This window comes from Lycium barbarum, chromosome 8, assembly GCF_019175385.1.
Source record: "Lycium barbarum isolate Lr01 chromosome 8, ASM1917538v2, whole genome shotgun sequence".
Lineage (NCBI taxonomy): Eukaryota > Viridiplantae > Streptophyta > Magnoliopsida > Solanales > Solanaceae > Lycium > Lycium barbarum.
Genome location: NC_083344.1, coordinates 18311671 through 18383759, shown reverse-complemented (window position 1 = coordinate 18383759; position 72089 = coordinate 18311671). Strand labels below are relative to the sequence as shown.

Below are 72089 nucleotides of genomic sequence, written 5' to 3'. Positions count from 1 at the left end.
GACATGGGTCTTAATCTTTATGTCTAGCATGTAAGATTCTCTGAATAACTAAACAAGCACCTTCATCGGCTTCAATTTCGGCATCCTCACGTTCCTCATCAACTTGATCAGATTCTTGGTTGTCTTCATGATCATCCCCATCATGTTCCTCAATCATCATTATAGAATTTCGATTGGGACAATCAGCTTGTAGATGGCCAAAACCGTGGCACTTAAAACACTTTCTCCTAGTTGAATCCCCTTGAGGTTTCTTCTCATCAATCATAGCATTAGTTGAATTAGAAGAATTACCTCTATGAATTGCCTTGGAATTCCCAACACCAGTACTATTACTCCCCTCGTTAGAATAGTTCTTCTTGGGGTAAGATCTTTTCGGCTCCTTTTGTTACTGTTCAACATTGATAGAAACTTTTCGCACATCATTGAATGTCCAATAAGGTTGTAGTCGAATAGCATCTGCTATGGAAAACTGCAACCCACCAATGTACCTTGCTATAGTTTGCTCCTCATGTTCTTGAGTATCACACTTAATAATGAGATATTCAAACTCCCGAGTATAGTTTTACACGGTTAGGTCTCCTTGACGAAGATTATGAAACTTCAGATAGTTTTCTTACTTGTATGTATCATGAATAAAACGTCTACGTAGTTCTCTTTTCATCTTCTCCCACATTCAAATCTTTCCACGACCTTCTCTTTCTCTTTCTCGTTTAAGATTCTCCCACCAAAGGGATGCATATCCTTTAAGTTTGATGGCAACAATATTAACCTTTTTCTCCTCAGAATAGTTCTTGAACTCAAATATTCGTTCAACAGTGAGTAACTAATCCATAAACGCATCCCCTTGGGCTTTTCCATCAAAATCAGGAACATCAACCTTCATATCATCTCTTTTCTCCCTTATATGATTCCTCCTGCTTCTTGGATGATCAAAGTTATCATCTTGTCGTCTCCTAGTAAAATCAAAATTATCACTAGAGTCATCTTCATTAACATCATGAAAGGGATTAATATCAGACCCTTCGTCATCATCCTTAGGAATCCTTCGCCGTTCTTGCCTTTGGTAACATCGAAGTTGTGTTTGTAATTGTTGTATGGTCCTTCTCATCTCTTCCATCTCCATGTCACGATCCGCTGCTCTTCCGTCATATTTTTGAACCCAACGTCCTCTTTTTGCTTGCATATTATTAGCCATGGTACTCCTCAACTGAGCTCTGATACCAAATTGATGCCATTCTTCGAGTTAACAAAGAACCAATTGACCAGGATCTTGTTCTTGAGCGGTTTGATGGGCAGATTCAAGAAACGGATGTATCTCAAGTTGTAGGCGTCGGATTAAAGTGATTCAAAAACTATGTGAAAGAAGATGATTTGAACTATAAAAATAATTATTGAATCGTTTAAATCAAGTAAGTATTGAGGGCAAAACGATGGAAATAAAATTAAGGTTCTGGGTATGAACTAGAACGAATTTTAATCAAGAAACGCGTTCTTGAATGATCAACAAAAAAAAAAGGTTCCTAAGTCACCACTTTAAATCAACTTACGTGATAAAGAAACACCACACGCAACTGAAAATAAGATAAAGACTATCACCACCTTGTTTGGAACCAAAAACAAGGATAAAGAACAAGAAATAGAGAAAATAACTCTATTGCAAACTAGGGTTTAAGCTCAAAAACGTGAATAATGTTTAACAAAGACTAAGAAACCTTTATAGATGCCTAGGGTCTCTTCTTTGATGACTACAACTCCCTATTCTACTTTAGAAAGGAAATAGCTAAAAACAAAGAAAGTAAAATCCCTATCTACAAAGAAAGGGGAAAGTAAAACCTACTAGAAAAAGGAAAACAACTAATGCTAATTTAAGAAGGAAATAATTTTAACTTGGCTTCTTGGGCTTGAAATCATCCTTGGGCTTCTTGAATTTGAAGACAAGTCCACATACCAATTCTTGGGTTCACAAGAGCTTGTTATTGACGCCCTAAATAACAAAAGCCTAATATAGCTTCTTGATTTTCATCATTTGACCTCTCATCCTTAGAAGCATACACAAAGGCCTTACACCCGAAGACTCTTAGATGAGCATAAGAGACATCCTTACCAAACCAAACTCTGTCAGGGACATCACCATCCAAAGCAACAGTAGGAGATAAATTGATAACATAAGCTGCAGTATTAAGTGCTTCTGCCTAAAATGAATCTGGCAACTTAGCATCTGAAAGCAAACATCTAACCCTCTCAACTAGAGTTCTGTTCATCCTCTCTGCTAAACCATTTAACTGAGGAGTCTTTGGAGGAGTTTTCTGATACCGGATACCCTGCTATCTACAATAATTATCAAAAGGACCAATGTATTCACCACCATTGTCTGAGCGGATGCATTTTAGTTCCTTCCCTGTCTGTCTCTCAACCAAGGCCTGAAAAATCTTAAACACATCAAGTACTTGATCCTTACCCCCTGTTTGGATGGTGTTTTCCCGTGGTTCATAAATGTATGGTTTTATCTTAAACCATGTTTGTTTTCATTGTTCTTAAAATTATGTGGTATGGTGTTGTAAACCCATGGTTCATCACATGGTTATATAACAATGAAAAGTCTCAATTTTTGTAACCACGGATTTGGTGATTTTTCCGTGGTTACGTATTTTATTTCTCCATTATACCCCACCGTCCACCATCCACTCCTACCCTACCACTCACCCCACCCTCCACCCCACCCCGCCACTCACCCCCACCCTACCCCTACCACCTACGCCCACCCTAACTACCCCACTCCTTTGCTACCCACCCCCACCACCCCAACCACCACCCACTACCCCTCACCCCCACCCTACCACCTACTACCCCACCCACCTCACACCACGCAACCCTCCACCACCCCCACCCACTACCCCTCACCACCACCCAAACCCCACCCACATAACCACCCACCTTACACTACCTACCCCTCCACCAGCCCACCCAATACCAACTTATTTTTTAAAGTTCCTATTTTATTCTTTACCTGAGTTTTATTAATATATATAAACTAATTTCTAATTAAGCGTTAAGGGTATTTTAGTGGCTTACAAGTTATTATACAGTATTATACAGTCAAACCAAATAATACAAATGTTATTGAACCATAACGAACAATACAGTCTATCCAAACATTGTGTTCATTAACACAGTACAATACAATACAATACCATACTATACCATACCATAATGTACATTAATGAACCACGGGAAACAACCATCCAAATAGAGGGTTAGACTTCAAAGGAATTACCCAGAGTTTGTGAGAATGATCATCAATAAAAGTCACAAAGTAAAGTGAACCACCACGAGAGCTTACTCTAAAAGAATCACATAAATCAGAATGTACCAACTCCAGTAAATCAAGCTTTCTTGAAGGCGAATGACTCTGAAAAGAAGCTCTTTTTTATTTCTCGGCTAAGCAATGAACACATCTCTTTAACTTTGCTTGTTTCACTCCAGAAAGCAAATTCTTCTAAGCCAAATTATCAATCCCCTTCTCGCTCATATGACAACCTTCTGTGCCATGACTCTGATGAAGTATCATTCTCCACCAAATTTACTACGTCACTACAAATAGAGCCTTGAAATATGTAGAAGTTAGATATCTTTTTTACCTCGAGCCACAATCATTGAACCTCTAAGAAGCTTCCACTGGCCACCACCAACAGTTTGATCATAACCCTCATCATCAAGTTTTCCTACAGAAATCAAATTCAGAAGAACATTTGGAGCATGCTTGACATTGTTAAGAACCAACCTCGAACCATTCTTACTTTTCAAGCAAACTTTGCCAATACCAAATACCTCAACCTCATTATCATTGCCCATTCGTAACATTCCAAAATTACCCGGAGTATAAGAAGAAAATAATTCCTTCTTTGGCATGACATGAGAAGTGGCACCTGAATCCACAAACCAGGTAGACTCATCACAAACAAGATTGATATCATTTTTACCACAAGCAACAAGAAGATCATTTTCAGCGACAATAGCAACACATTTTTCATTATCTCCATCTTTCTTTTGTTTTTTCTGGTCTCTCTTAAACTTGTAGCAATGTTTCTTGATGTGCCCTTTCAAGTGACAATAGTCACATGTAAGATTCTTGTACCTGGAGGATCTTGACTTGCTTTTACTTTAACCTCTATCATTTTGACCTCTGAAACTGCTTCTCCCTCTGTCTTCAGTAACCAAAACATCAGAGTGTGAAGCTGAAGAAGACGAAGCTTGAGATCTTCTTCTCAGCTCTTCATTCAAAACACCACTCTAGCATATTCCATAGTTACATCATCACTGGGGGCAGAATTAGTCAAAGAAACTCTAAGGGTTTTCCAAGAGTCTGGCAAAGTATTAAGAAGCCAAAGTCCCTGTATTTCTTTATCAAACTTGACACCCATTTCAGACAGCTGATCAAGGACACCTTGAAAATCATTTATATGATCAGAAATAGGACTGCCCTCTTTGTATGTAATATTCATCAATTGTTTCAGCAGGAATAACTTATTATTGCCAGTGTTCGAAGCATAAAGTGTCTCGAGCTTTTCCCACAAGCTTTTAGCATTTGTCTCATTCACAATATGATTTCGAACATTATCTTCAACCCATTACCTAATATAGCCACAAACCTGTAAGTGCTCAAATTCCCAATCCTCATCTTCAATAGACTCGGGTTTCTTAGAAGCAAACACAGGTAAATGCAATTTCTTGACAAATAGAAGATCTTTCATCTTGCTTTTCCAAATATGGCAATTACTGTCATTTAAGCAAACCATCTTGCTCATATTTGCCTCCATCATTAAAATAGACGATCAACACAACCAAATACAACCACAAGCTTTGATATCACTTTGTTGGGAAGAAACAAACAATAACCAAATTGCACGACGAGGTAACAATAGAAGAAATACCCAAGTCAAAACTTTCCACACTATTTGAACCAAGAGAAGACAATAAACACTAGCACAAATGGAAATTCGAGCAGCAGCTATACCAACAATAAAATAGCAAAGCAAGCAAAAATAAATCGAATGCAAGAGACACCAAATTTACGTAGTAAAACCCCTTCAAGGTGAAGAGGAAACATCCACGGGACCTCCGGCCCACAAAAGCTCCACTATAATCAACAAGAGTTATAACAATGTTCTCCAAATGGCTACAACAACAAAGCCAAGCACAGAACAACAATACATAAAAGACAACACCAAAACTAGTGAAGAAAGGAGAGAAATCACCCCCAAAATGAGCTACTGTTCGTACTCGAAAAATGGATCTAAAGACCACAAAATCTGATATCCACCGTTGAAATCGAAGAACCAGATGTTGAGAACCCCCAGCTCAAATTTCAGCATGATCCAACAGTTAACGAATCAGGAAACGTAATTTAAAGCGGACTGCTGTAGTAGAAAATTTCTGGACGAAAATCTGCTTTCTCTCTCACATTTTTCTCTCTATATGACTGCTATGAATTCACTCTTGTGTTCTGTACATAAGATCTAAATTGATCCTATATATAGAGGAATTTTTGGGCAAAAGTGTCCTGGTCCAAATTGGATTGAGTTTTATTAATCCAATTCCACATAGCAAGGGAAAATCCAAAAACCTAACAGAAGTGAGTTGCATAATAAAGTAAAAGAATGCTTCATGAAATTATAGGTCGAAGATATAAATTTTGATTTTGCCAAGTGACTTTGTTCGTTAATTTTTTGGGCATTGAATCTTAGATATTTGGTAATGATTTCTTTCAAAATCAATGGTTAAATTCTTTATGTTCAATTTTTTCGCTTCCCCTATAATTACTTATTTCATAGATATCTAACATCCATTGATAGTCTTAAATTTTGAAATTAAATTTTGCAAAAATACGAACGTTTATATTTTATTAATCTTTGAAAAAACAAAATGAATGATATTTTTCATTTTTTCCAAAACATACTTTAGTCAATTTTCATAGTCAAGTATTACAAAATATTATTTTCTTTAAGGCAGTTTTATAACTGCGCGAAGCGCGGTCAAATTTACTAATTTTCCAAATATATTTCTAACTGACAAGTAAAACAGCTCCATTCTTCATTCATATCTATTTCACTTTTTACCCTGATATTGTTGTTTCACCCATCACCTAGACGACATTGTCAAAAATTTCATGAAGACACTAACGATTTGCTAAGATTATTGTTAAATATTTTTCTGTTTCATTTTATGTGGCACCATTTGATTAGGCATGCGATTTAAGGAAGAAAGAAAAACTTTTTGAAATTGTTGGTCCAAAATAAGGCTTAGATATTTGTGTGGTTGTAAATCATCTAATAGAGTTAAATAAATATACAAAGATAACATTCTTTTTGAAACAAATTAAAAGAAAAGTGTGCTACATAAATTGGGACAGAGAGATTACATTTTTATTTGGGGGAAATCATTTTTATTTTATTCATTATTCAAATATGGAATAGCATTTTCTAAGAACATATTGTGGGTGTTCAATTTAATTGGAACTAAATCATTAAGAAGTTTGAATTAAAGCCTGATTCATGACATATTTCTCTTTTCTTCTCTTTATAATAAATGAGGGTTTCAACATGTGTGCTTAATGGCATAAAATTCATATTTAAGGGCATTTTCGGCTTTTTATATCTGCAGTAAGGTGTCCTTCATTCTACATCTTATCTGTAACGTGCCTAAATTCTGCCAGCACTATCATGACGTGGCTTTCATTCAGTTCAAGTTGCGGTTTTTTCTCCTTCTCTTTTTCTCAGTTCCAGAGTCTGTATTTTTCCTTTTCCTGATTTCTATTCGTTGGCTTCTATCTCAATTTTTCTCAGTTTAGGCTCAAATTTGTCCTGCCGTCAATTACAATTGAGTTCTGGTAGGTTTTCTTCCTTCTTTCTTTGTCTGTTGCATCTAAATATGTATGTTATCTTAATTGCACATTACTGGTCGATCGATTTTATATATGCATGTCAGTTTAAGTTTCTCCTCTCTTTCAGGTGTGTTGAAAATAGGTATCTAGGTGCATGTTTTTTGTTTTTAATTTCGGTTTTGTAAATTGGTCTTTTGAGTCTGAAAATGTGTTCTTCAATTGTGTCGAGAGAGTGAAATTGGTGCTCATAAACAAACCAAATTACCTAATATATTATCAGAACAAGGTAGCAAGAAAGTAAAAATACTTTCTTTTCGCAATAACAAGAAGTAATTATTACTAGTTTCATAAGCATGTAATAGCTTTCGGACATGTTCTCCCGTGATGGGAATTAATATTTCCAAGAAATTTCTTTTTGTCACTGAACGTCTACAAGGAAACCTAAGCTTTTCTTTTGAATCCTTTTGTAGAAACTTTGTCAATGAAATTGCGGTCTTTTGGTAAATTGCATTGAGCCTTGCTTCTTGGGTAGAAGCAGAGTGGTACTCAGGATCTAGCTTGGCAAAGCACATCAGACTGCTGGAGTGCTTTCTAAAGTTCCTATTAACAAGGCTAAGGAATTTGAAAAAGTTGCTATTGAGATAACTTATATAATAAAGTGAATTGTAAATTGCAAATACTCCTACAAAATATTCTAAACCTATTCGTGTTTGCAAGAGGACAGTTTGAAAGAATTTGAACTACAATACTAAATTTGGTAGCAGATTATTGCTGGAACAACTGATGTAGGACATTGAGGAAGTATTTAGATTCTACTAGCTAGAGCTTAATGATCCTTTATGCAAATATTTCTGATACACTATATTTCAAGCTATTCTGTATCTATATAAGGACGCTCCTATATTGGTCCTCTTAATATACTGTAAGACTAACATGTCAGCCTAAAATATAATTTGAAACTCAACCCTGTCTACTGCTGCTAAGCTGCTAATAACTAATTCACAAATTCAGGACATATCTAAAAGAAGAATGAGATATTTTGAGAATATCTTACACAAATGTAGGGCCTCTTGAATATTTCTGATTTTGGATGGTCAATACAATGCAGAAGCGACACACGACGTGTGTAACACTTGATTATTTAGCACCAGAAATGGTGGACAACAAAGCCCATTATTATATAGTTGACAATTTGACTTTGGAGAACCTTTGCTATGATTTTTATACTTGTGCTCCCCTTGTAGATGAGAGCCAGAATGAGGCTGAAAGGTTTCTTTTGAGAAGAGGCTAGATTTGGAGGGCAACTTGCAGGAAGACATATTTAGTTATTGAAACACAGAATTCTATGAATTTTTCTATTGAAGTTGTTAAAGTTATAGAATCTGGTAACTTCTGTATTATATCAGACGTCTAGCTACTTTCTCTTTATTGGATCATTAATACAGTAATTTGTGAATTATTTGGTTGTTTATTTTCAGTGATAGGTTTGCTTGACAAAGCATCTACAGTATGAAGGACTTACTAATGTGTCAATCAAAACTTGTGCTCCTTATAATATACTGATTGAATAACTAAATACATTTCCTTTTATGTAGTTCTTTTATGAAGATGATAATGTGGCCAAAACTCCTGCTCCAATATGCAGAGCTTTTTCCATCTTAATGTGACCTCTAAGTTGCAAGATATCTAGATGTTGTCAGTTTAGAGGAGATCCACCAGCGGAGAAATATTAAATATTAAAATATAGTATTTACTTACATGCTCACCCAATTCAGATATATAATGTATCATATGTGCTTGTGTGCGTGGGCGCGCTCGATTAAAGGAGGTGCTTCAGAGGCTTTTTGCTGCTCTAAAGCCAACACCTTATTTATAATCCTTATTTCGTTCTTTATCCTTCAAACAGTCAATATACTCTCTGTTAAACCCGCTAATGTGCTTTAGAAAATGTAGGACACCATTAGATGTTATTGTATATCATTCTTATCTCTACTATATAGTCTCTATAGAACTTACGAACTTCACCAAAATTCTCTTCATAGTTAGAAGTACAGGAGCAATAACTATCATCCCTTCAGGATTTGAAACTTATTGACACTCTGGGAACAACTCATAATCCAGATGAAATTTTCTTGAGGAGATTTTGTTAGGAATGAATGTCGGGGTAATTTACTTCTATAACATCCATCGTCTATTTTTTATGCCGTGAAGTTGTCGAGTCTATCGAAATATTCCCTTTAATGAGCCAGTTAATATGCTGCTGCTTTGCTTAAAGTAGTTAGCGTTTCTATTTCCAGATGGGTACTGAAATGCTATGCCTACAGTATAGTGACAATTGTTTATGGCTGAACACTAATATTTTTATTTGGTTGACTGATTTTCAGTTTTTGTCACCTTGACTAATATTAGATGTGAATTTGTTGTTTTGTTTGCCACTTTACTTGTTGCTCAAATTATTTGTCATTTGAATGTCTTTTCTACTTTGAAATTTTAAATTACTACTTGTGTAAAACTTTTCACAGATGGATGAGGGCAGGAGTAACGTAGAAAGCCAGCAGTTGGATTCTTAGCATTTTGTTTTGTTCCTAAACTCTCACTATTACTTCCTCTTTTTCTTGGTAGCTTGTATAAAATTGATATGGTTTGAGTAAAATTCATCCGAGCAACACATTACTCTTTTATGAGTCTATGCGATGGCTTCTAATTTTTGTCAGGAATATACAACATGCATGAGTGGGTGTTTTGTTAGAAATGCATGTCAAAAAAATCTGACAATTAACATGCTATGTTGTTTATTTGATTCAATATTAATTTATGCGCATTAATATTTATTTTTTTGCAATTTTTATAATTCCCAGCTTTCAAAATATTAGGCCCCTGCTGGCACGGGCCATCTCTATCTAGTAATTTCATAATAGATATTATGGGCTACTAAAATATTACTAAAGTCTAATAGATGTAAATTTAATTAAAAAATGATCAAGATGGAAGCTAAAGACCGAGAAATGGGACAGACCGACTCTGGGAAAATCCTAGCTATTGGACGAAGTGTAATGAGTACACAATTATTATTGAAGTAGGAAGGTTCAAAAGAAGTCATCAAAGAGAAAGGCTTTAATTGAAGACCTAAGCCTTCGGAATAAAAGGCACGAGAAACAAGTTTCCGGGAGGACAGGTAGTCTCAACCCTTAATTAGAGGTTTTAGGTGTGAGTTTTGTGTATGGAAAAGATCTTGTTAGGGAAGACTTTTTGTTTAAATGGGTCTTATGCGACACGAATAGAAACCCAATACGAATAACGAACATCAAATCAAATGAAAAAAAAAAAAAATACAACATCCATGCGAGATTTTTTTTTTTTAATTGAGAAAGAGGGAAATGGTATTAGTGATGAACACTATTCGCACAACGAAAGCAATAATCTAGGATTATCTTGCATGTAATATAGTAATAGAATATACAATAATTTTAATCAAATCTAAAATTGGTACGCACCACTTGAAGCTCGAAAATATTCACGAATCAAAATCATGCTTTTCCTTTTCCACGATCTTTATGTATGGCCTGAAAAATCGTTGGGCAGACTGTATTCCAACACTGGGCTATAGATTCTTGGGTTTGTGTATTCTCTGTATCTGTGGTTTCGGATAGTGCAAGTCGGATATCATTTAAATTTGATAATAACTAGTATAATACCCGCACGATGCGCGGAAGTGTTAGAGAAAAATATTACTAAGAAATCATTATTTTATTTTCTTGATCAAATTAAAAAATTTATTATTTTATAAATTTTAAGTTAAAAATATTTGATCTATGACCATTGATTATAAATAATTTTTGTTGAATATTAATTTTTTTAGTTATAATTTTTGATGCGTGGAGAATATTAACTATTTTTATACTGAATTTATACACACGCGCGCGCTTAAGTCTTATTCCCCTCGTATTTCTATGCTAATGTTTTAATTTTTTTAATTTTTTGTTCCTTGTATATCGTTATTGTATTATATTTATTACTTTGTATCGTTACATTGCCAAACAATTGTGCACACTTAATTGTCATTCATTACTTGCCTTGTCATAATATATAGATAGAAATATAGGATTTTTTCTTACTCCTGATTTCTTTATTTGGACACTTTTTTTTTTAAATTTCTTGGTATTCTATTTAATTTTATCAATAATAATTTTGAGTATTTTTACTTTGTTTTATCATTTAAATTACATCAAATTATAAATGTGCTCACATTTTCTTTAATCCTACTTATACGTTATTTTTTTAATTTTTTTTTTTAATAAATTGATGCTTTCCCCATTTAGTTTAAAGTGAAAGATCTTTGTTATTTCACATACTTTTATCGATATTTTAAATAACTGTTAGTTTGGGTAATATATGAAATAAGAAATTACTGAGATTGCCTACCTAAAAATCTTAATTGTAGTTAATAATTTTATTTTGTTGCTTGAAATTCTTTCATTGATATCTTATTTTTTGACTTTATCTGTTATAGTTTCGGTTACGTGATTTTATGCATAATATTTATAACTTTTCTCATGATAAGTCAAATGTTTTTTTCATATCATATTAGAATAAATATAAACTACAAGAAATTACATTTATAAAATTTCCTCGTTTTTTAACGATTTTTGTCTATTCGTCTTTAATTAAATTCATAATTTTTTAAATTCAATTATATCCGCCCCTAATATTTTTGGACTAATAAATCTTGTAAAATATAGTCCAATTTAACTCCAATAATTAAAATTTACGTGTCTACACATATTTCATTTTCAAACATAAAATTCATTTTTACAAATTTTCAGAGGTATCATTCAGCTTAAGCCTTTCAATATAAATTTATATTAACTGTTAGAATTCTATTTAAAAGTTGTTATTTATGCAGTCTTTGTAAAAACTATAAATAAATAGATTAAATTTAAAATATCCAACTTAATTGCAAAATCTTATGCATACCTCCATTTCTTCACTAAAGTATCATTTATAGTAACTTTAAAGATATATGTCAGTATAGTACTCGCGCGATGCACGAAAAATATTAGAGAAAGAAATTATAAAAGATCAATTCAGATTTTCAAAATTCACGTATATATGTTACATACATGTTTTTTAAAATAAAAATAAAAATAAAATTTCAGCGGATGCACTAAAATAAAAAGATCCGAAAAGAGTAGCAAATATACCATACTTCTGAATTTCCTCTCATCATGGCATAACGAACTAAGAAATATTGTTATCTCCATTTTAGAAAGATTTTTACTTTATCATATAAATAGTTTCTTTATTTGAAACTGAAATAAGATATTTCATAGATTCAGAAACTAAGTCAATTACGGTGCATAATTAAAAGATACCCACTAACCCAAATGTAAAACTTAACACCAAAATCCATAGAGGCCTGCTTTGTCTCTTTAAAGCATAGGAATATCCATAGCAATAACAAAAATCTAAAAAGTTAAAAAGTACTATTAAACACAAAGGCAGAGATTGAGTCAATTATATGATTAGGTAGTATCATTACATACCAGCTTCGTAAATCGCACGGATGCTTTTCACTCCACCTCTTCTCGCCAACCTCAGACAGGCTTTTGATGCACTGAATGTTGTCACAAAGCACCTTATATCATGGTATAATTTTGCACCGCTCTTCCTAATAATCGCTTGCCTTCCATTCCATAGAAACTAGGAAAATTGGGTTGTGAGATAAAAGAGAATATCTATAGAGTTTTGATTGAGAGTGATTTGCAGTTGAATTCTATTATTCATAAGTACGTAGAAGATGGAGGCAGTCGTTGTCCTCCGCTTTCTAATTTCAGATTAACACCATGAATCATTAATCTGGAGCAACGAAAGATCAACTCAAGAATTCAACAAAAACAACGATAACAAAAGATTAACGAAATGATGGCATCCCCGTTTTTAAACCATCTCAAGTCTTTCATCGTCCTCACCACTATACATATTGATATTATTCCTGCAAAACATAATACTTATCGAAATCGTCAAAAGGACATGAAACTAAAGTAAGTAATGAATGACAACAAAATTTAAATAGCAAGTAAATTGTTTCTTTTTCTTCAGAATTTCGCAATCAAATTAAACACTGAATTCAAAAATAAGTAAACTGAGCAAAAAATGTAAAATGATCTGTAGAAGTGAAAGAAAAAGATATATAAATGTGGATTAGTGTTTGACACAGTTAAATTTTGAATTTAAGTTGGAATATAACCGTGCACGTGGATTAGTAAGTTAGTAGGGGTAATGTGGGGTGGGACGTGTAGGTTATTTTTTTTAAATTTTTTTTTTCTTCTTTTTTATTTGTTTCAGAATATTTGGGGCTGATTTCCTTCTCAGTTAAAATTAAGTAACTGTCAAATTTTGACATTTAAAAATAAAAACTGCAAAAGTTTAAGATTTACGGATTGTCCTATTTCAGTAGATTTCCCCATTTTTAACAATTAATAAATAAATGTTAACCTTATCTTAATAAATTGTGTTGAATACTTATACTTGATTATCAATTTTAATGTTTCAGGGAAGAGTTATTGAAACAGAAGATTATTCATTTTGTTCTCTAAAGTTTTAAGCTTCCGCCAAATTTTATTCATTTTGTTCTCTAAAATGTTAAGTCCTTTTATTTAAAAGTATTTTTCAGAAACTCTCTTGTGGAGAAACTGCACCAAAAAACCGCTGATTCAAATTTTAAAATATTTTTTCCCACTTTTCTTTTTATAAACTTCTAATAGTTAATTAGTTATTAGTTACTAATTACATGTGGTTTTTTTTTCGACTGCCACTTGGCTTAATGTGGTGTTTTTTTCCTTGGCTTTTAATAATACATAGATATCATCATAAGACTAAAAAGGTTTTTATGTTTCTATATTAGGTTTCACATTTGGACATTTGAACATTGTTTGTTCTGGTTGCCCTGTCAATGCTATAGGCCTATTCATTTCCTTTGTGTAGGAAAACTAGAAAGCATTCACAATATTAATTTGTTTCTTTTTCAAGACTAATTACGTTTTATATTCATTTCAACCAAGTAATAAATACTCAATCTAATTCATGCATAACATGAATACAACGACATAAATATTCCCAAAAGCAAAGTGTGATCTGAAGTGTATAACTAGATTTTTGGAAGACCACGAAGCAGGGATGGAGTGGCTAAGTGGGTTGTTTAATGTCATATTTAAGACGGCTAAAATGTCAGAGGACTTGAGGTGGAGTACAATGATTCCGTTGTACAAGAACACGTGTGATATTCAGAATTACAATAACTATAAGGGTATCAAGCTACTAAGTCACACTATAAATAAAAGTCTGAGAGCGAGTGGTTGAAATAAGGATGGGAGGGGTGTGTATATCTATGAGAACTGTTAATTTTCTATGTAATTACGGAATTTTTAAACTACAGGCTAAGTATGAAGAACAACTCAACATTCATTTTCTATTGGATAAGAGAAGGAGGATTTTACATTGTAAATGTTTCAACCAACTATCAGTACAATGGAATGAACTATACATACATTTTGTCCACCAACTTTCTCACTAGTCACGTGACTTCACGTGTGATCTCTAACTAACATTTAATCACCTCTAATCACAACTGATCTTTGACAGCTCAGCAGCTCAACTGTTTGACTGATTTCTGTTCCTGCTTCATACTTCATTACTTCCCCTCAAGCTGGAGAGTGGTAAACATCTAGCACTCCAAGCTTGGATAACAACAAATGGTGTTGACCTGCTCCAAGTCCTTTGGTTAAAACATCTGCCAGTTGCAATTTAGTGTTGAGTTATTGTGGCTTAATCAAGTCGGACTTCACATTCGCTCTAATGAAGCTGAAAGTGCAAGAGGGGTGGGGGGTGTGGCAAAATGATAATTTTTTCTTTAAGTAGTCGGCTGACTAATAGTACCAGTTGACTATTAACAAGCTAACTGCAAAATTAAAATACTGAAAGTAAATCGACAAAGAATATTTAAACTGGTTCAGATTCAATGTGAATACTAATTCAATCTCCTTGGGTTGCAAGGGTGATCTCTGCAGCTTTTTTTGAAAGTAAGTTTGGTACAATGGTTTGTTTGAATGGATCTCCTACATCTACACTCAAACACTCCTTTTCTTTTGAACAATGCCTCACCAACTATACTATATCTCTTCTCTCTTTGTTGTTTACACTATAAGACACTCAGTATTACAATGCTTATGTAATGTAGAGCAAAGAAGTTGAGACGAAAGTATATTTTGTCTTTGTTGATTTGAGCCTTCTTTTATAGCCTTGGATGAGCAGTGTTGAGTTGAGTCATTACCAGAATCTTGAGTTCATCCATCTTGGTGCCTAAAAAGAGCAATTGACTGATGATGTCACTAGAAGGAATAGATGGAGTAGCAGACCCAGAGGCCTGGGGATCATTTTCATGAGGAGGAGAAGGGACATCAATTTTCTTTACCCAAGTATCACCCTCAAGAATGTAACCAATACTACCAAAATCCCTCGAGTTATAGCATTTAGACACAGAAACACTAGGAAAATGGGAGAGTTTGAGATCACTTGCTTCAAGAAGGCGAGTAATCAACATTCCATATGGGAGATATGGAGACTCAGAAGAAACTTCAATCATACCATTGATAATGAGGGAAGAGAGCTTAAGTTTCTTTTTGGTGACCAGGAAGTAGGTTATAAGGGTGTCACGCTGAGTCAGAGTGGAGAAAGAGCCATTATAAGGGGAAACAGTGGTATAGAGAGGCAAACCCTTTTACAAACCGATGATAGTAGCTAGCCAGACCCATTAAACTACGGATCTCGGTCACTAATATGGGCCTAGCCCATTCCTTGACTGCCTGAATTTTCTGAGGATCCACTATAATGCCCTCTTTCGAAAATAACATGCCCCAAGAAAGACACATAAGACAATCAGAATTCACACTTGGAGAATTTAGCATACAATTCCTCTTCTGCAATACTCCAAGAGCAATTCTCAAATGTTTCTCATGCTCTTCCTTACTCTTAGAGTACACCAAGATATCATCAATGAACACTATAACGAATGAGTCTAGGTAGGGCTTGAACACACTGTTCATCAAATCCATGAATGCAGCTGGGGAATTTGTAAGCCCAAAAGACATAACCAAGAACTCATAATGCCCATACCTGGTCCGAAAAGCAGTTTTAGGAACATCTTTTGTCCGAATCTTCAACCGATGGTACCCTGACCTTAGGTTAATTTTCGAGAACACCGATCAAACAAGTCATTAATACGGGGGATGGGATACTTGTTTCGGACAGTTACCTTATTCAGCTGTCGGTAATCAATACACATACGCATAGACCCATCCTTTTTCTTAACGAACAACACAGGAGCACCCCACGGAGAGGCACTCGGGCGAATAAACCCCTTACTCAGAAGATTTTGCAACTGCTCTTTCAGTTCCCTGAGTTTTGTTGGTGCCATCCTATAAGGTGGAATGGAGATAAGATGAGTCCCTGGGTCTAAGTCAATCCTGAAGTCAATATCACGATCCGGTGGCATACCAGGCAAGTCCGCGGGGAACACATCCGCAAACTCGCGTACCTCTAGAACCGAATCAAGGGATGAAGTATCTGCACTGGTATCACGGATATGTGCCAGATAAGCTTAACAACCTTCTCTACTAGCTTCCTAGCACGAACAAATGATATTACTTTCTTAGGGAGGGGACTAAGGTAACCTTTCCACTCGAGTCTAGGTGCCCTAAGCATGGCTAGTGTAACAGTCTTAGAATGACAATCAAGTATAGCATAATGCGGGGACAACCAACTCATACCCAAAATAACATCGAAATCTACCATGTCTAAAATCATCAAATCTGCCCAAGTACTATACCCCATAAAAGAAATTGCACATGAAGGGTAGACGCCATCCACTACCACAGAATCCCCAACAGGAGTAGACACAATAATAGGGGTATCAAGAGTATCACACATTATATCCAGACCCACAACAAAATAGGTAGATACATAAGAAAAAGTAGAGCTTGGGTCAAACAAAACAGAAGCCATACGGTCATAAACGGAGATAGTACTTGTGATAACTGCATCGGAGGCCTCAGCCTTGGGTCTACCTGGAAAGGCGTACAAATGACCGCACCCCCCTGTCGCCTGTGTACCACCGCGATTACCATTACCGGTCTGAGCCCCGCCCCTCCCGGGATACTGTCCGCCTCTACCTGCCTGAGAACCGCTTCGGTTAGGCTGGGAACCACCCATACCCGCAGTGTGGCCCCCCGCCCTATCGGTACGCGATCCTTACCTCCTCTATCTGGTGTAAATGGAGCTCGGGGTGTCTGATTCTGAGTCACCTGCCCATTCTGTCTAAGTCTGGGGCAATACCTCTTAATATACCATATCTCACCACACTCGAAGCAAGCACGATCCAGTGTAGGCCGCTGAATAGATGCCGATGAAGCAGTGTAGCCTCTATGCTGACCGGAAGCCTGATAATTTACCCCTGATGGGCCCCCAGCTGACACCTACACCGCGGACTGAACCGGACGCCCTGAATAAACCTGTGAACTCTGACCCCTCGAGAAGGAGTTTCTGAATATCCCACCCTTACAGGCCTTCTTCTCTACATGCTTCGCCTGACTCTCCTGCATAATACCTTCAACAGTACGGACATGCTCCACTACCTCCTGGAATGAAGCCCAGTGGCTACAAGCTGAAGAGCCGATAACTGAAGCCCAGTGTTCAACCCCTTCATAAACCTCCGTACCCTCTCCCCTTTAGTGGGCAGCAACTGAAGAGCATATCGGGATAGGGAGTGGAAACGGGACTTATACCCAGCAACCGACGAGTTCCCCTGATCAATAGTAGCAAACTCATCCTTCCTTCGGTCCCTCAAAGTACGCAGAACATACTTGTCTAAAAACACAGAGTAAAACTGAACCCAAGTCAACGGAGGAGACCCAGCTGGCCTACACTCCACATAATCCCTCCACCAAAGCTTGGCAACACCCAAGAATTGGAACGTCACAAACTCTACCCCATACTTATCCACGGCCCCCATCTGCTGGAGCCGCTCATGACAGTCGATGATGAACTTATATACGTCTTCCGACTCACTACCATGAAACATAGGAGGCTTTATTTTTGTGAACCTCCAAAACAGATCATGTTCTTCACCAGTCATCACTGGCCCTACAACAGGCCTCGGGAAGGCCTCAAAACTCGGAACCTCATCCAAGCGAGGCGCCACCGCTGTTGCGTGCTGAACCCCCGGAGCTTGTGCTCTGCCTGGATCTGGAGCCGCTACCCCTGCGCCCCTACCTGCTGGACCCACTGGTATAGCTCCGGCCTGTGTCAACCCACGCAAAAGATTCAGCACTTGTGCCATCGCGTCTTGTACACCCTGAGCAGCTGCAGCTTCTGGTGGAACTGGTACTGCTGCTGGCTGGGCTGGTGCGGTTGGAACTCCCGCTGCCTCGTTAGGGACCACTAGAGGCACAATGTCAACCACTGGGAGCCACCCCTAGCTGGGGCCGCCCCTCTGCCAGCTCCTCTGCCTCCACCTCTACCCCTAGCTGCTGCTGCGCGTGTTCTCGCCATCTATGAGAGAATGAAGGATAGTCAGATACCAATTGGCATCAAGTAGCACGAAAGGATAAAGAAAAGGGAGTTTTCCTAGTGTCGGACAGCCTCTCGAAGATAAGTACAGATGTCTCCGTACCGATCTACAAGACTCTGCTAGACATGTCCTAGTACGATGAGATCGACGAATCTAGTGCTCTGATACCAACTTTGTCACGACCCAACCTGCCATGACCGGCACCCATCTAAATCCTAACGAGCGAACCAACATACATACCACCAAATCCATTCAATACGGTTTTTATATAAATCAGGCTAACCAATTATTACTCATTTAACAACAAAAGAACAAGTAAATCATGCCATAAATACCGTAGTAAGTGCGGAAATTCTAACTATTACAATCCCCAAAATCCGAAAGTCATCGTACAGGACTCTAAGCCAAACACATGTCAAAGAACTAAAATCTGCCTAATATAATATCCATAATGTCCAGAATAAGAAAAGACATCATAAGTAGAAGATCTTCGGGCGGCCTGGCATGAGAAGAAGCTCACCCCAAATTCTGTCAGCAATTATCCTCCACTCTAGATGTGAGGACGAGTAGCGGTCTCTATATCAAAATCTGCACTCAAAGAATGCAGCAAGGTAGTATCAGTACAAACACTATGTACCGGTAAGCATCACAAGCCGACTAAGATTAATATCATGCATATCTTATGAAATCAATAAAATAAACAAGCCAGTCAATCATACACGAATATCAATACATCACAACAAGTCAACCACGGACAATCGCAACAAATCACCAAATTGCCAAGAATCACAAACACGTCAACCACAACGGAGATAATTTACCACTATAACCCCACTCGCTGTACACACATGCTATCTGATGTCATAGCTCAATAGTTATGACCTGCAGGGGACCCATGGTGTCCATGTACCACTCATTCCGGAACACTCCTAGGACCCGAGCACAACCTCCACTCCGAAATGAACCTCGGACGCGGGATATAACAATAAACCTCTCGTTTCAAGAACTATCCTCGGACCACGAGCCCATAATCTAGGACACATGTGTGCCTTGTCATACCTTTTACAGAACAATGTTTCTTACCTTCTCAATATGTCACGACCCAATCGGAGGGCCATGACGGGCACCCTATGCTAACCCACCCGGGTACCTCTTATCGTACTCTCATATTCACATCTAGGTGAGCCACATAGCCTACTCGTAATTTATATGCATCAATAGTGCTAATCTCGTTGGGCAACATCACATTTATATCATCATCTATAACAATGCCCATATCCATATATACAAGCCAATGAGACTATCAAAATGATATACAAAATGTAAACCGACAAGGCTACAAGACATCTAACCATACACAACTGTCTACGAGCCTCTAAGAAGAGTATGTCACATCATATAGACGGGACAGGACCCCGCCATGCCCATAGGTATGTACACAAAAGAATAAATACCAAAAGCTGTAGCTCCGGTAGAAATGAAGCTCCTCTATGTAGTCCCTGAATAAGAATCTACGGATCAAGCCTGTCTCCCTGTCCACCTACGGGCATGATGCAACGTCCACAAACAAAAGGACGTCAGTATGAATAATGTACTGAGTATGTAAAGCATAATCAACATCATAACAGAAGCATAAGGGACAACATAAGAAATAGCATAAGATGGGAGAATCAGGGGATAGTAGCCATCATCGTAATTGCTTACCTGTCTTTCATAAGGACCTTCCATTTATAGTGCGTGCTTGTGTACATACATATATACATATACAAATATCCATATCCGTATCCATATTCGTATCTGTATTTATATACATATTCGAATCCATAGCATACCCGACCATGAAGGTTCGGTGGTTTCACATATTCGGCCATGATAAGGCTCGGTGTCGTACATACCTATCCCTACCAAGGCTTAGTGTTATCCGTACCCAACTGTAGTAGTGTGCGCGCGATAGGTATCATACCCGACCATATGAGTTCGGTGTTACATAATGGTCATATATACTTAAATTCGTATACGTAGGAGTTCATGAGTATTATCGTCATCATTGACATCATCATTTTCATTATATCTATCCTTTGAGGATCAACTATCATATAAAAGAGACAATAGAATCGTGAACGTATCTAGAATCGTAAGCTTTGGCAATATTAGAGATAGAATCATTTGGAAGACATTATGGAGCTCATGAAAGGATACATATAGCAAGGGAACCATGCCTTAATGAAAGAAGGGTTAGCCCTACATACCTCTTTGTCTCCTCAACTATTTAACGTTCACTGTTGAAGCTTGAGTAATCTACATTTAGAAGGATTTTATACCATGGTTAAGCTTTGATGGTACTCCTAAATTCAAACTAGAATGATTCATGATCTAATTAAAATTGGGCAGCATTTCCCCTATTTCGTCAACTTCCCCCATATCACAAAACAACTCCCAAAAATCACAATAACATCCTTAATATACTCATAATATCATAATCAAGTGATCACACTTCGTTAAGCCTTCAAAATTCATCCTTATATTTAACTTATGCTAGCCATTTCATACCCATTTTAGCACATTTTCATATAATGCTTCCTCATCATCATTATTACCTCCCATAGCAAGATTATATCCATATCATACTAAGAATCATAACTCAAGTTAGCATACTACTCAAAAACATCATAAAAACTACATTTAGAACTCGTCTTCTACATGCATAACTTTTTACTCAGACGTCATATTGACGAACGGTTTGTTGCGTTGGAAACTAGACTTGATGAAATTTAATTGGGACAAAAGAAATACACCAAAAATTCTCATATTCTAGGATATATGTTTCTCCCAATCTGGACCAAAATCCTGTCCGAAAATTTTGCAAAGTTTTACCAAAGTTCCCACAAACTCCATTCCTTTATTTGTTTGTTCTTAAATCCTTCCATAGCTCATTTCATGGGCTTAAAACCCCATAACCATAATATGGGAACGTGTAATCTCATATATCCTAAGGTAAATCCCGTTTCCACGATTAGGACAACTAACGCCTAACGAATCTCAACGGACGAATCTACGAGGTGTAACATTCTCCCCCTCTTAGGAACATTCGTCCTCGAATGATAGACACTTGGAGATTCTACAAAAATTTCGCCAGAGTTTCCCCTATAATATGGCATTACCATCCTGCACAGCAACCCAAAATAAATTTCCTCACAGGGCTATAACAACACGACAATAACCATGGCCACACACGACCAAGAAAACATCAAGAAAAGCATTACATACCTGAGGTTAATGGCGTCTCTGCCTGAGTGTCTTATGAAGGTGAAAATAAATGCGGGTACCTGGAATTCATGTCCTCTTTGGCTTCCCAAGTCATTTCCTCTCTATTATTAGTCTTCCATAAAACTTTAACTGAAGCTATATCTTTGGTTCTGAGTCTCCGTACTTGCCTATCTAGAATGGAAATAGGAACTTCTTCGTAGGATAGTTGCTCAGTGACTTGCACATCATCTACCGGTACAACTCTAGAAGGATTTCCAATGCACTTACGAAGCATTGATACATGGAAAACTGGATGGACTGACTCCAAATCCACAGGTAGGTATAATTCATAAGCCATTTGGCCTACCTTGTTTACAATCTCATAAGGTCCAATGTACCGGGGACTATGTTTTCCCTTTTTGCCAAATCTCATGACGCCCTTCATTGGCGACACCTTTAAGAATACCCAATCATTCACTTAGAACTCTAAGTCTCTTCGACGATTATCTGCATAGGATTTCTGACGACTCTGAGCTGTTAACAATCTCCTGTATAAGTTTGAGTTTCTCTATAGCTTGCTGGACCAAGTCTGGCCCTATCAATTAGGTCTTTCCTACTTCGAACCACCTAATTGTAGATCTACACTTTCTCCCATATAAAGCCTCATATGGGGCCATTTAGATGCTAGAATGATAACTATTGTTATAAGCGAATTCAATTAGTGGTAAGTGATCATCCCAACTACCTCCAAAATCCAATATACATGCTCGTAACATATCCTCAAGAGTCTGAATGGTACGTTCAGCCGGCCCATCCGTCTGTGGTTGAAATGCCGTGCTAAGGCTCACCCGAGTCCCCAAACCTTCTTGGAAAGACTTCCAAAAATTGGCTGTAAACTAAGTCCCTCTATTGGAGATAATAGAAACTGGAACACCGTGAAGTCGCACTATCTCTTAAACATAAAGCTTTGCATAATCTTTTGCTACATATGTAGTTTTGACTGGTAAGAAATGAGCTGACTTCATGAGTCTATCAACAATCACCTATATAAAATCATACTTACGTCGAGAACGAGGTAAGCCTATAATGAAGTCCATTTTAATTACTTCCCATTTCCAAGTTGGAATTTCTATAGCTTGCAACAATCCACCCGGCTTTTGGTCCTCAATTTTCACTTGCTGACAGTTAGGACATTGGGCTAAGAATTTCGCTATATATTTCTTCATCCCATTTCACCAATATATAGATTTAGGATCATGATACATTTTCGTTGCTCCTGGGTGAACAGAATAACGGGAACAATGGGCTTCTTTCAATATTTGGTGGCGTAACCCTGCAACATCAGGAACACATAACCTGCCTCGGCATCGGAGAACTCTATCTCCAGAAATCTCAAATGATGACTTCTCCTTCTGAGGGAGTATATTTCTGTAATGAATTAGCATGGGATCTTCGTATTGACGCTCTTTCACTTTCACTACTAGTGACGAGACTGCTGCATTTTGAATGATAGCTCCCATACTACCTGAGTCCACTACTCGAACTCCTAGGCTAGCTAACTGCTAGAGCTCATGAGCCATCTCTCTTTTCTCTGGCTGCACATCGCATAAACTTCCCATAGATCTACGGCTAAGAGCATCAGCCATAATATTCGCTTTCCCGAGATGATACATGATGTCAACATCATAGTCTTTCAACAATTCCAACTATCGTCGTTGCCGTAAATTCAGTTCTTTCTGCTTGAAGATATACTGAAGGCTCTTATGATCTATATAAATATCAACATGGACGCCCTACAAATTATGTCTCCATATCTTCAATGCATGAATTACTGCAGCCAATTCAAGATCATGGGTAGAATAATTTTTCTCATGTTTCCGCAACTGTGTTGAAGCATACGCAATTACCTTACCATGTTGCATCAACACACATACTAACCCAACACCTAAAGCATCAAAATATAAAACATAACCTTCCGATCCCTCTGGAAGTGTCAGGACTAGGGCAAAAGTTAATCTATCCTTTAGCTCTTGGAAACTACGTTCCCAAGCATCTGTCCATTGAAACTTAGCTAATTTCTGGGTCAGCTTCGTGAGTGGTGCAAAAATAGAAGAAAAGCCTTATACAAATCTCCTGTAATAACCTGCTAAGCCCAGAAAACTACGAACCTCCGTAGGTGCTGTGGGCCTTGGCCAAGTCTTCACCGCTTCAATCTTTTGAGTATCTACCCGAATACCGTCGGCTGAAATAATATGCCCCAAAGAGGTCATTGAGTTCAACCAAAATTCACACTTAGAAAATTTGCCAAATAACTCTCGAGTTTGAAGGACTCCAAGAACGGTACGCAAATGATCCGCATGTTCTGCCTCGGACCTAGAATATACCAGGATATCGTCAATGAACACAATCACAAATAAATCTAAGAAGGACCTGAACACATTGTTCATCAAATCCATAAATACTGCCGGTGCATTAGTAGCCCGAATGACATTACCCGGAACTCAAAATGGCCGTATCGGGTTCTGAAGGCTGTCTTAGGAATATCTTTCTCCCTAACTCGCACTTGATGATACCCGGATCTCAAATCTATCTTTGAAAACCATTTGGCGCCTTGCAATTGGTCAAATAAATCATCAATCCTCGAAAGCGAATATTTATTCTTGATTGTCACTTTATTTAGCTGCCGATAGTCAATGCACATCCGCAAGGAGCCATCTTTCTTTCACACAAACAACACGGGTCCTCCCTACGGGGAAGAACTAGGCGTAATAAAACCTTTTTCAAGCAAGTCCTTCAATTGCTCCTTCAATTCTTTCAACTCTGCGCGAGCCATTCTGTAAGGTGGAATAGATATGGGCTTTGTATCCTGTAGCACATCTATAGCAAAATCTATCTCCCGTTCAGGAGGGAGACCTGGAAGCTCTTCCGGGAATACATCCGGAAACTCATTCACCACGGAGACAGACTGAAGAGTTGGCGATTCAGCTTCTACATCATGAACCCGAACTAGATGGTAAATACAACCTTTGGCGATCATTTTCCTTTCCTTGAGATAGGAAATAAACATACCTTTTGGGGACGCAGTATTTCCTTTCCATTCTAAAACTGGTTCTTTCGGAAACTGAAAACGAACCATTTTCATTCTACAATCGACATTGGCATAGCAAGAAGCCAACCAATCCATGCCCATGATAACATCAAAGTCCACCATTTTTAACTCATGTAAATCAACCATAGTACGATGGTCACAAATCACAACTACACAATTTCTATATACTCGGCTAGCTATTACCGGTTCACCAACGGGTGTAGATACCTCAAAAGGTTTGATTGATTTCGGTTTGACCCGACCCGCAATATATGGAGTAACATATGACAGCGTGGTGCCCGGATCTATCAAAGCATATACATCATGAGAAAATACCGATAATATACCTGTGACAACATCAGGAGAAGACTCAAGATCTTGGCGTCCAGCCAAGGCATAAATACGGCGCTGAGGACCGTTGGAACTGGGAGCTCTCCCTCTACCTCTACCATGGCTGACCGACGCCTGTGAACCTTGCCCCATAGGGCGTATCGTTGATGAAAACCCGGCTGCCGATCCTGAAGGCTGGACTCTACCCCTACGACTAATCGAGGGGCAATCACGCATGATATGGCATGGCCGACCGCATGTATAGCAATCCTCTTAACCTAGTCGACACTAGCCCCAATGTAACTTCCCACACTGGGTACATCGTGGAACGGGTGGCCTAGCCTGACTCGAATCACCCCTGAACTGAGAACCCGAAGCCCTGAAACTCTGACTCATCTCGGAATGAGTAGATCTATCAAATCTCTGGCCTGTAAACCCTGGAGGCGCATTAGTCATAGAATGGCCTGAATGCCTAGAAAAATGCTGTCTTGGCCCGCCTCTAAACTCTCTTGTTAGACCCGAAGATCTATCCCCCTTGTTATACCCTATATCATGCTCACACTCACTTCTTTGCTGTTGTTGGCTTTCTTCCAAATTCTGGGCATGGGCTTGAATGCGTGAAATATTCATGTTGTCCTGAAAGGACGCAGTCAAGCACCTATCCATCAAATGTAGGCCTAGGCCTCTCACAAATCGGTGCACTCGGTCACCCATATCCGCTACCATAGCCGGAGCATACCTAGCCAAAGAGTTGAAGCGGAGACTATACTCTAAAGCACTCATACTTCCTTGCCTAATATTTAAGAACTTATCAGCTCTAGCTCGCCGAACCTCTAGAGGCAGGTGGTGTCGGAGGAAGGCATCCACAAATTCTTGCCATACCGGGGAGGTGCATTGACTCCCCGTGAAGCCATCCAAACTGTGTACCAATGCACCGCGACATCCCTTAATCTATAGGATGCTAACTCCACTGATTCAATGTCCGAAGCATGCATTAACCGAAGTGTCCTCAACATCCCATCAATAAAATTCTGGGGGTCCTCATCCGGCTTCGACCCGAAGAATTCCGGAGGGTTCAAGCTAATAAAATCACGGGCCGTTGCACTAACAACCCTATCACCTTTCCCTGTACCTTGCCGTTGAGTCTGAGCGGCAACCAACTGAGTAAGTAAATGAATGGCATCTTTTACATATTTGCCTGAAGCATCCGGTGGAGGAGCTAGAGGTACTGGAGCTTGGGGCTGAGGCTCCCTCATGCTCCTCAAAAATAGGGATGGATTGAGAGGACTGAGATTGAGCTGCATTCTGGGACTCACTTTCCTCTACAACCGTTGACGGTGCTCTTTCAGCCCGCTTTCCTGCCACTGTCTTGCCATTTTGGGTTGCTGTAGCTTTTCTCTTTATAGGCATTTCTGAAATACATAATACACGGTTAGGGAAAAAGAAATCCTTATATTATGGCTTTATCGCACGATCTTATAAAGAAAGAAGGTCATTCATTCCTAAAATGGCCGCAGCCTCCTATTTATAAGTGTGGCACGCAACACACCCAAAAATAAGACTCTATTGGACACGGCTCGTAGACACACCCTAGGACAGAACTACTCTGATACCATTTTTGTTACGACCCAACCGGAGGGCCATGACGGGCACCCGGTGCTAACCACCCGGGTACCTCTTATCGTACTCTCATAGTCACATCTACGTGCGCCACATGGCCTACTCATAATTTATATGCATCAATAGTGCTAATCTTGTTAGGCAACATCACATTTATATCATCATCAATAACAATGCCCATATCCATATATACAAGCCGATGAGGCTATCAAAATGATATACAAAATGTAAACCGACAAGGCTACAAGACATCTAACCATACACAACTGTCTACGAGCCTCTAAGAAGAGTATGTCACATCATATAGATGGGACAGGATCCCTCTATGCCCATAGGTATGTACACAAAAGAATAAATACCAAAAGATGTAGCTCCGGAAGAAATGGAGCTCCTCTATGTAGTCCCTGAATAAGAATCTACGGATCAAGCCTGTCTCCCTGTCCACCTGTGGGCATGACGCAGTGTCCACAAACAAAAGGACGTCAGTACAAATAATGTACTGAGTATGTAAAGCATAATCAACATCATAATAGGAGCATAAGGGACAACATAAGAAATAACATAAGATGGGAGAATCAGGGGATAGTAGCCATCATCGTAATTACTTACCTGTCTTTCATAGGGACCTTCCATTTCTAGTGTTTGCTTGTGTACATACATATATATATACAAATATCCATATCCGTATTTATATACATATTCACATCCATAGCATACCCGACCATGAAGGTTCGGTGGTTTTACATACCCGGCCATGACAAGGCTCGGTGTCGTACATACATGGCCCTACCAAGGCTCAGTGTTATCCGTACCCAACTGCAGTGGTGTGTGCGCGATAGGTATCATACCCAGCCATATGAGCTCGGTGTTACATAATGGTCATACATACTTAAATCCGTATACGTAGGAGTTCATCAGTATCATCGTCATCATTGACATCATCATTTTCATTATATCTATCCTTTGAGGATCAACTATCATATAAAATAGACAATAGAATCATGAACGTATCTGGAATCGTAAGCTTTGGCAATCTTAGAGATAGAGTCATTTGGAAGACATTATGGAGCTCATGAAAGGATACATATAGCAAGGGAACCATGCCTTAATGAAAGAAGGGTTAGCCTTACATACCTCTTCGTCTCCTCAACTATTTAACATTCACCGTTGAAGCTTGAGTAATCTACATTTAGAAGGATTTTATACCATGGTTAAGCCTTGATGGCACTCTTAAATTCAAACTAGAATGATTCATGATCTAATGAAAATTGGGCAACATTTCTGCTATTTCGTCAACTTCCACCATATCATAAAACAACTCCCAAAAATCACAATAACATTCTTAATATACTCATAATATCATAATCAAGTGATCACACTTCGTTAAGCCTTCAAAATTCATCCTGATATTTAACTTATGCTAGCCACTTCATACCCATTTTAGCACATTTTCATATAATGCTTTCTCATCATCATTATTACCTCCCATAGCAAGATTATATCCATATCATACTAAGAATCATAACTCAAGTTAGCATACTACTCAAAAACATTATAAAAATTACATTTAGAACTCATCTTCTACTTTCTCCTTCTACCCAAGTTGTTCAACAACTAAACATTCTTGATAACATGTAATAAGTATGAAAACTAACCTTTTTATCTCATAAGAATGAGCTTTGGAGCAAGCTATCAACTTATATGAAAACCCTAGCTTCAATATCCAAAGAATTCTTGGAGTCTAATAACCCTAGCAAGGCTTCTAATACATGGGTATCTTGATTCTTGCCTCTTGATATTTAACCTCCCTTGGATTTTGGCTTGGATTAGTTTATGGAGTTGAAGAGAGGGTTTTTAGAGAGCATTTGGATCTGATTTGGTGAAATGAAATGTCCAAATGAAGTGGAGTAAATTATATAAAGCGGAACTTAAAATCCCGTCGGGCAATTTTGCGCCCATTTTGACGGGCCGTAAAAATTCCTACGGACCGTCAAAATGGTCCGTAGAACTGCCCAGTCAAATATGGTTCACAGTGACCATTTGACGCTGGGATGGTGCAATTTGACGGATCGCAGAATTTTCTGCGGGGCGTCAAAATTCCTGCGGGCCGTTAAATGGTCCGCAGAAATTTGCTTCTCAGACAGTCTGTCATAACACATGCATAACTGTTTCCTCAGACGTCACATTGACGAACGGTTTGTTGCATTGGAAACTAGACTCAATGAAATTCAATTTGAACAAAATAAACACCCTAAAACTCCTCATATTCTAGAAGATATGCTTCCCCCAATTTGGACCAAAATTCTGCCCAAAAATTTTGCAAAATTTTACCAAAGTTCCCACAAACTCCATTCCTTTATTTGTTTGTTCTTAAATCCTTCCATAGCTCATTTCATGGGCTTAAACCCCCATAACCATAATATGGGAAAATGTAATCTCATATATCCTAAGGTAACTCTCGTTTCTACGATTAGGACAACTAACGCCTAACGAATCTCAACGGACGAAACTACGAGGTATAACATTCACCTCATCATTTCATGTCGCAATACCCTCGAGAGGACTATATTAACTTCTCATCACAATACATCCACTGCAGATTAAATCACACAGGAATAATGGCATGAAGCCTGCACAACATTCAATCACAAGCACATAGGGGCTTAACAGCACAATATCATGTAATGAATACTAGGCATGCTTTCTCCTAATGAAATCACAAACATACATTCAACTAACCAAAGTCTAACTCGAGTAAATTGTAACTTACCTCAGAGTAGAGCTGGAACAATTCCTGTCACTCTGCCACAACCTTTCCTTTTCTCAAAGCCTCAATATGTTCATGGTTTAGAAATAGAAGACTCAATGAGTCACATTGCTCAATTTGCAAATACCAAGGCAAGAAATAGCCTTCCCTTTCTCCATTCTAAGGGTGGATGATTCTCTAGGGTGGTAAACAACCTATCCAAGCTTCTAATAATCATAACCCATCAATTTATACCACATTCTATCCAACATTCCTATTACAAACGGTTTTCTATGACAAAGACACCATTTTTTATAGAACCTTAGGTCTCAATCACTTATTTTATGATCCTAAATGTTCAATTTATGGCAAATAGAAACTAACCAACGCATTTAGATGATAGCTAAGCGATAATAACCATAAACCATCAAGTTTAGAAGGTTTATTAATATTCTAGGGTTTCTATTTCAATTTCACCATTAATGACCCATGGAGATGATTACAATAATGAAGGGGAAAGGAATGATAGAATGAAAAGCAATAGAACTTACCTCACATGGTTGTCTTTCCCTAGCTTGCAAAGTTTCTCTAAGTGTTTGTTGGGAAGTGTGTTGGGGTGTTACGAATGAGAAAATAAAACTAAGCCATTAAAAACCTGGCTACTGCTTCCCGTCGACCGCTGCGGCGGTAGCTCCGCCGCTGCAGCGGTCCCTAACTATCCCGCCTGACCGCTATGGCGATCGGTTCGTGGCTATAGCGGTACCGCCATAGCGGTCCACCGTCCGCCACAGCAGCCAACAAAGAAATGGATGGCCGCTTAGCGGTACCGCCGCAACAGTAGTCCCACCGCTGCAGCTGTCCGTTTTGGGCAGTGAGGTCGGTTTTTTGTCCAGTTTTCTCCCAGTCACCCCACATTTCACCCAAGGCCTCAAAACACAACACAAAACATGCATACATACAAAAGACGCCCTACGAATCCACCCGCGGCCTCGGAATTCCCAATGGAGTCCTAAATTCCCATAATGACCGGAAGGGTCGTTACAATTACCCTTCCACTCTAAAACTTACTCGTCTGGAAACTGAAACTGAACCACCTTTGTTCTAAAATTAACGTTAGCATAACAGGAAGCCAACCAGTTCATGCCCATAATAACATTAGAATTAATCATATCGAACTCAATCAAATCTGCTATGGCATGGCGATCCCAAGCTATAACTACACAACCTCGACACACTAGCCTAGATATGACTGAGTCACCAACTGGCATAGACACCTTAAAAGGTTTAATCGATTCAGGCTTTATCCCAAACTTTCCAGCAACAAATGGAGTAACATATGATATGGTGAAACCTCGATCAATTAGTGCATATATATCATAGGAGGAAACTGATAATATACATGTAACAACATCAGGAGACGACTCACGATCCTATCTACTAGCTAATACATAGATACAGTTATGAGGACCGCTCGAACTAGATGCTCCGCTCCTTTCTCTACCACATCCTGTTGGTGTTTGAGAACCGTGCCCTGAAGGGGGTATAGATGAAGAAGAACTAGCTACGGACCCTGTAGGCTGAACAATACCTACACCACCTCTTAAAGAACAGTCCCTCATCACATGACCGTGCTGGCCACAAGCATCTAATCCCAATCGGCACTGTCCAGAGTGTAATCTACCACACTGGGTACACCGTGGCAAAGGTGCTCTCACCTGGCCTGACTCCAGTTTGTGTTGAGAGCCCGAGGCTCTAGAACTCTGGCCTGCTCCAGAATAAGAAGACCGATCAAATCTCTGACCTGGAAACCCCGAAGGTGCACTCGCCGCTGAATGGAATGGATACCGGGAATACTGCTGTCTCTATCCCCCTCTGAACTCACCAGCCATGTCTACGGATCTAGTCCTGTTACTATGGCCCCAGTCACGCTTACGCTCTGTCTTCCGCTGACGGTTACGATCCTTTAAGTCTTGGGCATATGCCTATATACGCGAAATATCCATACCTGGCTGCAACGCAGCTGTCATACACTCATCAATCAAATGTGGCCCTAAACCAACCACGAAATGATGAACTTGATCCTCCATCTCAGCCACTATAGCTAGGGCATATCTAGCCAATGAATCAAAGTGCACACTGTATTCTCGAACACTCATACTGCCCTGCTAAATATGTAAAAACCTATCTACTCGAGCCCGCCGAACCAGTGTCGGCAAATAATGTCGAATAAAAGCATTTGAAAACTCTTTCCAAATGGCTGGAGGGGCATCCTCTCCCCTAGATAGTTCCCACGTCTGGTACCACTGCACTGTAACATCATGGAGCCTAGAAGAAGCCAACTCCACTGACCACCTCATTAGCATGCATAACCCTCAGAGTCCTTTGCATGCTATCAATAAAGTCCTGGAGGTCCATATTCTGCCTCAACACGGAGAACTTCAGAGGATCTAAATTGGAAAAATTCTTAACCCTCGCACTAATAGCTCGGTCTGCTTGATCAACACCAACTCGCTAACGCTGAGCTTGAGCGGCTACCAATATAGTCAACAACTGTATAGCATCTCGCAAAGCCTGAACCCTTGTATCTGGTTGAGGGACGGGAGGCACTGGGGCAGGTACTGGAGGCGGGGTATCCGAATTCTGAGATGGGGTCTCACTCTGAGACTCGCCCCGAGCCCTAGTAGTTCGCTGAGTACGGCTACTAGCCTCACCGAACACGACCTTGCCCTTCTGGGTAGCTGCAACTTTCTTTCGAGGCATCGCTGAAATCTGAACAAATTATTAGAAGGTGAACTTTTAACACACGGCTCTATCGCACAATCTAAGAGAGAAAGAATGACAACATCCTAAATGTTCGACAACCTTATGTCTGTAAGTGTGGTGCACAACACACCCATAAATAAGACTCTACTAGACACGGTCTGTAGACAATCCTAGGACAGAATTGCTCTGATACCACTTCTGTCACGACCCATACCGATGAGTCGTGACGAGTGCTTGACCGCTATAGACCAGACACCCTTATAACTGTACTTGGATCTCACTGAATAATAGGGTGGCCCATATAAGGCTTATAACTGAACTATGCTGACTCGAAAGGATGACATCATGAACTCTGTATCAAGAACTCACAACCATATGTGTATATATATATATATATATAAATGCTGAAAATAACAGTGCAAGCCGACTAGGCCACTACATATGCTGTACACAAAAGAATAGCAGCCGACAAGGCTACCTCACATCCAACTATACACAACTGTCTACAGACCTCTAGTGGAATACAAAGCTGTAGAAAGGACGGGATAGGGCCCCATCATACCCACATATATATATACATGTCAAAAATAGCATACCAAAAATGAACTGTAGCTCCGAACCAAGTGGAGTGTGCTGACTACTGCTGAGTGGAAGTCCTACTAAGCTAGACCACCTGAACCTGCGGGCATGAACGCAGTCCCCCGAGCAATAGGGGAGTCAATACGAATAATGTACCGAGCATGTAAGGCATAAGAACAACAAGTACACAAGAATCATGAAAGATATCTGAAACATGGAAGCTAATCTCAATATCTGAAAGTGCCCCTAAGGTGTATGATATGCATGCTCTCTAAAAAAAATCATATATATATATATATATATATATATATATATATATATATATATATATATATATATATATATATATATATATATATATATTATCAGTGCTGAGGAACGATCAACCCGATCCATATATCATGTCATCCCGCGTTCGAGGTAATCTTATAATCTGCCTACTACAGTGGTGTACACATCTACATGCCTGCCCGACCAACTATAGAGCAGCACGGTGTGAGAAAATAGCTATACATATATATAAATGCGTGAAGGACTCATGAAAGGATACTCTGGAAGCTGTAGATACGAAACATACGAGGTCAAGGATACCATAAATCCTATACCATCTAATAGTAGAGTCTTTGGAACTCGCTCGCTTGATTCTTTTGTTCATATGATAAGGATCATGCAAAAAGAATAAAAGGGACAGCCTTAACATACCTTGAAGCGTATCTGATCATCCAACGTCTACTTCTAGAACTTGTAAATCTACAATCTAGATAACATAAGTCACAATTAGACTATTTACACCACTTACTATCCAATTCGAATACGAAAGGAACTTGACGAATTTCGGATAGCATTTCCTTTGTAAACTTAACAATCTCTCAATTTCAAATTCAATCCCAAACATCAACAACAATATCAACAACAACAACAACAAAAACATTGAATGGAAACTTAAACAAGTAATAATATCTCCAGAAATCTAATCAAAATCAGCCCACAAGGCAACCATATCAACAAACTAGGTTATGATTCACAACACCGTCTCCTTCACCTTAAACCACTAAAACTCTTGATAATTAACTCAAACACAAAGGTAAGAATCATATAAATACCTTGAAAGAACTAGCTCTCCAAGAATAACGCTTCAACTCCAACTCCTAAGCTCAACAACTTCAATGGAACCCCAGGAATAACTTTCCCTTTTTTAGCTCGGATTTACTGGGTTCGGATCTTGGTAAAACTTCACCAATGTGATGGAAAATGTTGAGAGAGAAATAATTCAGGGTTTTCTCTGGTTGGGGAAGTGAAAAATGAGGAATAAAATGTTAGGGGCTATATATATATATATATATATATATATATATATATATATATATATATATATATATATATATAAGGGGAACAAAATGTTCTAGTGATGCGGGTTGACGAGTAGGTCGATGGCCCGTCAACACGTCGACGACCGTTGACTTGCACCGTCGATTTGCCACCCCCAGATTTAGGGGCCTCATCATGTTGACGATGTGAAATGATGCTGCGTCAACAAGTCGACGGGTCATCCCTTTGCACCATCAAAGTTCACTATTTTCCTGAATCCCTGAGTCGCTCCGGTTCATTTTGATTTGATTCATTTAACTTCTAATCCTATCGTATTGCAAGGAACATATACTTGTACTTTGGTATACGCAAGGTAAGGCACTTAATATTTCAAAAACCCGAATACAAATCTCTGAATTAAGGGCATACACAACTAGGAAACTATAAACTTTCTTGCGACAAAAACGAGAGGCGAACACCAGTGATCACAATGTGGCAAATATGGAAGTGGAGGAACACTGTGATAAATAGAGGGAAGATGTCTATCAATAAGTTGATATATGAAATAAATTTGACTATTCATCAGATGTGCATAGTTAGAAATCCTAGAATGCAAGTACCAAAGTCTCTTCCTCAAATAATGAAGATGATTGAAACATACAGACCTCACATAGTGAGAAAGATAATGTGATGGAATCTGCTATGTCAGGGTGTTTTAAGTGTAACTCAGATGGTGCTTCTAGAGGAAATCCAGGGCCAAGTTCAGTGGCATTTTGTATTAGGAACTCTGTTGGAGATCTAGTTCATGCTGCAGCTAGAAGAATATCAGATGGATCAAACTTAGTTGTTGAAGCAATGGCTTTGCAGAAGGGGATAAGACACTGTGTAGCAAATAGTCTATTGTCAGTAACTTTGGACACTGATTCAATGACACTGAAAATTATCTTGACAGGAAAATGGGAAGTGCCATGGAGTATTTCTTTGATCATAAAGGATATTACAAGGTTGAAGAGGGGAAAGGAAGTGAGAGTGGAACATGTACTAAGGGAAGGAAATGGATTCGAAGATTTTTTAACTAACTTTGTTTTTGATTTTGTAGGTGATCATCAATTCAATAGTTACCAGTCACTTCCAAGGAAAGCAAGACGGATTTTGAATACTGAAAAAGCACAGATGCTATACATCAGAATTAGGCAAGCCAAAGCTTATCAAATTTCAGGAGATTAACACATAATATAAGGATGCTGCAGTATCTTCAAAACTGTAGGAAACACGCCTAAAACAGAACTATAAGATTGAATAAAAAGACTTTTGGACATGTTACAACAGTGGTATTAGTGTGATCACATGCTCATTCTTGTTTTTACATATCCAAAGGACCTTTTTATATGATCATATTTAAAGGAAAAGGTCAACAATGCATAGGACTGGATCAAACACAGAATCAGCTGAACATGAGGAATTTTTTGAAAGAATTCTACTCCATCCTTGAAGCTTGAATTTTAATTCAATGGACTGTGGATCCATAGCACCTGGTAAGAGCTTGAGGTGTCAACATGGTATCAAGTCAAGGCCAAAGGATTTGCAATAGACAAGCCTCTAGATTTCTTTTAGTTTAGCTACATGTATTTTTATTTCTTTTATTTTCTGCATTTTTAGCATTTCGTACAGAACTTTGATTTTTAATAAAGCACTATCAAGCAATCTGCTTGGTAGTTTTTTATCAAAAAAAAAAAGTATGGATGCTGGGAAGCTGTGTTTGCTCGTGTTGCCTCCCCAACCCTGCATGTGTTCTTATCAATCCTGGATAACTTAAGCCATAAGATTGAGCTATGATGTGAAGTCCTTAAGTCTGCCTAGATTGCTTTGCATAAACTGTCTATGTCATTTGTGAAGTTGTTATTCAAATACTTAAGCATTTGTTGACAATAGACAAAGTAAGGGGTTGGAAATGATGTTCAAGTGGAAATTGCTATTTCTTTGCCCTAGTTAACCTGTTAAGAAATTAATTTATCTTGATGCCTAAATTTTTTTATCAGTTGAAGTCTGCATCTATACTGTTCTGACATATACCATGCTATAAAATCAACTCAGATTGGAACATATAGATTTGATAGGACTTTTTTGGGACTAAATAAATTAGAAACTTTTTCAAATAAGACCTTAAAGTTGTTTCGGCATAGAAATCTCAGTTTCCTCACACTTTAGTATATATAGATTGGTTTAATGGTGAGTTGATATGATCATAGGTGTGAATATGCAAGCTATGAACCACTTGACATAGGGAATCCTTTTAAAGGAACCTTAAAGAGAAGATTTAGAAATGAACCAAGTCTTACTTAGTTCATAGTATCTATTTTCCAAATAAAAGGCGCCATGGCATGCCCTATAATTCTATGGGGTATATGTTTTCCATATGTGCACATTTGGCCTTCGATTCTCATCATTGAATCAAAGGGTGGTTAAAAAATGAGTTTGTCTTGCACAAAATTGGTTGTTTCAGGCTAAAAATGAACTTTTTGGAATAGTTTAGGCTAGCCTGCTTGTTGTGTGTGTCTTCTGATATCTGAAAGAAAGAATAGCGTGGAGCATAACTCTGATGAATCTCCCCTTTAGTCTAGGACGTCTAAAATTGATTTCAAGGTCATGAATTGTTCAACTTATCTTAGAAATGATTCTCAGTTCCTGAAACTTGCCTTGAGCTATCCCTTTGAGCTTAAGATGGATATTTGAACATGGCAATATATGGTTTTCTTGCACTGCTAGATCTCACTGAATGTAGTCCTTTGATTGTAGCTGCTTTAAACTATGTTTGGGACCCCTTTGAGTTTGAATCTAGTCTGCTCTAATGTTTTCATACATTAGAAATCTGTTAAGTAGATTAGGAATCAGACCTGTTTGAGAATAGCTTGAGAATAACCTTGCCTAAAAGAAAGAAATAACTAGGAGGTTAATAGAGTCAAACGTTTAAGGGAAGCCTGGAAAGACTTGGAGTTGCTTTCAACCCAGTTCAGTACAGCCAATTTAAATCAATGATTATTTAAAAATTGAATGTTAGGATTAAGGTGGCACTTGGAGGGATTAAGAGTTACATGAAACCAGGTCCGGTACAGTGTCACCAATAGACAAGAGGGGTAATTAAAAGATTGTGCTTAGAGGAGTGGGAGTTGATTTCAACCCAACTTAGTACGGTTCAATCAAAATAAGGATTAGGATTAACTAATGATTAGAAGTAGTTTTCTTAAGAATCAGTTTAAGCTTGATAAGTGATATGCATAGGATATACATGATTTTCTTCATAAAAGATGTAGTCTTAACAGGGGTATATCATGTATATGCACTTGATATACATGTCAAAGTGTATATCAAGTGGTATACTGTGTATATATATGGGTGTATATCAGCCATTTGAGAGATAGATAGTCTATAGGATTCAATACTTTGCTAATCCAAAGGATTAGAGGAGGTTTGGGCTCGGCCCATCTGAGATCAACATAGGAAGCCTGTATCTACACTTAGAATTAAAGCAAAGGGACAAAGGGGTTGTGGTAGCCCATTAAGAAAGCTTAAGCTGCATTAGGTTGCTAGGCCCATTTGCTTGAATTACCTGTGTAGGTATGCATTTGTCCTCCAGTATATATAAGTTGTTTATATGTATATCTGTGATAATTTCATAAAATTAATTCTAATCGGGTTTTTGTTTTTGTAACATCTCGTAAATCCGTATAGAGTGTGAAAGCATTGTATGAGTCCTTTGGAACCTTATATGTTGGGTTACGTGCATAACTTTAGGCTAATGACCCAATAGGAGATGGTCAAAATGAAAATTCACTGCTGTTTCACGAAAAGGAGGTTTGACGGTCGTCCTTTGTACCATCGATCCGTTCGACGCTCCGTCCTTAGCACCGTAGAAAGTAAGGAAGAGAAAGTTGCTCATTGGAAATTTCATGACTTTGACAGAGCAGATCGACGCTCCGTCGATCTGTTCGACACTCTGTCGTTTGTACCGTCAATTGTGCCTAACGGGCTAAAATTATATAAGTTGCAAAATTTTAGATTTCTTTCATTCTTTTCACTCTCAAAAACCCTACGGACAAAAGTATCTCTCTAGGGCTCCAACACTAAGGTAAGAACATCTTAATCATTGACTATCAATCCTAACATCAAACTCATGATTCTTAATATGATTCTTGTGACTAAAACCTAAGGTTTGCAACATAATTCTTCCTAAAGTGATTCAAGCTAGGGTTTGGGTGTTCTTCACTAGAAAAGTGAATTGTTAAACTTTGTTTAACATACTAAGGTATGTCTCTCTTTTAAAAACCTCATCATGGATATATGTTTTCTTCTCAAAGGTTCTTTATTGAATAAAGAGGTGAACTTCTCATGCAAAACCCTAATTCATGTCTTTGCTTGTGGTTGGTGTGCGTGAGGGGACAAGCCCACATTAAACCTTGATTGTGTTATCCTCTATATACATATATGAAATCATAATCGTTTTCTTCTATAAGAGATGATCAGTGATGATGGTTAATTGTTGGTATTGATGATTTTACAAAGAAACTAAGACAAAGGAATCTTGTTTAAAGAAGTGGAAACATTTTCAAAATTATCTTTGAAATTATGGATTTTCGTAATGGCATAACGAACTTTAATTCTATTTGATGGTGTGACTACTTTGAGACAAATTGTCAATCGGCTTCTATGCTATGAACTTTGTTGTTGTGTTTGGCCTAGCTACTCGGGAGGAAGGGTAGCCACTATGGATCCTAGTGTGATAATGCCTAGCCATTCGGGAGGAAGAGTGGCCACTTCCGGGTTTGCTACCTAGGGTGTGATTATGCCTAGCTATTCGGGAGGACAGATAGCCCCGTTGAATTTCACATTCCGGTGTGGTGCGCTGTGACAAGGGAACCTCTACGGTCACCCCTTCGATGTGCTTGATTCTTGGGCCTGTATTGGCATGTGTGATTGTTACACCTCGGAAGTTTTCCCGTACTGGTATGATGAGTGTATGGTGTTTCAATAAGTCGGGAATGGCTAATTATGAAATCTCGGAAAAATAATAAAGTTGCAGAGAAATTCACTGCCAGTGGTCGTATATGGCACTATACGGACCGTATAGTGGTTTACGGACCGTATAGTGCACTCGTCCTTCAACCCGCCAAAAATCTCAACTTTCTGGAAATTGTTGAATATGGTTAAATACGACCCAGTTTACGGCCCGTAAACTGGTTTACGGACCGTAAACCAGGTCGTAAACTGCCCTGTCCACCAGCCAAACTCTCTGCTGTTGAGAGAATGCTTAAATACGTTTACTGGGACGGACCGTAAATCAAAATACGGTCCGTAAACTGCACATTACGGTCACTGTTCATCCCGACAGAAATTCATTAAACATTATCTTTGAGTTATTAAAAGGAACATTTGGCCTCATTTTATTTCATTCATCATTCATGCAACTCAGGAAACCTCCAGAACTTTCCAAACACTCCATCCACAAGAACCCAAGAGAATCAAAGGGGATATCAAGTCCAACAACACAAAATCTATGAAACCAAGTGCAAGAACACATCAAGGCATCATCTAAGTCAAGAATTCCCAAGAAGGTGGAACTAGGGTTTTGGCTAAGTGAAGAATTTCAACTCAAGGGTTGTTCAACCACTATCCAAGGTAAGTTTCATGATTATTCCGTGTTGTTTGAGGTATTGGAAAGCATAGACACTTGAAATGTAGAAGGACAGAGAAATGGGTCATTGTTGAGTGAATAGTGACATAAATGAATGATAGTAGAATTGAACTATGAACATTGAAGTGTCGTGAATACAAATACGTTATAAATGATGTTTATATCATGAAACAAGCAATTAATGTATGAAAACGCAAGGATAAGCTAGAAGTAGAAATAAGGGGCAAATTTGAGGAAAATGGTGAATTTTACCAATTGTATGTAAATGATGAATGTTGAGTACGATTTTGACAGTAGAATTATAAATGTTGGGAGTGATATGAAACATGAGAAAAATGGTATGGAAGCGTTGTACGACTTTTCCTAGAAATTGCGATACGTTCTTGTAGTTAGTTTATTAATGGTGATACGGATTCTCTTATGAAGGTAACGACGTGATATCGACGAAGAATAAGTGAGCGACATCTTAGCTAAGCGACCAAGGTATGTGAGGCTAGTCTTTCTTTCTAATGGCATGAATCTTTGATGTAACTTCCTATTCCCTTCATGAGCTCTCACTTTCTAAGAAGTTAAAAGCCTACACTTACGAATGTCCATATGAGATAAGTTATACGATATGATGATGCTAGTATAATGATGATGTTAATTATCGCTTACACTCACCTTATGTACTAGTTCCTTCAAGGTGAGGCAGAGTATTAATAGTTGTTCCATAATGGAATCGGGGGATCACGACCTTACGTCACCCCGATAGAGTAAGGTTGATCTTGAGCTTTATGCATGTATTACAATGAGATAAGTATTTTATGATGAGTATTATTATTATTATGAGCATTTTTATGATAAGCATGACATGAGCATTTCACACCGTGCCTAGTTGGCCGGGCAGTCACCGCCAAGGCGGGCAGCTATACGGATACACCATGACCTTCGGGCATGAGCAGACACCACTAATGGGCGGCATGAGATGGTATCCCGGACGCGGGAGGCCTGGACGCGGGCTAATATTATTGATTATCACACCGTTCCGACATGGACGGGCAGCTTGCATATGATGCATACATGTTATGAGGATGAGTATGAGTAAGATGGCACGCATGATTTCCTTTATGATTATCAGACAGATCCAGATATTTCTTGTTGATGTTATTACTATGTTGTTGATGTTTTCCTTCCTTGTTTATGCTTCTCATACTCAGTACAACATTCGTACTGACGTCCTTTCTTCGGACGCTGTGTTCATGCCCACAGGTAGACAGGGAGGAGAGCTTGGCCCAGATCCTCAGTAGCAGTCAGCTGGTTGAAAGCACTCCATTGTCCGGAGGTGCTTAGGATTACCCTTTTGGTATATATGTATATTTTTGGACACGACGGAGTCTTGTTCCGTCCATGAATATACAGTATGTTAGTAGAGGCTCGTAGATACGCAGTGTGGGTTAGATGGTCTCACAAGACGTTTTCATATGCATGTATATTATTTTGAGGGCCGAAAGGCAATTGTATATAAAGTATTTATGTTTGTTTAATTATGATTTTCCTACAACTGGCATGTAAATTGATAAAAGAATAATAGATGGGCAAGATAAGTAGTAGAGTGAGCGGTGCTCGGTAACTAGCTCCGGGTACCCGTCGCGGCCCTAGCTGGGTCGTGACAGTGATATTCTTATTTCCTCATGGAATTGTTGTTGCTAATTATGATCAATTGAAAGGCATATTTGAAATTGTGCCTTGACAAGAGACCTTATAATCGGTTTTGATAATTCTTATTGAAATACACAAATTGAATAACTGTGCTTACATTGGTTTCACATGATTTCCAGGACTGATTTATTTATGTATATTTTACTTTATTTTCGTATTGCTTGTTGTCCCCGAGGTACTCACTGAGTACTAAATACCCAGGCATACCATTGTTGTTTTTTATGGTATGTTAGGTAACGGTGAAGAGCAGGTTCTTGATACTCCGGGAGTTTAGGAAGGACTTGCGGTTGCTGCTGATTTGGTGAGCCCACACATTCATTCGTGGGACACCCTATTTATTTAATTCCATTTATTTATATTAGTTTCTGGGCTGCGTCTCGATGAGTTAGACATTTATTCCTTATTCTTAGAAACTCCTTAGTATACATTCGAATGTGTGTAGAAGAAGAGTTGTTGTTTAACTCTTTCGGGCACACTATCATGTTTTGGTTGAATTATTTAAATTATAAAGACTTTCGCTGATTTAATTCATATATTCATGACTTGTTACATTTATTTTATAAACTGTTGGAGGCGAATATTGAACCTGGCGGGTTCAAGTGTTATTATTGTGTCGTTTAGGTTCTTCCGATGTTGTTCATGACATCGGATGCCGGTCACGTCTAGGGTGGTTTTTGGGGCGAGATAGTATTCCCCCATTCTCCTCAACCTCGTGGGCCATTTGGGAAGGTCAAACCTCCATGTTGGGCTGAAGCCCATCAGGCTCTTCTTTTATAGCAAAAGCAGTTTGCCAACATGAAAAGGAAGCTAATATGTACGTGATTGCGTTGAAGCCCAACTATGGGTAAAAATGATCAACTAGGGCCTTGGTATGCCCCTAGCCTAATTGTTTTTTTTATTATTTTTGTTATATATTTCGAGAATATGGTATTGTATTTGTGTATTTGTAAAACTCACATTAATATCGTAATCCATTATGATTAGAGCTAACCGTCTTAGGACAACGATGCTTATGCCGTTTAATAGACTTTAAGCCCCCAAACGATTTTCAAAACCCCGGAATAAACATGACAACTTTGAAAACTCGAGAACAAAATGATCTTTTGCAATACAAGTTTTTTATTAGAAGAGAAATGATTTCAAAAATATAAAGTGTTATGGATATTGTTTTCAAGACCGTTTGTTTTATCGAAAGGAACAAGTTTCAAATATATATGAACAGGACTGAATCCGTAAAGAAAACAATTTCTGGGCTGAAGCCTAATCTAAACGAATAAGTATTTTGGGCCAAGACCCAACAAGTGTGAACCGGACTTTGGGCCAAGCCCTAACTAAAATACTTTTCATAAAAGAAAAAATGCAGATTTTGGGCCGAAGCCCAACTCAAACCAAACCAATTTTTCTTACATATATACAGACTCGAGAAATTTTTTAAAATACAAATCATTTTTATAAACCAGACTTATTCAAATAAAATGAAACACACTTGTAAATACAAAGATCTAGAACGGGGTGTTTTGGAGTAATATATGGCCTGATGAAGAATAATGATACGACGGTTATGCATGGGCATAACAAGGATATATATATATATATATATATATATATATACACACACACACTTATATACATTTTTACATAGCCAGATGAGTTGTCGCTTTTTAGAAACAAAATATACTATCCTTATACATAAAAGGGAATTATTCTGATCCGGATATTACAAATCAAACCTAAAGTACCCTTATATAAAGGGGATATATTAAATTCTTTTCAAAACCCAAATGATATGCTGAATGACAATATTCTATGAATGCGAGAAATTAAACACAATATAAACAGTTGATGCATAATTCACATATTAGAGTTCGAAGGTCAGCCGTATACTATGGATCCTTAATACTAGGGTGTCTAACATCTCCCTAGGGGATCACCAAAACCCTTATCTATAACTTTGGTTACAAAGGCTTTTTTCATGGTATTTGAATAACCCTTTGAACCCGGTATTCCTAATTTCCTAAAAATTAGGTGGCAACTCTTTTTCAAAACAAAGTCCGAAAGAGCACCAACTACTTCCTAGTAGCTTTTCGAGCGCTAAGCCCGCCCATGAAATGCGAACTGTAACAGATGGCAACTCTGCTAGGGACTTAAGTTTCTAACCATAAGGATTCCAATACAATGTGAATTATTTACTTGCACTGTTTGTGTGTTTGATTTCCCGTACTTATAACTATCATTGCATTCATATCATAAACTCTGCCACTCCTGACATTTATTTTGCACTCTGCTTCAAAGGCGACTTCGCGGAGCTTGCGGTCGACCTTTAATTATAAAACCAAATTTATTTCTTTGGAATCGTTGTAAGGCGAGGTTGGTTCGTGGTCGTCCAACAACCCCAATGGGCAGCCCCAGTAGTCCGCTCGGGTACCAAGGCCATTTGTCAAATCCCACTCTAGTGATAACTAGGATAGATCAAGCCAAATCTCTACTGAACTAGAGCATTCATACCTAGACAAGTCTTGGGTATCTCAGACCTACCTAAGGCTCATTAAGAAGACTACCCCGTGTCTAGACGGTCTATAACCCGAAGACATCTCATATCATTTATGTGCTCATTGGAAACATGCTTATGGCTATGTGTTGAACCATTAGCCCTATAGGAAGGGGGGAAACATTAACGGTGCTCTGTTTTGTAGATGGAAAGAGGATCCAGTTTGACATCATCCTCGAGGCACCCGAGTTGCTTAGGGCTTGGTGGGAATAGTTGGGCGATTCGCACCATAGAATCATTAGTTGTTGTTTAGGACATCTGCCTACTACAATGACTATGAAAGATCGTCCGGAGCTAATGGAAGTATTGGCCAGGTATTGGGATGACAAAGTGATGTTATTTAGGTTTGGGGATATTGAGATGACTCCAACCCTAGAAGAACTTAGGGATGCCATAGACAGCAACGGAACCTGTCTGAGAAGGAGACACAAAGCCGGTCATAACCTACTTTTCCCTTAAAAGCCTTCCATCGGCCAAATAAAGAAATAACTTTCTTTTACCCGAGCACCTTAGTCGCATGGCCCCATAATATCCTTCAGAGATTTGCACCGATGGTTTGGGGATGGTATAGGGTTTTCTGTGTATCAAGAGGAATTCAAAAGTCGAGAGGAGTGGGAAGCCACTAGGCCCTTGGCATTCGCTATTGGGTTATTGGGTACTATGGTGTTCCCAAAAGATGGGTCTTTAGCTGTATATACCTGGGTCATCTCAGTTGCTCATGCCATCTTCCACGGCGTGACTAAGGATCAGGAGACCTGGTACTTCGACATTGTCTCTATCATCTCAGCGGACATATACCGAGCCTTGGATTTTTATCGTAATCATTTCAGGTACTTCCAAGGGTGTAACATGTTGCTACAATGGTGGATTATCAAACACCTAAACATGGCTGAGGGTGTCCAGTATCTAAGCAATAACAACAAGATAGACCGCCTCACAAATTACTATCCTAACCTCGGTTACATGTCCAAGCAGGGTTGGGCCCTCTTTTTCTCTGAACTACGGGAAGATCAAATCCAATGGATGTTTCCTGACTTCATCTCCGAGAGAGTAGTGGTTCGAGGTAGGAAATTGTCACGACCCGTCTAGGGGCCGTGACGAGTACCCGATACTTGTACCGAGCACCCCTTGTCTATCGTTTTACCTTTACCTCTTAGCAAGCCATGTAAACAGAGCCATTTTGTTTTTTGAACATTAACATTAGCGGCGTCATTCTGAACATAGACTAATAAACTTCGTTATCACTTATACATCAACATTAGCATGCCAAAACACCATATATCTAACTGTACTTAACTGACTGTACATATCTGTCTACGAGCCTCTACACATAGTACACTTATACATAGAAAGGGCCGAGCACTGTCGTGCCCGAAAATACATACACAAAATAGTACCACGAAAGTGGGGCTCCGGAACAACTGGAGCGCTGTCAACACTGCTGGTAAGGCTTCTAAGGATCAAGTCCACCTGTCTGCTGACCTGCGCGGCATGAAACGCAGCGTCCACAAGAAGGGACGTCAGTACGAATAGTGTACCGAGTATGTAAGGCATGAATGGTAATATACGGAAAATATGAATCATGTATAATGACATAAGAGAGTTACAACACATGTCCTGGGATAGAAACATAACCTGTACATATAAGTGCCCTTGGGCAGATGCCGTGCTTCCTTAGCTTTCCTTACTCATATATATGTATATATACATAAAATAGAATATATCATATTGCCGAGGCGTCGGCAGCCGATCCATTTAACCATAAATATGCACATCCCGCGTCCGGGCATCCCGCGTCCGGGACGATATCATGTCATGTATTGCCAACTGATCAGGTGGATATGCATATATAACGCTCTGCCCTTATCTCCATCTTCCCCGTAAATATATGCGTAAATCATGTATAAATATCAGCGTCTATAGCGCCCTGGCTCTTTCATCATATACATATACTCGTATCATATACATATATCAGCGTCTATAGCGCTCTGATTCTTTTATCATGTATATGTATCAATCGGGGTCATAAGGTATAACTCCATGTATCTAGAATCCTTAGAATAGTCATTACCTGTAATAGAATTGGGATATCCAGAAATAATTTAACATTCTCATACTTTCATTTTTATAATAGAACATATCTAACGTAGGCACTTTTCTCATCTTTGACTTCTTTGTTATTGTTATAAGGTCAAATTCGTCATCTTTGTCATACTTGTCATAGACGTGTATTCTTTCTTAGTATTATCGTTATCATGGTTCTCATAGACGTATTTACGTGCTACACTTGGCATTTGATAATCGGAACAAGGATCAAGAGTTCCCTTAGGATTCTACTCCAAAACAAGTCAAATGAAGAAATAGGGAAAATCCAGGAACAGTGGGCCCACCTCGGGCCGAATGAGATAACGTACATAATTTACCTATGTTACGTGTCATGACGTTACCTATGAGGGTTGTAAGGTAATCGGGTCCTCTTTATGCAAATTCTAGAGGCTTAGGAAGGTTTTCCAACATTTTGCGCACTTTCTAGTTCAATTCCACTGAAGGAAAAAGGGGAAACTTTAGGTGCGGATTCCGGAGAATAGGGTTGTCCCCGAGGCTCGTATCCAACTTATTTCGTCTAAGACATGCCATAGAAGGAAAGATGAAGCCTTACATACCTCTTTCCGCTCCTTTTGCTATTCCGAATTCACGTTGCAATCTCGTCAAAATCTGCAAATTGGTCATGTTTACTAAAACTCTTATTAGGATACTTAGAATTAGATTCTTAAGGAAACATTTGGCTAGCGAAATTTCGGCAGCACTTCCCCTATAAATACTCCATCCCACCAAGTTCAACTTGGCTAATTTCAATCAACAACAATCCCGGGAATTCAAACCCGGCCAAAATATCAACCACAATTCCAACAACAACAATACTAACAACCTCCATATTCAATCAACTTACTACTTCTTCCAAAACTTTCTAACTTTAATGAAAACAATAACAACCTCATAATATATATTCCAACAACATCATACTAACCACATTACCTTCCATGCATGCAAGAACATTACATTCAATTTACATAACTTCTAAAACAAACCTCCACCTACTTCAACTTCACAAGATTATTATGCATTCATTAGCAATCTAGCATCCACAATTCAACTACAACCAAAGCATTAAATAGAATTGACTCCTTTTCTTCCATATTACACTACAACTACACGGCCAACATCAAGCATACACACTACAACCTCTCCAAATTTATTCAACTTCCATTATCAACATAGTATCCACAACAATAACAACCAAACACTAGATAAATTAATTAAAACACAATTTCTACACACATATACATGTTCCATACCTCATGGCCACACCCCTATTTTTATCTCTTTCATGAATTTCATCCATTTTAACATACTACAACACATATAAACCATTCATAACACATAAAGAAAGATCAAAACTCACCTTTCTTCTTCAACTTCTCACTTGACTACAACTTGGCAACTTGTATGATTTTGAATCTTTCTTGCTCCAACAACAACTCCACCTTGTTAAGCACCCTTTACTTGATAGGAATTGATTTTTGAAGAATTTTTTTGAAGTTTTTCTTGGAAATTCTTCTATGGCCGAAATGGCCTAGGAGCTTCTCTTCTCTTCCTTTTATTCTTTGCCTTCTCTTGAACTTTCTAGAGAATTAATGAAATAATATGACTTAGTCATCTTTTATTCTTGAAAATTAAATTCCCACATGGGCCTAGCCCATGCCATGGCCGGTTGGGCCTCTATTTTTTTTTTATTTTTTTTTTTGATTATTTGTTTTTGATTTTTTTTGGGCCAACTCGGTTTGGTCCCGTTTTGGGCCTAGCCCACTGACCTTTCGACCTTAAAACGTCCATATCTCCTTGTACCGACATCACCTGGGGACCCACGACCTATGGTTGGAAAGCTAATTCAATTATCTACAACTTCTATGTCTTGGTACTTTTCCAAATTCCAAACTTATAATACCGTTTTTGCTCCTTGAAGTCATATCACCCGAAAACGTTTTCTTAAAAATATTCGTTTGGAGGACTTCCACTTTGATTTGGCCCAAGGGTCCTTCTTGAGTTGTGTTTAACGTCTCATATGTGATTCATATGAATTTTCATATGTCCCAAAAAAAATCTCGATGTGTGGGTCCCACCTCAGCAAATAGTCTGACGTTCAAAAATACGGGATATAACAAAAATGCCCATTTGTACCACTGGTCGGCATTCGAGGGAATTGCCCTTACTACCCTTTCTGAGTTTTGAGACAGTTTGGGAGAAGCCAAGTGATACCACGAGTAGGGAATACCGAGAAGTTCATACTTGAACATACATATCAAAGAATCTGAAATGTCGGAGAGATACTTCGAGAATGGAATGGTCGCCTGACTTTAGGACCAGACACCTTAGCCTCTTATAGGTTCAGAGCAGGGTGTGACCCGAGATATCACATTTGGCTACAGAGTCACTTAGCCGGCACAGCCGTTCCAGGACCGATACTTTATCACACTGTCCTTGATAGATCTGCACAGGCCGAGGCCAGAGTTCGCTTGATTGAAAGAAGGGAGAATGATAGCGATGCCAAGTACTTAGAGAAGATCAAGCATGACCAGACTGTCATAGCCGGGTTGATTCGAGAGGAAGACAACTTGAAAGAGTGTTTAGAGGGGATGGACGAGCGTCTGGCTAGGATTATGCAGGAGTCAGACCCCGTGGTAGCTAGGATGGAGCTGTTCTAGGCACGTCTGCAAATTCGGACCACCCTCCAGAGGGCCAAGAAGGGCAAGATAGACCGAGCCTCGACATCAATCACAGGAGGAGAGTTCTGCTGATCCTATTTTACTTTTTCTGTCATAGCCCCATGTGGACTTTAATATCATCTTTTGTAATCCCTACCGGGAAAATATTATTATTAATGAAATTATGATTTTCGGGGCAATGGTTCGGCTTTACAAATGGCACTTGCATGTTTCAAACGATTCTGACAGCCTTGGTTCAAAAGGCCTTAGGAACACGAGTAGTATAACTGCTTACTAAATATGTGATTGCTTGCTACGTGCTTTACATGCCTACTTTCTCTATATGCTATCATGTATTTAAAGCCCGAATGCAATTGATCCAGTGTTCTAAACCATATACCTAGAATGAAACCCTGATTTCATGATTGATTTCTTAAAGCAAAGGGAGATTTAAGCCTAGAATCTAATTACCCCATGATTAGATAGTAGAAAACTGTAATTAAATCAATCAACACTCTATTAGATCAAAAGGGTTTTAAATCAATAGCCTGGGTTTCCACAAACCCATCTTCCCCAATAGTTCCTTAACCAACATGGATACTAATTAAGTATGATTAAATACTAGAATAAGGTATAAGGACTTACCCCAAGATGGTTACACCAACACTTCTTCAAAAATCGCTCACAATACTACTTTGGATTAGGTTTTTGGTGAACGGGATAAATGATTCGAAGTTGGGAAATAAAATAAGGTTTCTGGTTCAGTGATCTTCGCTGGGGAGAAGGCAGTCTCGCTTCCATGATCCCGCCTCTGCAGATCTCATTAAATGACTCGGCTTCCACTCGTGCAAGCCAAGTCCCATTTAAGCGGACCCGCAGGGGCGAACCCTCTCCCGCCAGGGCAAGATATCAGGAAATCAAAAAATTATGGTTTAACCAAGTTCAACCCAAAATCCTGACATCCATACGAGGCCTCCTGGATACGAACCAAACATGGAAAAAAAAAGTAAAAACACGCTACAAATTCACTCGTGAGCTTAGATTTCCCAACGGAGATCACCTTGACTCGGTCAATCCCTAAACGGCTAAAGTCAAGTTTCAAACCAAGTACCCAAAACGCCCTAGGAAGCCTAAAAACTGAACAAGGCACCCGCACCAAGTCATAAATGACCCTCCGAACCTCACAAAATTGACGGAATTATGAAAGAGGTCCCTTTACCCAAAATTCAACTATTAGTCAAATATTTTCACTTAAAGGTTCTAATTCTTTCAATTTCCACTAGAATCGCCCGATAACCTCGGAAATTGGGTCTACAGGGGTAAAATTGTCAAAACACGCATAACGACCGAACGGCTCGTTATATCAGATACCAAATAAACAACTGTTTATCCTCAAACAGACAAGAAATGGAACGAACGAAAGGTACCCGACTGGGTGAAATGCTGGGGATATCTGCTATGCATATCAATCTAGTTTGCCCACGTAGTCTCCTCGACTGGACAGTGCTTCCGCTGAACCTTTACCAAAGCCATCTCTTTTGACCTCAACTTTTGAACCTCCCTATCCAAGATGGCCATCGGCTCCTCCTCAAAAGATAAATTTTGATCAAATAGAACTGAATCCTACTAAATGATATAAGACCCGTCTAAATGATATTTATTTAGCATGGTCACATGAACACCGGGTGAACATCCGGAAAACCTGGAGGTAATGCCACCTCATAAGCCACCTCTCCCACATGACGAAGGATCTCAAATGGGCTAATAAACTGTTACACCTGGTACTTTTGTACGTAGAGTTTCATCGTGAGTTAGCCATCATAGACTTAGAAATCGGGATTGTCCTCGAGGTTATACGATCTTAGACATGTCTATCCTAAGTATATAAGAGTGAATCGAAGAAATTAAGTTTGTAGAAACTTTGAAAAAAAATTACAGAATTTTGGACAGGATTTTTAGTTCAACTTTAGGGAGGTATATCTCCTAGTGTATGAGGAGTTATTTATATTTAAGTTCAGAGAGTTTTCTTTCCCATGCCAGTGATAGATCACAAATCGGAGAAGTACGGTGCAATTTATGGCCCGTACAAAATTATATGATTTCAAGTACGGACCGTATAACATTGGCGGTGGCTGACCTTTAAGGGTTTTTTAAAAAGGGTAGAACATTCATTTTAAGTCATTTTTTACTCAAATTAATCCCTATACTTCCTAAACACTCTCTTAAAGGTTCTCTAAGGTTTTCAAGGGTTCCCAAGAACCATAATTCCACATCAACGTTGAAGTAAAAGAAGGATATGCTCTTCTATGGTATTGTAATGGCATTAAAGGTGACTGGGAGCTAAAACAAGCGTAAGATTCGAGCTGTAGTTGTTGTGTAAGGTGAGTATATTATATTCTTGGTTGTTCTGAAGGTTATTTTGTTTGAGTAAAGAATTGTAAGTTAACACTTGGAAATGGTATGGAATGTTGTTGTTCTTGTTGGACTCTGTTGGAAGCTATATTTATGAATTGTTGTGGCTAGAAAAATGAAGAGAACAACTTGAATATGGTATTCTTGATGTTGTTATGTATGTCTAGGTATTTACGAAGGAGATTGATGGAAGATATATATATATATATATATATATATATATATATATATATATATATATATATATATATATATATATATATATATAAACTTGATTGAGGGTGAGGATGTGACCTAAATTATAAACTCGTGGTCTGAGGTTCGTTCCAGAAATGAGTGGTACATGATGTGGATCCGCGTCTGAGGTCCTTCCCGAAGCGGAGGATTTATGGCTCTGGTCCGACGAGTATCCAGAACGAGTGGTACATAGACACTATGGGTCTCCTGCAGGTCATGACTATTGAGCAATGACATCTGTTAGTATGTGTGTACAGTGTGTATACATTTATTGTTGGTAGACTTATCTCCGTTGTTGTTTCTGTTGATTTGATTCTTGATATCATTAGGTGACTTGATTGTTAACATCCCTAGTTGCCTTGTTGATTGAAATATCCGAGTTTGTGTTGTTGGCCGGCTTGTCTATTTTATTGATTTTATAATGTATGCTTGATACTAATCTTAGTCGGCCTATGATATTTACCGGTGCATAGTGTTTGTACTGATACTACCTTGTTGCATTCTTTTGAATGCAGATTGTGATCCTGAGACTGCTACCCAACCTCATATCTAGCGTTGAGGCCATTTGCTGACATATTTGGGGTGAGCTTCTATCCATGCCAGGCCGCCCGAAGATCTTCTTTTATGATGTATATTTCTATTCTGTACATTGTTGGTTATTTATTTAGACAGATTATATTCCTTAGACATGTTTTAGATTTGAGTCTTTGTACGGTGACTTTCGGATTTTGTGGTTTGTAATAGTTAGGACTTCCGCATTTAATCCATTATTTTATGGCATGACTTAATTTTCATTATCTTGTGCTTGAATGGTTAATAACTGATGGAAATGGTTAATATAAAAATGGACTTGAATGAGTAGATGGTTTATGTATTGGTTCTCCCACTAGGAGTTAGTGTGGGTGCCAGTCATAGCGGGTTGGGTCGTGACAGTGAAATTTGTTCAGGAGCGAGTGTTGACAGCTCAAAGCCATCAAGGTCATATTTAGGCATGTGGTTAATGACTGGGTCGTCTTGCGATTTTAGCCGATGAAAGGCATGATGATCTTTGGGAAGGAGGCAAATTCAGCTCGAGATGTATTAGGCCATTCAAAAACATTTGACAAGTAAGCTAAGTATTTTATGAGTTGGAGTTACCTTCAGAATTAGAGTCCGTTCACCCAGCTTCTATATCTCTAGGTTGCGAAAGTGTGACATGTGCAGATTGTGGAAGGCTGTAGATCGTAGAAGGCCTGTCATAGAGATTTCGATGGCTATTTTAGATTGGCAAGTATGTAGAATAAAGACAAGGTTTGTCTTTGTAAATCACCAAGAAGGAATAACAATGTCACGAACATGACGTGGAGAGCCAAGAGAGGGAAAGAAACTCCAAGTACCCCTTGTCTGTTTCCAACCGAAGGTAGCACCAAGACGAAACATTGCAAGAGGAGACAGGAGGAGGACATATTTCATCAGGTAAATGATAGCTTAAAAATTCTTTTGATGTATGATGACGCCATGAGGTTTGATATGTAGGCTTCTGTATGATGTTTATAGGGCCCCACAGAGCACGTAGGTTGGATTCTGGCAGTTTGTAGGTTTTAGATAGTGCCCTATTATAGGGGAGACTCTGTTAAAATTTTTGAAAAAATCTATATGAATTAGCTCTCCCCTAATGAACCCCTATATTCGAGGACGAATGTTCCTGGGGGGGAGGATGTTACATCTCGTGTTTTCATGCATTAGAAAGCATTCAAGTTAGACAACATAAGTAGCGGAAAAGAGGTTATCAAGCTTATAGGTTGTTAGAATGATAGTACAGATATGTCCTAAGGATTAGAAGTTAAACGAATTGAAGAAAATAATTTTCGTCGAGGATCGACATTTATCTGAATGAAATACGGTCCAAGCTATAATACCTTGTATTTTTGGACTAGGAAATTGAATCGTCTGACATGAGAAAATTTGCTTGAGTCTAGAGGATTTGGTCATATTCAAGTATGCTAATAAAGAGCCCACTGTATAAGAAGATGAAGTCCAAAATGATTTCAGACTTAAAGTGGGACGACGATAGTTGGAAATAATATTTTGGGGTGTGCATAAGAGTCTATGGACTAGTATTGTACCACATGATTATGATAATAAGTATATAAGGTGTGTTAAAATTATTACTATTTAACTGAACTGAGATCAAGAAACTAATTATGTATGTAATTGATTAAATGAGAGAATTGTATTGGAATACAAGGAATTAATTAAGAGCACTTGCCATGTGAACAAGTCATGTGGATTATGGCCAAGTGGCAGCAAGATCACATGCTTATACGTGCTTAAGTAGGAGGTATCACTAATATATATTAGTGCCCAAGATGACTCAATTTTTTGCACTTTTAAAGGGAAAATTGACATGCCCTAAATCGGGAGGAGCGTGACCGGCACTCGATGCCAAACTAGGCCCGAGCGAACCACTCTAAATCTGAAACTCTGGGGAGTAACCCCCAAATTAAACCGATAATATATATATATATATATATATATATATATATATATATATATATATATATATATATATATATATATATGCATACTGACTGTCTCGTTTGAACTGGCACATATACCCAAAATATATATACACAACTGAGCAAGCCGACGAGGCTGCTTTAATTGTAAAAAACCAACAGTATCCAACAGACATATACAAGCCGACAAGGCTATCACACAGACATACTATATACAGGACTCGTCTACAAGCCTCTAGGGAAAGTATGACTGTACCATGGTCGGGACAGGGCCCCGGCCTATACAATCTGTAATCAAAAGAGAGAGACTCCAAATACCTAGCAGCTCCAAACAAAAGGGAGCTCAACAATTAGCTGATATCAGATCCTGCCTACTGGGGTGGTCTATCGGTCTATCAATTTGTACCTGCAGGCATGAATGCAGCGCCCCCGGAAAAAGGGGCGTCACTACAAAACAATGTACCGAGTATGTAAGGCAAGCGATAATTGAAACTGAACTGAAACAATACAATCTGGAGGACAAAAGATGCCCGGAATATCTTACCTGACCTGTCTCATATGAAATGCAAAATAATACTATTATATATCTCACTGACCAAGCGGCCAGGCAACTGTAAAATCTCACTGGCCCGTCGGCCAGGCAATTTGTCTCACTGACCCATAGGCCAAGCAATTTGTCTCACTGACCCGTAGGCCAGGCAAAAGAAAGTGTCTCACTGACCAAGTGGCCAGGCCAAAGAAAATTCGCAGTGTATATCATGCATATGCTTGAAGTTTGGAGTTGACCATCGCCAACATAGGGTAAAGATGACCTCGTGTCGCTGTTTTGAGTGCCCGAGTAGGTTCGTTGTGTGTTTTATGACTAAAGTGCATATTTGGTTTGTGTTCGGGAGGTTCCATATGTGCTACGGGTGTCAAAACCAACTTTAGAACTTGAATGTTTTTTCAGTTGCTGTTGCGGCCACATTTGTGAGGATTTGCTCGCAACTGCGAAGTCCTGGCCATATATGCGAAGTCAAGGGAGGTCAGGGAATCTCACTTTTGGGAGAGAGGGCTCGCATCTGCGAAGGTGCAGATGCGAGTGGGGCGTTGCAATTATGATGCTCACATTTGTGGACTAGGGATTGCATTTGCGAATCCCTTGGCAGTGTTGAGTATTTCCAAAATGAGAAACCATCTCATTCTTCCATATCTCAAGTTCTAGAGGTCAGTTTGATTTGATTTCAAGGGATACTTGCACGATTTAGCTCAGAGGCAAGATTCTAATTGTCATTTCGATGTTTTCCCATGAATTATTCTTTTATTTTGGGATTTAATCCATGGTTTGGGTTGGAAATTGGGGGTTTTAGCCCAAAGTTGAAATTAAGTTTTTCTTGAAATTGGAGGTCAATTAATGGTTAGTTTGGGATGATTTTCTGGGTTTAGACTATAAGTTATGGGTAAGCTATTTCTGAAATAAAATTTCAGCTTTCCCTTGGGGCTCAGGTTTGACTATTTTGGGTTCATTTTGGGTTACGAGTATAAGTATAGTAATACGGGTGTCTATGGGCTTGTATACTCATGTAGATCACATAATTGATAAATTGGGATCGATCCGAGGCTTTGAGGAAAGAAAATGTGTTTTCTTGAGGTTCGTGGCACGTTGCCGACTTTCAAGGTATGTTAAGATTTTGACTTCACTTGAGGACGTTTTTGTTAAATAAAGGCTAAAATTGGACTGGTTAAGGGGTAAGGGCGTAATAGGGGTCTCGGACCCGTGATGTGATGGGCATTAGTATGAGTACTGCTGTATTGTGTTGGGTTGTGATATACTTGTAGATACGGACCATGACCCGAAAAATGCCAAAGCAATGGGCATTAGCTTTTATGTTCTACGTGTTTACACTTGATTCGATTGTGTTAAAATCTTTAATAGCCTCGTACACTCATGATAGACGTGTCGGTTAACATAACGGAAATTATGGCTATTAAGTCTAATGATTGAAGAACTTATGTGAATTATTGGCTATTAAGTCTAAATGTAGAGTTATTCATTCTCTTATATATCAAACCGCGCATATGGTTACGATGGGATCAAGTTGCACGCCTGTAGCAGGTTGCTTATATTGCATGATATTTGATCTCTTACGGTCAGGAGCATGATTAGGTCTTGGGAGGCCTAGACTCGATGTGATCTTGGAATTATTATAATTTCGGGTGGTATATGGACTTAGTGGTACCCCATGGGTCACATCTTCCACACAGTCCTGAAAGCTCTGTGTGTATGCACAACATATTGCATTGCATTTTTCATTGCTTTTCTTACTTGGTTATGTGATTGACTTTATATCTGATTCTTTGACCACATGACTACTTGTTTATCTGAGTAAGGGACTTAAGTGGTACTTTTATACCCTGGATTGGTGATGTTTCAGTTATGAGACTAAGTATGGGTAAGGCAATAAGGGAGATATTCTAACTTTACTTCGTCACTGCTTCTTTTGTAGTCACTTTATGAGACATACTGAGTACACGTGTTTTCCATACTCAGACTACACTTGCTGCCCTTTGTGGTGCAGATTCGACTCCTAGTACCAGTGGATTTCGTAGGGTCAAGTGAGTTCGTGCTAAGCTTGATCTGGTGGTCGTGGTGAGCTGCTGGCTATCCCGCAGCACCCCTCCTCCTTCCATCATTTTTATTCATACAATGTATTCGCAGTATTAAAGTTATATTTTCTATTATTAGAGGCTCTTGTACTTCTGATACCAGTCTTGGGTGGATTTGGATTATGTTTTTCGCATTTTCTATTATAAAGACTTAATATTTGAATATTCGATTATTTTCATTAATTCTTCTGTGTATTTACTTTATTGCATTGGAATTGTTGGGATTGGCTTACCTATTGATTGGAAAATATGTGCCATCATTTTTGCTTTTTGGGTCGTGACAAGTACTACTTGTAAGAAATTGTAATCTTGTATGCTTAGCTAATGGATATATTTTAATTTTTTTAACAACACTTTTGCAATTTGCTGTGTTGAATCCAAGTAGCTCCTTCATATGTCCTCCGGATGCATGCAATATGTTATGCCACAGCATCATCCTTTACTTTCTTGTGTAGCCAATCCTTTATTTCCTGATTGACTAGTAGGTACAGATCATCCCCTTCTCTACAAATCATCTTCACCTTTTCACTGGAGAGGTTTGTATAAGAAATAAATCACGGTAAAAAGTAACCTATCAATAAATGTGTCTGGTTATTTTAGAAACTGACAACAAATTGTACTATAAATCTGGCAGAAATAACACATTCTTGACTTCACCCTTTTGTGTAATCTTATAATCACCAGTGTGTGAAACTAGAGTTACTTCTCCATTTGAAAAGTGAACTTTTTTACTATTTGAATTATTGACTTCCTTAACATTTGTTAACATGCAATAATTTGCTATCATATGATTTGTTGCCCCTGTATTATTATTAATTTTCTTTATCTACATTACCGTAGAGGAATTAATTGTAGATGTCATGTCAGCCATGCATGCTTTCATGCGGTAGTTCTCGATTCAGAACTCTCACTACCTAGTTATATCATTTTGTGGTAAGTTGTGGAGCCATTGACATATCTCCTGATGCTTCAGTCTGTCCAGCATTAGCAACAGAGCTGTTTGGATTGATATTCTCATAATTTACATTGTATGATGTATTCACGTTCTCTTTCTTTATGAATTTGAAAGGGATAACCTATTATTTTGTAGCATCCTTCTCTTGTGCGACACTTCATTTCGCAGAATCGCACTGCATATTCTAATTTTTCTTATGTTTCGATAAGCTACACCTTTCCCAGCAAGAGTGCAGTCAACTCAGCTCCTTCTTCCATTATAGGAACTTCAGCTACAAACCTCTAGCTTCCCTATCAATTATCATTGAGTATAATTTGTTTACATTTAGAGTTGGATAAGTCATTAAATTCTCATAAAATTGCATCAACTTTTGTCGCTGTATGTTCTCTGCGAAGTTCTTGGATTTGGCACAATCACATGGCGGTGACACCACATTATCAAATTTAACGCATAAATTCCTATGCTTCGAGAAATACAAATAGACATTGTTCATTCCCTGAGTAATTGTAGCAAGTTCTTTATGCATCTGATAAACCCTCGATGTGTTAAACTTGTCAAATCTTACTTTCAAATCATCCCACATTTTCTTGCATTTTTTGCATATACAATCCAGTCACCAACTCCTTCGTAACTAAGCTCATTATCCAATCACGCACAATAGCATTACACCAAGCCCATTGATGAACTAGACCTTTTCCAAAATTCTCCTTCTTCCCAGCTTCGGTCAATAGCCCTAACTCTCTCTTTCCAAGTATGGCTCTTGTCACCGCACGGCTCCAAGCTGAGTGATTTCAATTTTAGTTAATTGAATCAAGATAATTGGTACTCCAGTTGTATCCGAGGGATATAGACACAACGCATGGTTGTGATCGAGTATTCTTCGCGTAGCTGAAATCATAAGCATGGATTGCAGCTCTTATTCTCCAAAAGACTTCAAAATCTAAATCGTAGACTCATTTGAATTTGAAGGTGACTTCAAAAGCTAGCTTATAATTCTCAAGAGAGTATAGAAGAAGATGAACAAGAGCTGAAATTATCTTGTATATTGAATGGAATGAAAATATGTAGTTAGTACAAAGTAAGCTACTTATGCAGAGCAAAGTAAAACTGTTCAGTACTGTGCTAAATAGTACTGTACCAATTAGTTTTCCCGAGCGGAACACAAAATTGAGCAATTTTAAATAGTACAGAACAGTAGTACACGAGTAATATTTCCCCTTAGAAGAATATATTAAAAAAAAAAAAAAAAGGAAGAAAGAAAATGTTAATTTTAACATTAAGAAAATGTTAATTTTAACATTAATTTGATTGATTGATACTCCCTCGGTCCCATAATAAGTGTCACCTTAGTCAAAACATTCATATTAACAAACCAATAATGCAATGTGAAATTTACTAAATTACACCTACATAATAAAAATAAATTACTTTTTCCTCTTGATTAGAGCATGCACAAGTATTAATCCTTTTGACATTGAGAATCCAACAATACCACGTTACTATGTGGCTTGTCCAATCATCATTTAAATGTTACTTTAACTTGTCATTTTATGTCTAAGGGTAGAATTAAAAAAAATTAGTTAATTTATGTCTTAATTTTCTAAGATGATACTTATTCTGAGATAATTTTTTTTTGCTAAGATGACACTTATTACGGGACGGAAGGAGTAAAAAGTAAGATGCCTCAACAAATCTTCTGTCATTAATAAATGCAGATAGATGTATGCTTAAAGAATGAAAGAACCTCCAAGTCCGTTGCTTTGTTGGCAAAGGAGACTTGCGTATACGTTTGTGAAGGGCCATATTTCCCTTATAAGCAAAACATATTTAGAGCCCGTTTGGATTAGCAGAAAAAAAGTGGCTTTTAAATATAAGTGTTTAAAGTATTTTTAAGTGCTGAAAGTTATTTTATAAATAAACAGTCACGTGTTTGGATAAAAGTGTTTAGAGGGTTTTTAGAAGTTAGTGTAGGATTAGAATTAACAGAAAATATAAGGGATAAAAGGGTAAAGTTGTTGGTCAAACCAAAATGACTTTTAAGCTAAAAAAAAAATAAGTTGGGGTTGAACAATTTCTAAATTTTGGCTTATTTTAAATACTTTTTAACTTAATTTAAGTTGCTTTTATTTTTGCTAAATACTCAAATAAGTTAAAAATGGCTTATAAGCTGGTTTGATCAACTTATAAGTCAATCCAAATGGGCTCTTATAATCCCTTTGAAGCATTTATAATCAGTGTATAAAACTTAAGGCTCAAGGTGGTTTGCTGTCCCAAGAAATAGTGGATAGATAATAGGATTTGATTTAGGTATATTATCAGTGTAACTTTTTTTTTTTTTGTTTATATTATCAGGCTATTCTAAAATATATTATAATCAGTTATTTGTCTTGTTTTAATTTTACATCACCAATCACACTGATCATGAATATTTTCTTATAGTTGTTTTTAAGGTGACTTGTAGATAGTGCAAAACTTTAATACTGGTACAAAAGTTGAACTCTATGTAAGATCTGTACTTTATTTATTTATATTTTAAGTGAAAATGCTGAAAGAAATGAGCATTTTGAACTTTATTCTCTGGGCTTTATGCTTTATTAGGCTTACTGTTTTCTTTGAACTTTGTTTTCTATTTTCTTTCTTATACTCCCTCAATTCCAGTTTATTTAACATATTCTTTTTACATGTTTCAAAAAGAATGATATCTTTATAAATTTAAAAATTAACTAATTTTAATATATATATTTTTACCTTTAATGAGAAGCTTTTATGATCACATAAATTATAGATATGCTTATGACAACAAACTTCAAATATTTTACAGACAAAAATATTGTGTTATGTTTGAGATACAAATTTAAAGAAACTTTTTTCTTATAAACCCGGTATCGAGCTAAACTGTGTCATAAATTAGAAGGGATGGAATAAATATATATCTTGCATGGAAAAGTTCAAACGGTAAATGCTTAAAATATTGTTGTGGGCTGTTGATCAAGAATATCGTGTCGATTAGTGTGACATTTCAACAATTTTGTTAGATCTTATGGAATGGCAGCTAGAATTAACTTTATGCACTTTTGCTAAAGAAGAAATAAATTAAAAAGATAAGTGAATATATCTTAATTTGCACTTGCCAAAACTATGAGAAAACACTTGAGAGGAAACAGTGATGGCCAAACAATCATCGCCCCCATCAAGCAGGGATGGATGATAGAGAGTAATTCTTTCTAACAAGAAATAATAAAGCAAAAGTACTCCAATGAGTGAACAGACCAAGTACCTTAATATTGAACTCTCTCTAGTCTCTAATATGATACTTCTTTTGTCTGAAATTATCTGTTGTTGTGAGTCTCTTTTACACGCTCCATAAGAAATATTAACGAGGAGGGTTTTGGACTATTTTATTCTTATTTATGTCTTAAGATATACATACATAATATCTAAAGAATATTTACTCTATTTATATTTCGTCTCTATCAATTGAGATGTTTGTAATCTTCAAAATTAATTACTAGTAAGGGTAAAATGGAAAAAAAATAATTAATTTGTTTTGAACTTATAAAATAACAAATAATTTGAGATAACTATTTTCAGAAAACACGACAGATAATTTGAGAGGGAGGGAGTGTTAATCTATATAAATAAATATACGAAAGAATGCTTGCCTTTTTCTTCACCTCACCCCCTGCCCCAAAAAGAATAACTACTTAATTTGTCCATATTAGCATCATTCTAAACAAACAAAGCGTTTTAAATCCCATGTTTCTTCGCACCCTTTTTCTCTCACAAACAACACACAATGCCTATTTCACACTCTTCCTCCTCCTTATAAATATCAATACCCCAACAAAGTCATTTCTTCAGTGTAACAGCCTAATTAAATCTCGAAAAAAATGGCATCCTCTGTCTCTTTTCGCTTTCTTGCTTTGCTTCTTGTTTTTCTCTCTCATCCTTCTCTATCTTTGTCCAATAATGATGATGATTTTGTCCTATCATCAACTAAATTCCCTGTACCAATGGCAGAAAAACTCATCAAACAGCTTAACTTGTTTCCTAAACATGATGTCAACAAAGCAGGGAAATCTGTAGCAGCCAGTACTGAGCAAAATCTCTTTGAGAAGAGATTTAATTTATCTTACCTTGGTAATTCTGGAGCAAGTGTTCAAGATTTGGGTCATCATGCTGGTTATTATCGTCTTCCACACACTAAAGATGCAAGGTGTGATTAACATATTCCGTTTATCCAATTTTATATGTCACTTACTAAAAAAGTAGGAATTAGCGCGGGACAAATTTTGTAGCTACACAGTAGAATTTGCTAGTCCTATTTAGTGACGAAGTAGCGATTTATTTTCAAAAGATTATGCTAGCCATGAGCAATTTAGCGACGGATTAGCGACGAAATTTGTAGCTGGTTTCATTTTTTTGTGGTGTTAATTTATTCGGAAAAGAATAACACTATTTTTTTTATTTGAAAACTCTTTAATTATAAAGTTTCGTTTTGCCTTTAATAAGATGTGTTCTTATAGTCATAGTAATGTCGCGTTCTTTATTTCCTCAATTCTTTGTCTAGTTATAAACACCATAGTGTAAAATGACACAAAAAAATATTTGTTTTTTAATGTTATTGTTTTCATTTGTTTAGATCAAAAATGGAATCTTGGTAATTCTGAAGTTCTTCACTTTTGGTGTTAATTCGCAGGATGTTTTATTTCTTCTTTGAATCAAGAAGCAGCCAAAAAGATCCAGTTGTTATATGGCTAACAGGAGGGCCAGGATGTAGCAGTGAATTGGCTGTGTTTTACGAAAATGGGCCTTTCAATATAGCAGACAATATGTCACTTGCCTGGAATGATTACGGCTGGGACAAGGTTCTTGTCTTTTTGTTTTTCTTTTTCTTTGAAGAATAAGCCAATTTATTTCAAAAAAGTTGTAAGTATACAATTAAATTGACCCAAACACAACTAAATTAAAAACAAATATGGGTTTATAACTAAAAATAAATGAAATTGTGATGGACAATTCTGTCACAAATCATGATTTGTCACGGATTTTGGGCCACCACATAGTCACTCGTCACAAATTTTAGCAGTGGATTTGTGACGCATTGGGACAAATCTTTATTTCTGTCACAAATTTGTGACAGAGTTGTGATGGGTTATTATTCCCGTCTCAAATTTGTGATGAAATTGTGACAAATCAGCATGTTCGTCACAAAATTCGTCCAAATTAGTTAATTCTGTAACAAATTCGTCACAATTTTGTGACGGACTTAGTCATAAATATTCACAATGTTAAGTTTTTCTTGTATTAGATCTTTTGAAGAATATGATGAGAATTTACTCCACGTTATCAATTGATGTTAGTATTCAATTTTTTTTTCATATCATGCAAAGTATCTTTCTACCTACTAGACTTTCTTTTCTTGACTACTTGCTGTTTATTAGTTGGGACCAGTAGAATTTTACATATTCAAAAGTAGTTTAACGTCTCAAATATGAAGACGAACTTGGATAGTTTGATTTAAGGGTGTCTTTGATACGAAGGAAATTTTTTTTTTCCATGTTTGGTTGGTCAAATTTTTTAGAAAATATTTTCTCTAGAAAACAAGCTTATTTATCAAACACTAAACTAAGTAAGAAGATTACTAGTTTTCTAGGAAAATATTTTTCCTTGAAAACATTTGCTTCGTACCAAACACATCCTAAGAGGTAACAAATTTTCTTTTCCTTTTTATTTTACTTGATTAACGGCTGAAATCTTTGAACAACAAATTTCCCAACTTTTTGTTCTTCTCTTCATTTACACGTAAAGTCTCTTCCACTGTGTGAACCTGTGCACCTTTAATTTTTTTGTCCCCTCATCACTTTTTTTGCTTTCATTTTCCTGATAACTCCGAATTTCTGATAGATTTGTTGATTGAAGTTCCTTTTCAGTACCAATTATTTGCAAGCAAAATGCGACAAATTGAACATGCGAATTCCAATTAAACGAAGCTATAGCAAATCAAATGGTTAAATAACAACAACAACAATGACATACCTAGTATAATCTCACAAGTGAGGTCTGGAGAGGGTAGAACGTACGCAGACTTTAACCCTACCTTGGGAGGTAGAGAGGTTTTTTCCGATAGATCTTCAGCTCAGGATAAAGCAAAAACAAAGCAGGTTCAAAAGGAAAATGGAACAATAACTACAACAAAACAGTACGCTAAGCAATAACAAAAGACAGATCAAATGGTTAAACTAAGGGGAAAAAAAATTGAACTGCACCCTTGATTCATCTTTGATAGTTAAAAAATGATAACATGGAGTTGGTTGCAATTTGACAGGTCTCAAACTTAATATACGTTGATCAACCAACTGGAACTGGTTTCAGTTATACTTCTGATGATGATGATATTCGTCACGATGAAAGGGGTGTAAGCAATGATCTTTATGACTTCTTGCAGGTTTGTTACACTCTTTTTTGTTCTATTTATTTTTTTCTTGTGCAAAGTCTCATTTTAAACCTCTAAAGTTTAAAGAATATTATTGTCCAAATATTTGAATGTGTTTTGTTTTTTAACAAAAGAAACTTAGAGAAATAACAGAGAAGGCTGGCAGAACTATTATGGCTATGCAGTCAAAGAGTATTATTTTATTAATAACTCAAAGACATACATTTATAGCTTGAATTCCCAACTGAAAATAGAAAATATGCTCCTGACTTATCTGTAAAACCAAATCACAAGAAAGCCTAAACTAACTCCAAAATTCAAGCCACAAATGACTAACAGAAAATAATTTGAAATCCTAAAAATTAGCTATTGAAAAACTGATTTTCTGCAAATCTTTTATTTCTGTAATATCCTGAGACATAATATCAACAGAATGTCATTCTAGCTTACAAATTTAAATTAAAACACCTTTTATCTTTTCTTTTTTTTTTTGCTTTTTCTATGAATAGGCCTTCTTCAAGGCACATCCTCAGTATGTAAAGAATGATTTCTACATCACTGGAGAATCATATGCTGGGCATTACATTCCCGCATTTGCTTCTCGGGTTCATCAAGGTAACAAGAACAACGAAGGAGTTCAAATAAACCTTAAGGTATGTATAACTAATTAGCTCATCTTCCATAACTAATTTTTTTGTTGGACTTTGTTACGATGCTAATTCACTGAATTATATTTGATTAGGGATTTGCCATTGGTAATGGACTCACTAATCCGGAAATTCAGTACAAAGCCTACACTGACTATGCATTGGATATGAGATTGATCAAACAATCTGATTACAATGTCATAGACAAGTCATATCCAAAATGTCAACAGGCAATAAGGCTTTGTGGTAGTCTTCATCTCACTGAAACCCCACAAATTATTTACTTAATTTATCCTTAAAATCCTTCACTGATCAGCTGTGTGCTATGAAAAATTTGTTAGGAACTGATAGTGGAAGTGCTTGCATGGCTGCATATCTTGTTTGCACTAGCATCTTCAACAAGATAATGAATGTTGTGGGTAACAAAAATGTAAGAAAGCATAATTTATTTTATCTTTCTCTCCGAGTTAATCACATTGTAACTAGAATGACACTGATTTCTAACGGTAACACTACATAAAAATTTGGAAATAGCTACGAACTTCGTCACTAAATCGCTCGTAGCTAAATTTTTTTTTTTTTTTTTTTGATAATCTGTCATTAACCCTCTGTTAAATAAGATTAGTGACAGATTTTGCTATTTAGCTACAAAATTTGTCTGTCGCTACTTTCTATATTTTTAGTAGTGTAACATGTGTTAACTCAGTTACCTGGGATCTGCAGTACTATGATGTAAGAAAGACTTGTGATGGTGATCTCTGCTATGACTTCTCCAACATGGAAAATCTCCTCAATGATGAACAAGTTAAACATGCCCTTGGTGTCGGGGATATTGAATTCGTCTCTTGCAGTTCTACAGTTTACCAGGCAATGCAGTTGGATTGGATGAGGAATCTTGAAGCTGGTATTCCTCCACTCCTTGAGGACGGAATCAAGCTACTTGTCTACGCGGGGGAATATGACCTTATCTGCAACTGGCTAGGTAAGCTTCATTCCTTCGTGATCCAACAAAACTAGTACATTCACTACAAAAAAAGGGGAAGTAGTGATGAACTTCGTCGCTAAATTGCTCGTAACTAATAGAGTTTTATTATAAGCTGTCGCTAAATAGGATTAACGACTTATTTTGCTATTTAGCTACCCAATTTGTCTGTCGTGTCGCTAATTCCTGTTTTTATAGCAGTGATTCTTTATGGGAAGAGTCCTTGATTATGTGCAGTCAATGCAAATCTACTAATCCAGAACTAAATAGTCTGAAACGAGCTTAAATGGAGCAACATGCTCAATATAGCCGACTCCAACTTGTGATTGAGGCATAGTTTTTTTATCCAGGACTAACTATTTGTTCATTCCATGGACAGGGAACTCGAGATGGGTGCACGCAATGGAATGGTCGGGGCAGAAAGATTTTGGGGCAGCACGATCCGTTCCTTTTACAGTAGATGGTGAAGAGAAAGGAATTCAAAAGAACCATGGGCCTCTAACATTCCTCAGGGTCCATGATGCAGGTCACATGGTTCCAATGGATCAACCTAAAGCAGCACTTGAAATGCTCCAGAGGTGGATGCAAGGGAAATTGTCTAAGGAAGGTCACTTTGCTCATATGTAACTTCTTCAACTTATGAGCCACAATACTAAGACAAAAATAACAGTTTTACAAGTTCATACGCTCTTCCAGGAAATGTGATACAGTGTAAATAGACTTTCACCATTTCATGTTACTCTACAGTCAATGAAATGTTTCTATTTTGAGGAGAATGGTGTTTGGTGGGCGGATATTCCCTTTAAGTTATTAGGTTCTAAATTAATAATTTATGCATATAAATTGGATTTCTTAAGACAAATAAATTGTTTGCACCAAGGCTATTAGGTTTGGCACCTTGATCTTTAGCTCTGCCCTGGTTACACTAAGGATTAAAATGTTAAAGAGCCCAATCAACTCTTGAAAATTGTTATTTTTACCTGATCTTGTGCATCAAGACAAATACTCCCGTAGCAATTCATGTCCAATCAATAACCATGTCAAACATTTTGCATTAATAAATTCTCCTAGCATCTGTGTTTAAGTCTTTTAGCACTTCCCTCTAAAGACAAGCAGTAGCATCATGCTCGAACAATTTTAAAGGGAAAATAAATGACATGTAGGCAAAGAACTTATATGTAACAACTAACAGCTATTCATGGCGAGTCATGGATATGCTTATCACGCAACAGTAGTTTATAAAATCTTCATTGGTTCTTCCAAGTAGATGCTTTTGCAATCTGTTAGTATATGAAAGGAGGAAGATATTACTAGGAAGAATACACAGGAAACAATTCAAAAATCTATATCCAGATTCACCAAGGGTTTACCGTTTTAGCTTTTATTGTCTCCAAAGAGTCATACTCGAATCAGGGGCGGAGCCACATTGGCTCCAGGGGGTTCACCCCTCGGCGAAAAATTACAGTGTATTTTCAAAGTTAAAATTATTTTGTTATGTATATATAGTAGATGTTGAACCCCTGACTTCTTCGTGTATTTACCTTTTAGAATTTTTGAACCCTGGATGAAAATCCTGGCTCCGCTACTGACTCGAATAATGTAAAGCAGAGATAAATCCTTTTCCAGATCTCATGCCATAAAACAGTACTTTAACCCTTAACAACATACTCGATAATGCAACAAAATTCATCATTTTACGCCTCTATGCTGATACATCATTAGCACTGTCTTAGAGCACAAAGTTTATATAGTTATTCTCAGGGACATAAATATACAACAAATCTAGGTCCCGATCCCTTGATTTTAGGTTCAAATGAGTACTCACATCCAGACAGGAAGCTCAGAATAAACTCTACTAAAGTAGATTCTCAAATCTATACCGCAGCTTCACCAAGGTAATAATAGTTGAGAATATAACTAAGTAATAAGAGTGTGCTCTCTCTAATAACTTAAGCTTTTAGATGAGATGACCACACGCTTCAATATGGTATCAGAGCAGGCAGAGTCCTGAGATCGAATCTTACATCACCCATTATCAAAAAGAATTTTCACGTGCTTGACCATCGTAAAAGAATCAGGCCCGCACATGAAGGGCATGTTGAGAATATGATTAAGTAAAAAAAGTGTGTTCTCTCTAATAGCTTAATCTTTTAGATGAGATGGTCACACATTTTTTGTTTGATAACCGAGAAATTCCCTAGGCTAGTGGCGCACAATTCGAAATTCGGTGGTAATGGGTGTACCCTCTATCCTTCTTCACTTAAATACACACGTATTTATCTGTAAGAGGGTTTGAATCTTGATGTGCATTACATCACGCGTTGTGCTCTTCCTATCACTAGACAAAAGCCATGGGGCTGGGTTCGTCCTGCCATTACAACCAGATATCTTCTCTAAATTGCTTGAAATTTAGATGACTTACAACCAGATGCCAAATTTCTACAAAGGACTTCTGAGACTAGATTTTATTTGGTGCTTATTTTAACAAGAAATAGCAATGATGATGAAAAAAGGTGCAAGATCTGCCGATTGTGTTGAAAGAAGAAAGCTCAAGCATAGATAAAATATTTCTGAAAGTTATTAGGCAAAAGATGCATTCATCTTCTTTTTTGTGAATGGTTTTTATCGAGAGGAATAACACACGATTTAAATGTCAAAATACATAAAGGAGTAAGGACAACACAGAGTTACTGCATATGAAATATATAATATATGCAGGCATGAGGAATACCACTTATAAACACCTTCACTAAATACAGTTCATGGGGGAAATATCTACAGGCTGAAAACTCTTCTGATAAGGTAATTCTACAGGATCAGATCTAGTCCCAAAGAAAAATACAGCTGCTCAGAACATTCTTGTTGGATATGAGAATAAATTTTCCCATTAATAGTTGAAAAGAAAAAAAAAACCTGCGTAAAATATGTGACCATACTCTTATGAGGTGAGAGATTTTTGGAAAAAAACATATGAGGTTGGCATTAAGAGTGTATTTGGTCTAGCTGAGCCCAACAACTGATATCAGGACCACTAACCCCTGTTTTGATGGTGGTTTCCCGTGGTTCATTAATGTATGGTTTTTTATGAAACCGTGTTTGTTTTCATTGTTTTTAAAATTATATGGTATGGTGTTGTAAACCCGTGGTTCATTTCATGGTTATATGACCATAAAAAATCCAATTTTTTTAACCACGGATTTGGTAGTTTTTCCGTAGTTACGTATTTCATTTCTCCATTATACCTCCCTCCACCATCCACCCCACCCCCACCCCCACCTTACCACTCACCCCCACCCCATCCCCACCCTACCCTACCCCACCCCCACCTCAACTACCCCACTCCTTTACCACCACCCCAACCACCACCCACTACCCCTCACCACCACCCAATCCCACCCCCACAACCACTCACCCCCACCCTACCACCCACTACCCCCACCCTCATCCCACAACCACCCATCTCACACCACCCACCTCTCCACCACCCCCACCCACTATCTACTTATTTTTTTAAATTCCTATTTTATTCTTTATCTGAGTTTTATTAATATATATATAAATTAATTTCTAATTAAGAGTTAAGGGTATTTTAGTAAACTTACAAGTTATTATACAGTACCATACGGTCAAACCAAACAATACAAATGTTATTAAATCACAACAAACGATACAGTCTATCCAAACATTGTGTTCATTAATATAGTACAATATAATACAACACCATATTGTACCATACCATACTGTACATTAATGAACCACGGGAAACAACCATCCAAACAGAGGGTAATTGTTCAACCAGATGAGTATGGACATGGATGAGTGTTGATGTGGGCCATGACATACTGCCTCTACCCAGAGCTCGGAGAAGCACACACAAAAAACAAAGCTTGCCCGTGGGCTTTGTTGGCCATAAATACTTGGACAATATGTCGATGGCCCAAATTGAATCTCCAAATTGGCCCATGAATCTTCGTGATGGGCTATGTAAAATGCAGTTCGAGGGGCTTGTAATATGGGCCATGTAAAATTTAGTTACGTTCGATGAAGAAATTTCTAGGTGTGCAAACAAAGTCTAATATTGGTAGTTAGATAAATAAGAAAAAATATGTATAATGTGTATGGATACTCTTAAAGGTATGAGAGCTTTTGAGAAAATCGTACCGGTTTGACTTAAAACGAACTGCATCACACCATGTTAAGAATATCTTTTGGTTGGCTTAGTCCAAAAATTCTCAATTCACTCCGAAGAATCAAAGACTTTAATGATTGGTCATGCTCATTTCGAGTGATCATAAATTCAGATGAAGAGGAGTTTTGGTAGGCTGACAGCTAGCGTAAAACTAGTCAATTTATGAATCATCACACACAAAATATAGCGAATCCTAACTTGCTTGACATTAAGGAGTAATTTTATTGTTGTATACTTCAGTTTCCGAAGAATTACATAAACCTCTTTTTATAAAGTTAAAATAGGATTTCATTAATCAAGCATCCAACGATGCAACTGCGTGCAAAAACATATCAAGTCTCCTTTCAAAACATTACCATTTTAACAACTTAAGGAGGTACAAAATCAAAAAGATCTAAGGAATTCTTTACATCAGAATAATTCTCCAAGCTAAAAGATCAAGGAAACATCTAGCTTTCAATGTATATACAAGAGTTGATCTTCCATCAAAGGAAAACTTATTTTTCTCTTTCCATATAATGCAATGGGAAATCATCTTCCAAATATATTTGGTAGAACTCTCAACTTTGAAGCCATTTCACAAAATAAGAAAACTTCTTTAGGTATTCCGGGCATTGCCCAGCTACACCAAAATTGTTGTTAACATATTCCAAAAAGCTCTAGACACTTTGCAGTGAATGAAAAAATGTTTACTCTCCCTGTCTCCTGTATATAAGTAGAATCTTCTAAATAAGATGGTGCCTCTTCTCTTTAATCCTTCTTGTTTTAGACATGCCTCTAACACTGCTAATAAACAAAAGCAAGCTACTTTGTTGAATAAATATTATCTAATATATCAAAAAGAATTATTTTATCTACCATTAATATTTGAAAGACAATTGATGCTATAACCTTAACGGCTGACATTTAGTGGGCATTTGGCCATAAAAATTATTCACTTTTTTTCGGAAATTTTTTTCACTTTTTTTACTTCTAGCGTTTGGCCATAAAAAATATTCACTTTTTTTTGGAATACAACTCCAGAATACCAAAAACGAAAAACACTTGTTTTTCAATTTTTTTTAAACTTTTTTCACTTTTTTACACTACATTTCACCAAAAACTACAATTTCAAAAACTATGGCTAAACACAACTCCAACTTCAAATATTCCAAAAAAATTGATTTTTTTTTTTGGTATTTATGACCAAACGGGGCCTTATTTTTTGCCCTTGAATACCCATTGATTGGACATTACTTCTATTACATCTCTAGCGTCCAAAATTGTCCTCTGTAACAGCCATGTAATTTTCTAAATGTTAGCCTTTGTAATTGTCTTTAATGGTTGTTACAATGAATGATTTTCTAATGTCAGCTTCTCTCCTTTTTTCGTTCCATATATTATCCTCAACTTCTTCACTTTGAGATGTGCAGAATATACTCACTAGTTCTTCCTCTTTTATTTTCTTTTTCTGGGTTTTATATTATTTAATTTTTATTAGATTCTGACTTCTAATTTTGTACTAGAAGAGTTTGTTAAATCTTGGGGGATATATCCATACCGGGTGAAATATCCTTAAGGACAGTGTCTTAATTGACATGCCCCAAGCTTTCAAGAATTTCCTGCATGATTCGTGATTAAGTATTTTCCGATAAAGTTCGTGATCAAGTATTTTCCGTAAGATTTTCAACAATCTTAAGGATATTTTCTTATTACATTCTTATGGAAAGTACTAAAAGTTCTTTATGATGAAAAGAAGGAAAAAATACAGTTGATAGAAAATAAATTAAAGAAGCGAAGGTGCAGTTGCCAAAGAACGTGGTTGTAAAAGCAGTATTTGCATTTGGAGATTCAATAGTGGATCAGGGAATAATAATTAGATTGCAACTGTTGCTAAGTGTAATTTTCTACCTTATGGTAAGGATTTCAACGTTGGTGGTTCTGGTGGGTGTACTTTCAATTCTGTTGGTTGGCCTAAGGGCAAGGCTTTAGGTCTGGTGGTGTTCTTGAGCGGTATTAAATGGAAGGTATTTGTAGCTGACGAAGGTGAGGAATATACTAAGAAAGTCAGTGTTGTGGAGGACAACGGATCTATGTGTTCATGAGGTATGTGACAATACTATATTTTATATTTTTAATGGATTCGTGTGTCAAACTAAGTCAACATATCCCTCAATGTAGAAGAAGATTAGGGAAAATTATAGTCCTGTTAAGTAAATAAGTG

At 37.6% G+C, this 72089-nt stretch overlaps 1 protein-coding gene across 1 annotated transcript; it reads left to right on the top strand.

Annotated features, from left to right (window-relative positions):
• Positions 1-61374: 61374 nt before the first annotated feature.
• On the top strand, positions 61375-66473 carry LOC132606007 (serine carboxypeptidase-like). Its single transcript, XM_060319305.1, has 8 exons — positions 61375-61848; positions 62332-62500; positions 63961-64080; positions 64578-64721; positions 64811-64961; positions 65057-65145; positions 65439-65697; positions 66077-66473. Exons 1-8 carry the CDS (start codon positions 61523-61525, stop codon positions 66322-66324), a joined length of 1506 nt encoding a protein of 501 aa, XP_060175288.1. The 5' UTR covers positions 61375-61522; the 3' UTR covers positions 66325-66473.
• The last annotated feature ends 5616 nt before the right edge of the window (positions 66474-72089 follow it).

Excerpts from the sequence above, each read along its gene's own strand:
- LOC132606007 (XM_060319305.1), top strand. The coding sequence starts at position 61,523 with ATGGCATCCTCTGTCTCTTTTCGCTTTCTTGCTTTGCTTCTTGTTTTT. Across the intron at positions 64,722-64,810 it reads GAGTTCAAATAAACCTTAAG|GGATTTGCCATTGGTAATGG; the intron begins GTATGTATAACT and ends ATATTTGATTAG. Across the intron at positions 64,962-65,056 it reads ACAGGCAATAAGGCTTTGTG|GAACTGATAGTGGAAGTGCT; the intron begins GTAGTCTTCATC and ends AAAATTTGTTAG.